The sequence below is a fragment of the Bufo gargarizans genome, chromosome 6 (genome assembly GCF_014858855.1).
Source record: "Bufo gargarizans isolate SCDJY-AF-19 chromosome 6, ASM1485885v1, whole genome shotgun sequence".
Lineage (NCBI taxonomy): Eukaryota > Metazoa > Chordata > Amphibia > Anura > Bufonidae > Bufo > Bufo gargarizans.
Window position 1 is genome coordinate 123,719,074 of NC_058085.1, and position 72,089 is coordinate 123,791,162.

At 43.1% G+C, this 72,089-nt stretch overlaps 3 protein-coding genes across 3 annotated transcripts; all 3 read right to left on the reverse strand.

Moving 5' to 3' along the window:
- Nucleotides 1-13,446: 13,446 nt before the first annotated feature.
- LOC122942606 (keratin, type I cytoskeletal 47 kDa-like) lies at nucleotides 13,447-18,706 on the reverse strand. The gene is made up of 8 exons (XM_044300284.1): nucleotides 18,062-18,706; nucleotides 17,236-17,318; nucleotides 16,236-16,392; nucleotides 15,988-16,149; nucleotides 15,406-15,531; nucleotides 15,006-15,217; nucleotides 14,774-14,917; nucleotides 13,447-13,797 (listed from the first exon to the last, which is right to left on the reverse strand). The coding sequence occupies exons 1-8, from the start codon at nucleotides 18,635-18,637 to the stop codon at nucleotides 13,794-13,796; spliced, it is 1,464 nt and encodes a 487-aa protein (XP_044156219.1). The 5' UTR covers nucleotides 18,638-18,706; the 3' UTR covers nucleotides 13,447-13,793.
- A 7,942-nt stretch (nucleotides 18,707-26,648) lies between these two features.
- On the reverse strand, nucleotides 26,649-30,559 carry LOC122942425 (keratin, type I cytoskeletal 47 kDa-like). Its single transcript, XM_044300042.1, has 8 exons — nucleotides 29,945-30,559; nucleotides 29,535-29,617; nucleotides 29,212-29,368; nucleotides 28,962-29,123; nucleotides 28,701-28,826; nucleotides 28,132-28,349; nucleotides 27,986-28,044; nucleotides 26,649-27,060 (listed from the first exon to the last, which is right to left on the reverse strand). The coding sequence occupies exons 1-8, from the start codon at nucleotides 30,488-30,490 to the stop codon at nucleotides 26,963-26,965; spliced, it is 1,449 nt and encodes a 482-aa protein (XP_044155977.1). The 5' UTR covers nucleotides 30,491-30,559; the 3' UTR covers nucleotides 26,649-26,962.
- Nucleotides 30,560-37,627: 7,068 nt separating this feature from the next.
- Nucleotides 37,628-41,554, reverse strand: LOC122942363 (keratin, type I cytoskeletal 47 kDa-like). Its single transcript, XM_044299936.1, has 8 exons — nucleotides 40,939-41,554; nucleotides 40,529-40,611; nucleotides 40,206-40,362; nucleotides 39,956-40,117; nucleotides 39,695-39,820; nucleotides 39,126-39,343; nucleotides 38,980-39,038; nucleotides 37,628-38,039 (listed from the first exon to the last, which is right to left on the reverse strand). Exons 1-8 carry the CDS (start codon nucleotides 41,482-41,484, stop codon nucleotides 37,942-37,944), a joined length of 1,449 nt encoding a protein of 482 aa, XP_044155871.1. The 5' UTR covers nucleotides 41,485-41,554; the 3' UTR covers nucleotides 37,628-37,941.
- Between the last annotated feature and the right edge of the window lie 30,535 nt (nucleotides 41,555-72,089).

The window sequence follows — 72,089 nt, forward strand, 5'->3', positions numbered from 1 at the left end:
TATACCAAGCAGGCAAGCAGCAATACACATGCCTCCTGTCTTTTCTCTTCCCAGCAGATTCGGCAACTGGCCATTGCTAAAGTCCTCCTGGGGCTTGATGAAAAATTGCCACACCGCCAAGTATGGCATTCTCTCCCCCACCACTCTGTGCTGACTGCCTGCTACCGCTGCCTCTGTGAACCCCTGCTCTGCTACTTCTTTCTGTAAAGGTAGTCTCCTGTATCTACCCTGGGCACATTTGACTCCCAACCTCTCACTGCTGCCACCCTACTGAATCATGGCTACGCTACCACCCTGCTCTCTCAGCCGCTGCCTCACGCGCAAGCTGCCACCCCCTTCTCCTGATTATGAAGAAGCCCCCTCTTCATCCGGCTCTCATGTGCGATCGGCATCATCATCGTTCACTACTGTCTGCACGTCACTGATGTCACCCTCACCAGTCTCAGGGCCACATGCCTAACTTGCCTAAACACATGCCTAAACACCCCAAAACTGGTTGTATCAGGCCGCAAATTCACCCCAAAAGCAATGATGAATGGACATACTTTTATATATTTAAAATTAACACAACCCAAAACAGGTTGTATCAGACTGCAAATTGAACACAAAAGCAAGGATGAATGGACGTACTTTTATATATTTAAAACTAGCAGGACCCGGCTTCGCACGGGTATATTTTGCAATGGGCCAACTGGCCGTGCCTGGGGTATCCCTTACCCCTTAGGAGGTTCCTATGAAATATGTCCCTCTTATAGGGCAAGTAAACGTGACGCCAGCTGCCGTTAAGCAGCGAGGACTTGGAGTCCTCTTTGTAGATGGTAATGTTGGTACCCAGGGGTAGGATTGCTAGAGTGTTGTAGGTTGGTCTACAGTCTCTGTAGATGTTATGTACACGTGTCACGGTGTTCCTACATGGATATCTGTGGATCCCAGACGTGATGTTGTCTGAAGCAAGTGCAAAAGGGCTGATAAGGGTCATGTGACCAGGCTTCTATTGGCTAATGCATTTTTTGGGAATATCTCACGCAGGGATGTCCTTATGAATGTCTCACTCTCAGACAGCAGCACTGTGCTGTCTGAGTGTGAGCCGCAGGGAGAAAGTCACCATCCCTCCCACCCTTGCAGCTGACAGAACTTTTTTTCAATCCCTACTACAAGAAGATTTAGACTAGCACATGCATGGTCACAGGTGCATATCCATACAGAGAACTAATAAAAGCATGACTGCACAACATTTCACATGCAAACAATAGAACTGTATATATAACAAAGTGGTATTATACTTGCTATAAATGAAAAAAATAGAAGCTCTTTGCGCACATTTTTGATCAAACGTGTGTCGGGCCCATTTACCAGGCGTCAAGGTGGCTTCCGCAGAAAAGGTTCCTAACACTAACAGAACTGACTCTATAGGACTTACCTAAGCCTACAATATTCAGGGCGGTGTAGGAACCAGCTACATTTATTCTCTGCTTAGAAGCCACAGGCAGATGGTCGTTGCTTAGTCTAAAAGAGGCCGCTACCCTCAATATATACTACAAGAAAATTTAGACTAACATATTGATGGTCACAGGTTCATATCCATAAAGCGAGCATACAGAGAACTAATACAAGCATGGCTGCACAACATTTCACATGCAAACAATAGAACTGAGAAATGGGGATCATTCTAAATTAAAGTGGTATTAGACCTACTACATAGTAACATAGTACATAAGGCCGAAAAAAGACATTTGTCCATCCAGTTTCGGCCTGTCATCCTGCAAGTTGATCCAGAGGAAGGCAAAAAACCCCTGTGAGGTAGAAGCCAATTTTCCTCACTTTAGGGGAATAAAAATTCCTTCCCGACTCCAATCAGGCAATCAGAATAAATCCCTGGATCAACGATCTCTCTCTAGTAGCTATAGCCTGTAATATTATTACGCTCCAGAAATACATCCAGGCCCCTCTTGAATTCCTTTATTGTACTCACCATCACCACCTCCTCAGGCAGAGAGTTCCATAGTCTCACTGCTCTTACCGTAAAGAATCCTCTTCTATGTTTGTGTACAAACCTTCTTTCCTCCAGACGCAGAGCATGTCCCCTCGTCACAGTCACCGTCCTGGGGATAAATAGATGATGGGAGAGATCTCTGTACTGACCCCTGATATATTTATACACAGTAATTAGATCTCCTCTCAGTCGTCTTTTTTCTAAAGTGAATAACCCTAATTTTGATAATCTTTCAGGGTACTGTAGTTGCCCCATTCCAGTTATTACTTTAGTTGCCCTCCTCCGGACCCTCTCCAGCTCTGCTATGTCTGCCTTGTTTACAGGAGCCCAGAACTGTACACAGTACTCCATGTGTGGTCTGACTAGCGATTTGTAAAGTGGTAGGCCTATGTTCTCATCACGGGCATCTATGCCCCTTCTGATGCAACCCATTATCTTATTGGCCTTGGCAGCAGCTGCCTGACACTGGTTTTTGCAGCTTAGTTTGCTGTTTATTAAAATTCCTAGATCTTTTTCCATGTCAGTGTTACCGAGTGTTTTACCATTTAATAAGTACGGTTGACTTGCATTATTCCTTCCCATGTGCATAACTTTACATTTGTCAGTGTTAAACCTCATCTGCCACTTATCTTCCCAAGCCTCCAATCTATCCAGATCCCTCTGTAGTAGTATACTGTCCTCTTCAGTGTTAATTACTTTACACAGTTTAGTGTCATCTGCGAAAATTGATACTTTACTATGCAAGCCTTCTACAAGATCATTAATAAATATATTGAAGAGAATAGGGCCCAATACTGACCCCTGAGGTACCCCACTAATGACAGTGACCCAATCTGAGTGTGTACCATTAATAACCACCCTCTGTTTTCTATCATTGAGCCAGTTACTTATCCACTTACAGACGTTTTCTCCCAGTCCGAGCATTCTCATTTTATATACTAACTTTTCATGTGGTACAGAGTCAAATGCTTTGGAGAAGTCCAGATATACGACATCCATTGATTCGCCGCTGTCAAGTCTAGAACTTACCTCCTCATAGAAACTGATTAAATTTGTTTGACATGATCGATCCCTCGTTTGACATGATCGATGCCTACTATAAATGAAAAAGTAAAAGCTCTTTGCGCACATTTTTTTCAATCCCTATCGGCTGCAGAGTGGGAGGAGTATGGCCTAACTGGATCGGGACGTGGCTTAGCAGGACCTGGGGGTGGGGTTTTTAAGTCCGTCTTTTGAGGGTGGCCTGATTGGCCACCCTACCTGCTCCTTGAACTGTCACCTCCACAGCACTCCGCTCCCTTAACAGTGTCATCCACAGCGCCCTGCTCCTTTAAAGCTGACCTACAGCAGTGAAGAAAAATGGCTGGGTTGTTATGGAAACCTGGTGTAAAACTGTGTGTATGTGGAGACTAAGGACCTGCGAGCTTCTATTGGCTGATAGTGGACATGTGACCGTGTGTATGGCAGTTGGGATATGAAGAGAAAGACCTGCAGGCTTCTATTGTCTAATGTAGGTCATGTGATGTGCCATATTAGCATTTTTTGGGAATAGTATGTTTTTTAGGAACAATATTTTTTAGGAACAGTACATGATAGAGAGCTGTGACCCCCCACAAGATTTATTTCCATGGTTGCATTTTTGATTGATTGCAAAACATACATACATATATACATCCTTCTTTATATATAGATATATACACCCCAAAACCGGTTGTATCAGACCGCACTTTCAACCCAATAACAGATGCTTGGATTACTGCAATTACTGTTTAAAACAACCTAAAATCTGTAGCAATAGATCACTTTTAGTAACCGCAATTAGTGCAGCAAGGTGCAGTGGCGTACCTCTAATAGAGGTAGACCACACAGCTGCTATGGGGCCCGTGGGGAAAGGGGCCCAGTCATGTATGGGAGGCTCCACCCAATAATTATGCTAAATAAATATAGCTGCTTCTAACCTGAGTTCATGCATGAGGTTTGGGCAGAATGGTGAAGCAGGAAGACCTCTCCCCGATCCACCATTCAGCCTGCAGGCACAGATCGCGCTGCTGGTCTGTGTGGGTGGAGCCTGCAGCCCGGAAATCTGCATAAGGTCCGCCCACACAGGGCAGCAGAGCGATCTGCAGAAAAGAGAGGTATGTGAGCTTCAGGAATGGGACAAGGTGAGTAGTTACCTAGTAGTTTTTTTTTTTTTATAGAGAGGGGGCGCAGAGGGCTTTGTTACTATGGAGGGGGCACAGACAGAGGACTTTGTTATTATGGAGGGGGCACTGAGGATTTTATTACTATGGAGGGGGCACAGAGGGCTTTATTACTAAGGAGGGAGCACAGAGGAATTTATTACTATGGAGGGGACACAGAGGAATGTATTACTATGGAGGGGGCACAGAGGGCATTACTACTATGGAGGGGGCACAGAGGGCATTACTAATGTGAAGGGGACACAATGGGCATTTCTACTATGGAGGGGGCACAGAGCAAGAGGGCATTACTACAATGAAGGGGGCACAGTGGCCATTATTACTGTAAAGGGGGCACAGTGGGCATTATTACTGTGAAGGGTGGACAATGGGGATTTCTACTATGGAGGGGCACAGGTGGCATTACTAGCACAGTGGGCATTACTACTATTAAGGGGGCACAATGGGCATTATTACTATGAAGGGGCACAATGGGGATTATTACTATGAAGGGGGCACAATGGGGATTATTACTGTGAAGGGGCACAAAGAGGGCATTACAACTGTGAAATGGGCACAGAGAGGACATAACTACTGTGATAGGGCACAATGTGGGCATAACTACTGTGAGAGGGCACAATGTGGGCATAACTACTGTGAGGGGGCACACATCTGTACAAAACTACTGTGAAGGTGCACAATGAGGGCAATACTACTGTGAGGGGGTACAATTCTTTTTAAAGTATTCGGGGGTTGGGTGTCAGAGAAAGGACTCGCCCCGGGTGCCAAACGCCGCTGGGTTTGGGCCCTGCTTACTGGCTTTCTGCAGCCCCTGTGCTTGGCTCCGGAGGGGGGCTAGGTCCAGGCTGGCTCCCCACCCCCTTACACAGTTCATGTCCTCACCCATAACATAGAGTGTGTCCAGCACTGGCTGATTTGCCAATCAGCATTTAGCAATGTAGGCGCTCTGCTGAGTGGCTAGCCTCGCAGTGCACCTAGCAAGGGAATGTGTGTTGGCACAGGACGGCCGCTGGATGGCCCTGCTGTGAACTTACCTGACTGCTGTGATCAGCATCATCCTCCAGGCTTCAGACAAAGGTCAGTCATCTGCAGTGTGTGTGAAGATCAGCCCTGTCTGCCTCTCTGTGACCAGCAAGCCACAGTGCACACAGTTAGGCTACTTTCACACTAGCGTTCGGGCGGATCCGTTCTGAACGGATCCGCCCATAATAATGCAGACGGAGGCTCCGTTCAGAACGGATCCGTCTGCATTATATTAGCTAAAAAAAGCTAAGTGTGAAAATAGCCTGGGACGGATCCGTCCAGACTTTCAATGTAAAGTCAATGGGGGACGGATCCGCTTGAAGATTGAGCCACATTGTGGCATCTTCAAACGGATCCGTCCCCATTGACTTACATTGTAAGTCTGGACGGATCCGCACGCCTCCGCACGGCCAGGCGGACACCCGAACGCTGCAAGCAGCGTTCAGCTGTCCGCCTGTCCGTGCGGAGGCGAGCGGAGCGGAGGCTGAACGCCGCCAGACTGATGCAGTCTGAGCGGATCCGCCTCCATTCAGACTGCATCAGGGCTGGACGGCTGCGTTCGGGTCCGCTCGTGAGCTCCTTCAAACGGAGCTCACGAACGGAAACCCGAACGCTAGTGTGAAAGCAGCCTAAGTCAGCAGCCCTGTGCACTGCTGTTTCTTTTAAATAAAACGTTCATGAGTTGGACCCAGGAGCACTGCTTATCCACACTATAAGCAGCAGCAGGCACACCAGGGCAGACAGTGCAAGGTATACTTCATAAGAGGGCTATGGTGACAGTGGTACTGTTCATAAGGGGGGGGGGGGGGAGGCTATGGTGGCAGTGGTACTGTTCTTATGGGGGTCTATGGTGGCAGTGGTACTGTTCTTAAGCAGGGCTATGGTGGCACTGGTATTGTTCATAAAGGGAGTTCTGGTGGCACTGGTACTGTTCATAAGGAGTGCTATGGTGGCACTGATATTGTTCTTAACGGGGGCTATGGTGGCACTGGTACTGTTCTTAAGGAGGGCTATGGTGGCACTGGCCCAGTTAAAAAGTGGGGCTATGGTGGCACTGGTATGGTTCATAAGGGGGGCAAGGTGTAATAGTAATTGCTCCTATTAGCCAGGCTTTACACTCTCCTATTGGTCCCTGCTCTCTCCCTACAGTGTGGATAGTGCCTCCCTATCCTTTCCCTACACTATGAATAATTGTTTCCCTGAACTGCTCAATCGTTTTAGTTTTTTTTGTCTCTTCAGCGAGACTTAGGGCATTGAATTCAATTACCAGAATCCTCATTGGCCACAGAGGATGCCAGTAAGAATCCCAGAAGCGCGAGACATGTCGGCCATGATGCCCGCTGCACGCACGAGCAAGCGCCATGTTTACACTTCATGTGCTTGTAGCCTTAGACTGAGCTAATTTGTATGCACATGAAAAAAGGGTGCAAAGGATCTATTAAAAGTCGCATGTCTCCCTGAAAGGGCGACTTTTAATGCAAAAAAAAGTTGCACCACTCAAAACTGACAAAAAAGAGTATGCCAGCCCTGGAGTGGGGTAGACTGTTTTTGTGACTAACTCAGGCGTAAAAAAGGCGCACCTACATAAATAGGTCTGAAAAAAGACACAATAGTTATAAAACTGCTGAATTTATTGGTCTAAAAAAATCTATATAGGTAAATGAGGTGCAACAGCCTCCAAAATAGGCGCAATTTCAATAGTAAATGCGACCAAAAAAATTTGACATAATTTTTACTCCAAAAAACAGGCGCAAACTTTATAGTACAGGGATGGCCGTCCCTGCTATAGTAAATGTGCCCACAAAACCCACTCGCTTCTACAAGTTCTGAGCAATCAGGAAAGGGCCTTGTGGAATCATGTGGTCCTGGCGTTCTCAGAGGACTGCACTCTACATGCTAGGACTGTTTTTTACATATATCAAGACAGGGGGCATTTTAATTTACCCCAGTGATCACACCGTTGACAGACGAGTATCTTTTGGTAATACAAGATATTTATGAATTTTTTTACAATGCTAGATTTTATCTTATTTTTATGTATTTATGTTTTCCTGGAGAACCTGTTTAAGTATTGAGTTCATGGTACAGAACAATACATTTATTGCACCGTAGCTAGTATTCTTGGCAAGAAATAGCTGCTCCGTTTCCAAAAAGCAGATATATTGTTGATGGATTAGGAATAAGTCATAAGCCAAATTTTAAGATAACTCCTGGTGCCTCAGGGAGCCAGGTACTGTGGGTGTGTATGAGAGACACTGAAATGTTGTAGGGTTAGATTTACTGCATATTACTACAAGTTACTTATTAGATTTTCTATAAGGTGTACTAGCTGATGACTCGGCGTTGCTCAGGTATTTATTGCAATTTTATATTAAATAATAGTGACTTTCACAATGGCCGCCCCTTTAACGGTGACCGCCCCTTTAACAGTGACTTTTACGGTGGCCACCCCTTTAACGGTGACTGCCCCTTTAACAGTGACTTTCACAATGGCCCCCCTTTTAGTGGTGAACACCCCTTTTACAGTGACTTTCACAGTGACTGCCCCTTTAACAGTGACTTTCAAGGTGGCTGCCCCTTTAACGGTGACCGCCCCTTTAACAGTGACTTTTACGGTGGCTACCCCTTTATCAGTGGCTTCCACGGTGACAGTCCCCTTAACAGTGACTTTCACGGTGGCCGCCCCTTTAACAGTGACCCCCCTTTTAACAGTGACTTTCACAGTGACCACCCCTTTAACAGTGAGTTTCACTATGGCCGCCCCTTTAACAGTGACTTTCACGGTGACCGCGCCTTTAACAGTGGCTTTCACGGTAACCGTCCCTTTAACAGTGACCGCCCCTTTAACAGTGACTTTCACAGTGACCGCTGACCGCCCCTTTAGCAGTGACTTTCATAGTGGCCGCCCCTTTAATGGTGACTGCCCCTTTAACAGTGAGCTCTACGGTGCCCGCCCCTTTAACAGTGAACTCCACAGCGCCCCTGCCTCCCATGCATGTAGAAGTATAGTTGTGCCGTCATATGACTAAATATTTCAGTGTTCACCTGTGAACAGAAAAAACCTGTGATCAGTTGTTATGGCAACCTGGAGTAGGACCTGCGAGCTTCGATTGGCTGATAAGGGACATGTGACCGTGTGTATGGCAGTTAGGATTTAAGTGAAAGGCTGGCAGGCTTGTATTGGATAATACAGGTCATTTTTGGGGAATATCTCAGGAATGGTGCGTCCTAGAGAGCTGAGACCCCCACAAGATTTCTTTCCAGGTAGCAAGGGATGTGTATATCAAGTTTTGTTGAAATGGATGGTTGCGTTTTTGAGTTTTCACAGAACATACATACATACACACATACACACATATGTAGCGCTCACTTGTGCACATGCGAGGAGACAAGGAATGGCTTGACCTGGACAATCTTAGTAAATGACCCCCACTGTCTCTAAAGTGTCCATGGCTAGAATAAAAGAGTTTTCTCATTAAGAATACAGACATTTTAGACATAAAGAGTTGCAGATTCCCATTTTGCGACTTTTTAATGCCTATGCGGCAATATTTTGTCTCACAGACGCTTTTGTTCTGTGTTTGACACTTGTCAGTGTCAAGGGAGTGGCGGGGGTTTGGTGGGGGCCCCGACAAATTTACCATTCTTTGCGCCTGGAAATAGTCAGGGTCTGGAGTCGTTTTCACTCCAGACGCACGACTGATGGAGGTGCGACTAATTTATGGCAAGGTGCACAAATTAGCCGAGTCCTCCGGCAGCGCAAGGGGTAAATGCCCCCCTATATATTTTTTTTGCCCACTTATATAGCCCTGGCATATTCTGTTCCACCCTCCCTGACTGGCGGAAAAGTAAGTAAATGTGTCGGGCCGATGCTCTGGCCTAGGCATTAGTGTCACAAATATTTAGACAGCACTCCTTTGTTGGTGATAATTAAATGATTTTATTTCATGTTATTTCAGCCGGAATAGGTGGTATGTCAGTTGCAACGTTTCAGGCTTAATAATCGCCCTTCATCAGGCTGACAAGACATAATGTACAGAAAGAAAAATAAAAATTCATACGGTGGCCATAGAGATCAAAAATACATGATAATATAAATAGGTGCACAAATACATGATTATACAGCTAAAAATATAACATGAAAAAGAGAGAGGGCTATCTGGAAGTTTCATATGGTAATGTTACAATCACATATGCAATACATATTCCAAAGAATACTGTGCGCGGTGTACACTGTGGCCAAAGGGAAAGCGATTGCCCCAGAGTATACCAGCACAACTATTGAGACATCTATTGTGGCATTAAGTAATTTACTTTCTGTTATGGCAGCAAGCCATATAACTACATATAAAGGCTAGATTTGGATGGCGGGGCAGTCGGGGCACACCTGCGGCAGGGGGCTGCCACCTGTTAGTCCCAAGTGCCACACCATTCAATCAGACTGAGACAACATGAGACAGTGCATAGTAGAGACATAAGGAAAAGAACTCCTAGGAGTGCATAATAAACCTTCTGAGGACGGAATATCAAGAGGCAGAAGAGGCTTCTGGGGTATGGGGTGTACGAGGACCTGTACAGGATAACAAGGTACACTGCAGAATATTAAAGCATGGGTAAATAACTCACCACTCTGAGGACCACAGTTAGTATACAGCCGGCGCTTGTTTACATGTGGGGTGCGCCATCTTTAAGTATCGCCTGGTGGTCTGTGGTAGGTGGGTGGGGGTCATGTGGCGCAGGTGGTGGGCGGGCCCAGTCACCGGAGCAAGGCCTGGGGTCCAGAGCGCAGTCCGACATGTGCAACTGTGCCGGTACGTCACTTCCGGTTATCGGACTTGTACCCGGAAGTGGCGTGCGTGTCACGGTGGTTGTAGTGCCATGTGACTTGGTACAGGGGGCAGAAGTAATAATACAGCCGTGCGCTAATTAGGGGGCGGTACTGGGGCACATTAGCTGGGTAATGTCCCTATAGAGTTGCCTGCGCTAGTAAGGGGGCGGTACTGGGGCACAAAGGCAGGGCAGTGTCCCTATAGAAATGCCTGCGTCCGTTAGGGGGTGGTACTGGGGCACAAAGGCAGGGAAGTGTCCCTATAAAATGCATTAATAAGGTATAAGATCATGAGCAGCCAAACAGAGTCAAAAAGTGACATAACGGGCAGTGTCCCAGTAAGATACCTGCGCATCAGATCATTAGCAGCTATCTGAATCGGAGGTATATATGTATCCATTGGAATACAAGGCATCAGAACATCTGAGTCATAAATACATGTGTATCCATTCGAATACAATTCATGACATTAAGAAAGGACCGTCAAAGGTTTAACCCCACTTGGTTGTTTACCCAGGCTACATAGTTCCAATCGACAATCAGAACGAGAGGTATACGGTACATATATGTCTCTATTCAGATAAAAGGCAATGAGCAGCTAATCAGAGGCATTAGTGTGGTAGGAAAGCAGGGTACTTAGATGAAATCCATGCAACCACAGAGAGAATCTAGGACAGAGATCAGCAATCTTTGACACTCCATCTGCTGTGCAACTATAACCCCCAGCATGTACACTTAAATCGAGGAGTGAAAGGTAGATTCTGGGAGTTGTAGTTTCAGCTGAAGTTTCCACAGGTTGTTGATCCCTGATCTAGGACCTCAGCGCTGCAAGGGACCAGTGCTAACCACTTAGCCACCATGCTGCCTTACAAGATGGGGATAAGTATCTGATTGCTGGGCTCCCAGGATGATAATGGGGGTCTTGCATCCCCTGTGGGTCCTCTGTATAACCAACTATGCTCAATTCAAGCTCAGTGGGACAGCTGAAGATCGCTGAGGTCATGTATGACTGTTCCTTTGTTCAAATGGGGGACATGGGTCTCCCATTCTTATAATGGGTATGGGATTCTTTGTTGGAAAATCCCTTAAAGGGCTTGTTTAGTTGAGTGATATGAAACACATTTATGTTCTGGACAATAAACACAGACAAGTCTTTAATCAAATCACAGACGATGGCTTCAGTGTGCGGTCCGTTTTTTTCTTTCACAGATCCATTCACTTGGAAAAATGAATCTTGAGGGGAAATTGGAGCAGGATGATGCATGGTGCTACTTTCTCTGCACAGATCAATGGTCTTTGTGGAAAACTGCACTTGTGAATTGGCTAATTGACTGTTTGTTCTTCATGCAGGTAACACCCAGATGTGCACACCTAAATGAGCCTTTGGCGAAGACCCCATGGAAAAAATTGGTGGAAATCTCCAACTTACCTTTGGAAACTGGACTCCACCTGACCCTTTATGGACTCCGCTTATGAGAGAGATGGCATTTCATGAAATTTCCTCTAAAATCTATGTGTTACGGCAGAGGGCGTGGAACCACTGTGCCAAGCCGAATGGACACGGCCGTCTTTCACGGCCATGAGCGGTCCGTGGTAACCCGGCCTGGATTCCTGCTGAGAGCAGGAGCGCACGGCGTCATTGGTTGCTATGACGCTGTGCGCTTCATGCCGCCGCTGCATTACAGTAATACACTTGTATGATCTATAGCAGTGTATTACTGTAGTGCAGCGGCAGCATGAAGCGCACGGCGTCATAGCAACCAATGACGCCGTGCGCTCCTGCTCTCAGCAGGAATACAGGCTGTGTTACCACGGACCGCTCATGGCAGTGAAACACGGCCGTGTGCATTCGGCTTCATTCAATAAATTTTGCTTTGGGCTAATTCTAAAGGACATTATCCTGGAAGTCCCCTGCTATTCAGCCATTAACCCTATACATCAATCTGCACTTTGTTGCAGAGGAGCCACAAGGCTGCTACCTCTTGGAGTAGTTTCTAGGCGGTCGAAAGCTGACCCACGGAGGTCAAAGACACCAGTGGGGAGAACTGAGTGGTCAGGCAAAATGGTACAGAGGGAGAGATCAAGGTCAGGGCAGATAGAGTATGTGCAATACATTAAAGGGTCCAAGATCATGGCGGGCAGTACAGGGTCAGTCAACACAGAGGTCAGGCACTGGAGAGTCAGAATCCAGTAAATAGGCAGAAGTTGGTACGTGGGCAGACAAATGAATACAGGACACATTCACAGGAACTAACAAGTTTAACAACCTATCGCTCAGACGTCCTTTCATAAGGGAAGATGCCTTAAGTACCTAAAGGTGACCAGCCACTGGCTGGTGTGAATTAGAGTGCACGCACGGTGGCACTTTAAAAGCAGGGAGTACATGCATCCTATGGGCAAATAGAAAAGGCCTTGCAGGCAAGAAGCAAGCTGTGGCCTGCTGGTACGCGGACAACTCCGGTGGCTGAGTGGTGCGGTGGGCACAAGCCGCCAATGTAACTCTATGGGAGTTGCATGTTCTTTGCACTATGCAATTTGCACTATGATATCCAGGTATGAGGTACCTGGGTTGTGGAGTGAAGAGGTGAGATTCTCCTGTGCTATTTGATCTATGGAAGTCATGTAAAAGCTAAACATCTCCTTTAGTGTATGAAAGGAAGAGCCACACATTTATGCCCACTTCTTCACTTCATGATTGATAGAATTACCAAACAGCTATTAGGGAGTGTAGGTGGTCAAGGCCCAAAGCATTTTATCCATGCGTGCTCTCTATAATTCAGATCCTAAAGTGCCTATCCTGTAAGTTAATATAATTCATATGTATGATGATGAGGTCCAAAAGCTTAAAATCAGCCTGTCCATAGATTGAAATCTCAGGTTACCTATGCTTAAACACTCTAGAGTGAGGCATTGGTGTACCAGGTATCCATGTATTCCTCCTTTTGAAGAAAGTTATTTTTGAAAATAAAATCTAATGAAGCATTTCTGTGTAGAATTGCACTTGCTTATACATTCTACACTTACATAGAATCAGTCCATGGCTTATATACTGGCTCTGTTCTATAGTAGATGAGGTTTTGTACAAAGGATTGTGCACAGATATGAGTAACCCACGGTAAAGGATGTATCAGCACCCAACGTTGGAGTTTGGCATGACCTTCAGAGGTGTAACATGAAGCTCCTGGGCCTCTCACCTTTCACATATCAATACTTGTATCTTGTTATGAGGTGGAGGTGTTTTTGGCCCAGTTCAGGTACTCTGCCTTGGACACAGCTGCTACCTCTGTACCCCCTATAGCTATGCCACTGATGGCCTTAAGCTTAGACACTGAATATCAAGCCTCATTATACCTAAGCACATTCATACCATACAACTACCATCAAAGAAAGCTGATCCTATATGAATTGCATCAGTAAAATATTTATTTTATAGGTTATGCAAAGCAAAAGCAAAAATGTCCAATGTGCAACGATAATGATGGACAGACCACAAACCACAAGAAGGCTACTGCAGCATTATGGGAACAAACATGGCTTGAGATGCTTAGATAAACATCATTTAGCCTCAAGAATGTATAAAAGAGAAAGGAAGGAGTAGAGAAGAATAAAAATGTAAGTGAACCCCGCAGGTTTCCATTTTGCTTGAGCAGACATCATCACTTCAGTAGTCGTCATTTTCTCCCACAACCTCTGATCTCACAACTTTTCCATTCTCCATGATGTCATAAACCTTCTTCTCGTCCTTTAATTACCTAAAAGAAGACAACGGTCGAGTACAGAATTAATCTATTGCTCATTTACCGTCTTTATTAAACATAGATGCAGTCTGCAACTATCACCCCACAGGAGGAATACATGCAGTTTTTTTCTGACAGTTGCAGAGCCAAAGCAATTTACAAATTAGCATTACCAATTTGCAGTTGTAAGCAATTAGCAAGATTAAGACAAGAACTACTGTCAGATATTATAAGTATATGAATAAATACCCTGTGGTAGTGATGCCACCTTATGGTGCCTATACACCTTCAATAGCGGTTGGTAAAATTCCAAATCTGTTCAACAGCTATCTCTCCTGGCTCCCCTATACATGGTTTAGTCAAGCATGTATGTTTATTCAATGGGGAGAGAGGGGAAGGCTCTGGCCAGACACTTCTGGTGGCATGTTATCTCCCTGGATCAGATGGGTTAGACGTTGAAACTCAGAGTGCCCAATTTCTTCTCTCCCCTAGTATCAACTTTTGGGGGAGAGTTGGGAGTTCCACATACACATTAAAGGGGTTCTCCAGGCTTTTAATATTGATGACCTATCCTCAGGATAGGTCATCAATTTCAGGTTGTCTCCATTCTCTCTTCCTGCTTGCCATAGACATAAGCAGCGGCGAGCAGGAATAGAGAAGGAAGACTGCACTCATGCACTTTGCGCGTCTTCCCTTCATACAGCTGATCGGTGGGGGTGCCGGGTGTCGGACCCCCACCGATCTGATATTGATCACCTATCCCGAGGATAGGTCATCAAGATTAAAAGCCCAGAGAACCCCTTTAAACTGTTGGCCAGCCAAAAACTGTGGTTCTGGCAAGCAATGGTCTAACATTTATAAGGGCCTTTACATATGTGTATCAAGTATTTAGGCTTGGCTCTTGTAACATTACATAACTAGTAAAACTTTTTCATCAGTTTTTATTTGTATAATAAATTTTTCCATGTATATAGCAAACAGTTTTTATTACCTTCGGTAAGTACTTGTAGCAGACTGAGAAGTGCTGCTTGGTCCAGTAGCCCTGGTTGTGCTAGACTGAGAAATCCTTGAAGATGATGTTGATGTTGATGTTGTGCTGCCTTGTCCTTGTCCTTGTCCTTGTCCTATTCCACTTCTTTTATTATAGGACAATTATTATTATTAGTGCATTAGTAACACCAAACCACTCATATAAATAGCTTTACACTTATGGTCGCTCTTACCCTCCTTCTAAAAGGTCTTGATATTTCTTAATCTCTGCTTCCAACCTGGTCTTAATATCCAGAAGATCTTCATATTCTGCATTCTGGCACTCTATGTCTCCTCTAATTAGTGCCAACTGCTCCTCAATTGCAGAAATCTGTGCCTGAAGTTGTGCAATCTGCATGCAGTAACGGCCTTCTGTCTCTGCCACTGTGTCTTCCAGCGATTTTCTCTGCAAATGAGAAAGCTCAACAATTCAGGAGCTGATCCAGAGCTGTTTACTTAAGCTTTCCTTCTTCTCTACCATGGTGTCATATACAATGAATTATCCAACAGTTCAGAAAGAACATATAACGGCTGTAGTCTGCTCAGTAGGTGTTATAGTTGGATATGTGTTAAAAAAACAAACATGAAACTTACCATGGAAAGCAGGGATTGAAGCTCGATCTCCAAAGCTTGAAGTGTTTTCCTTAGCTCAGATATCTCAGTTGACTTGGTCTGAACTTGTACTCCCTCAGTGGTTAACTTTTCCTTCAATTCTTTACTCTTGAGAGAAAAATAGTTTTATTGATATTTGAAGGGCACCACTTTCAGAATATCTCCTAGCTGACCTGTCTGTAATGACACTCTCTGGCTTCTAACTGGATTACTGTGCAACATCAATCATATGAGTGTAGGAAACTTTGAATGCCATATTGTAATACTGGCGAGCTTTAGGTACAAGAGGTATTATAGATAGTTTGAACTCCTACTGGAGGTAGGAAGACAGGGGCAAGATCCTTAAATGGGAATATTCTTCAAAAATAAGACAAGGCAACTTAAGTGACTGCAAGATTTACACAAAAGGATAAAGGCTTTCGATTTGCAAAGAGAATGACAATCTTGCGATTCGTAATCTTGAGCACATTCCCTAGATAGCGTATATCCAGTCTAACAATACAGAGAGTCCTACAATAGACCATAGAATAGTTTGACAATACATACCAGTACATAGAACCTTACCATTCTATTGAATTGCTCTTCAGCATCCCTGCGATTCTTCTCAGCCAAAGCTTCATATTGTGCCCGCATGTCATTCAGTGTCTTTGTCAGATCGTTACCTGGTGCAGCGTTCATTTCAACTTTGACATCACCGACAGTTGTTACTTGTTGTCCCTTAATGTCCTATGAAGAAAAACAGAGCTGTTTCATGTAATCTTCTAAATGGTTCACATACAATAAAACAACTATGTGATTCCTTTCCAACTTACATCTTCATGGTTCTTCTTGAGAACAGCAATCTCTTCAGTGAGATCTTCAACCTGAGATGTGAGGTCAGAATTGGACATGGTCAATTCATCCAGGACTCTGTGGAGGCCATTGGTATCGGCCTCCACGCTCACGCGGAGAGCATGCTCACTCTCAAACCTGATGAGAGAAACATATAGTTATAGGAATGACATTGTTATTTGTGGGACATTAGGTGGTCACATAGGTTTTTGTTTTTTGTCATTGTTTATATTAGTGGAATTTGTTAGATTATTATTTTTTTATTGGTAAGAGCCAGTTAGATACGTTTTATCCATTTTGTCCTTAAGAGTCCAACCCTTTAAAAAGTGACACTGTGTCTATGTACAGTCCCCAGAGCTAGACTCTCTTATAATTATTTAAAATAGAACATAAATGTGTTATTGATTTCTCTTTGACAGAATTGAATATATTTCTGTCAGTCAAGTTGGTCAAGGGTCTCATCATCAGGATAATGCATTTGGTACTAAATCACTTCATTCTAATTATTCCACTTTGGACTTTTGATGTGATAATATGATTTTAGGGAACACCTATCAATAATCTGTGTCACACTGCAATTAGCCCTGTTAATATATTGACAGCAAAAGTCTACGGTCTAAAACCCTTAATCAACTCTGTGTCAGCATACTGACAGACTGAAAGCCTAAATGTAAACGAAAATTCAGGTGTGGCTGCAGCTAACGCCTCTATTCTCTTCTGCCATACTTATAGGGTCTAGGAAGCTGAGATATTATGACATTATAAGGTAGGGTCCTCACAATCGTCCCAGTTCTTGGAACACTAACTGTCTAGTATCATATCTCAGCTTCTGAGTGTCACATCCACTAGAGGACTCTATGGATAAAAAATGAATTTATACATTTTGAGAAGTCTTCAGCTTTCAAAAAAATTACTTTTTCATTCTTTGACTACTATGCATGACTGTTAGTTATAGTGGAAGGGTTTTATTATAAAACTTACTTCATGTTGAAGTCCTCATGAGCGAGCCTGGCATTGTCGATATTCAAGACTACGCCTGCGTTTTGATTGATAACAGTAATAATCTGCAAGAACAAAAGTAATTTTAGCTACTGGACACTGCATTAATACATCAAGTGCACATTGGAAAGCACAACGTGGAATGATTTCTAGTGTTGCCATTCTTCTTATTTCAAAATGATAGTCCCATCTTAGACAATTAAGATTTTTTATCATTGTGTTGTATGGTGTATTTATCCATCTTTTACAAATACATATACTCATGGATCTCAGCTTCACACATGTGCCCACATTTAATGAATACTGATACATTTTAATCCTTTTTTTTTGGTACAGAGTCATCATATTCCACACTGCTGTAGACATAATAATATGATCCACTCACATCATTGTGTTTCCTCAGATCGGCTGATAATCTGTCTTTATGAGTTCAAGCACATAGAAATATATACACTAGAACCAATATCATATCATATCATGTAAAGTTTGTATGTGGAGTGAGGTAAGGAACCAGAAGAGATGGGAAAAACATACAAGATGAAGTTGACCTAGTCATATTCTAACCCATGACCCCAGTGCTGCAAGGTAACATTGCTAACCTGGGCAAATTACTGAGTCATCATAATTAATTACTTACATCTGAGGTGCCCGCTACATTACCCAGCCTCAGGCTTAATGGCTGTATATAATAGCTTTATACCTATTTTATTCACTTTTATAAAATCTACTTTGTACTCATTGGCTTGCTGTATTTAAGGTAAAGTGTGCAAACTGTGATTTTATTTATTTATTTTTTAATTAAACTTACCTGGTTTTGCAGATCTTGAATTGTTTTAAAATATTGGGAGTAGTCTTTTGCTCCTTCACCAACAGTACTGCCTGGTTTATTCTTGTCATACCATTCCTTAATCTTACGTTCAAGCTCAGCATTTGCCTCTTCCAAGGCACGTACTTTATCCAGATAATTAGCCAAACGGTCATTAAGATTCTGCATTGCTTGTTTATCATTATCAGAGAAGAAGTTGTCACCTCCTCCAAAGCTATGACCAAAGCCTCTTCCAAAACTGTCTGCTCCACCAGCATAGTTTCCTCCAAAGCCAGCCATTCCACCTCCATAATTTGCCACTCCACCTCCATAGTTTACTCCAAAACCAGCACCACTAGCGCCACTAAAGCCAATGCCAGCACCACCACTATGCCCTACATCACTACCACCATAATTGCCAACACCACTATGAAATCCAGCACCTCCTCCATAGCCTATTGCACAACCATGAGAACCAACTCCTGCTCCACTTTGACTGATTCCACCTGCTGCTCCACCGTGAACACGGGAGCTAGAGGATGAAAAACGTTGAGACGATGATTTTACAGAATAGGACATGTTGTTCAAGCAGAAGGACACCCTCTCCAGATGAAAAAAAGCAGCTGTTGTGAGAAGGTGATATCTGCACGGCTTCTATCATTTTATATATATCAGAATGAAAGGGTGTGTCTAACTTGAATATTAATGTTTTATTCTGGAAACAGAAGTGGTTCTTGCCAAGTTATTGCTACTGCCCATAACTTGGATCAATTATGATTATTAATCAGCTTGCATCACTTTAACTACTGGTCTTCTGACACTTAAATTGTTTGTCATGCAACACTATGGTTTGTTGAGGGTGGAGTGCTGGGAATTAAGCATCAGAACACCTATAGAGAATAAAATTTCCATATATGAGGATTTCATAACAATCATTCAAAAAAGGATGAAGATCAAGCAGAGAAAGGATTGTTTTCACTAATACATATACAATACCTTAAACAATTGAAAACTGATATATTGAAGGGGTATTCCCATCTCAGATACTCATGGCTTATTGGTAGGATAGACCTTCGCTGTCAGATAAATGGGGGTCCTACCTCTGGGAACTGCTCCTATCTGCCAAACGGGCCCCATGAAGTGAAGGAGAGTGCTTTGTGCAAGCACGGCCACCTCTCCATTCACTGCTAAGGGAGTCTTGAAAATAGCTGAGCTCTGGCTCTGCTATTTCCGACAGTGAATGAAAAGAAGTCCATGCCAGCCCGTTGTGCTCTCCATTCACCACTATGGAACTTCTGAATATAGCCGAGCCGCTAATTTCAGAACTGCCACAGCAGTGAATGGACAATGTGTGACGCATGCATGGTGTGCTTCCCTTCACTTTGGGAGACCTCATTCAGGAGACAGGAGTGGGTCTCAGAGATGGGAACTGTACCTATTTGACAATGATGGCATATACTAGTGATATAGTGCATGAGATGGGATTCACAATTTAAGTGGCTTAATTAGCTTAGTTTCTGGAGCTTTTTATGATTGTGAGTGATTTTGGGGTCATAGATGAAAACAGCATCTGTAGTAAAATGAAATTCCTTATAGCAACTCTTGACGCAGTATCACCAAACTACAGCCTCTGGGCTCACAGAATATAGTGGCATAAAGCACACCTGCATAATAGCACTGATGAAGGAGGGTCGGGCCCTGGGAATTTCCTGCAGCTTCTCTCTTTTATGGCTCAGGTGGCTTCTGCTCATAAACACAGTTTCAAGTAATAGGTGATTTTAGACCATTTAGTTCACTAGTATTGTAGTGTCCCACTCCATATCAGTAGTGGGGCTCTGGGTGTTTATGAGTATTTGCAGAATGTCATTTTATGCTGTGTATGTATATTGCTATAATTCCTATAACAGGCTGGTGAACCACCACTTCACATCGGTCACTACTAGGTTGTGCTGTTACTAAAGATATATATATATAACTGGATATAGGAAGTGTGAGGCAGAAGATGAAAGCCAGTGGAAACCAGATGAAGTTGGGAAGTAAAGTGCAGCAGTGAGAGCAGTGCAGCAAGGGCGGCATAAGTTTGGTTCTTAGCCAAGGAAAGCTGCCTCCAGCATCAGACCCAAGAAGTCAGATGCCTCAGCCAGACTGAAGGGTCCGACTAAAGAAGTGGATGACCAAAGCTAGGGTTGGACCTGCTGTACCTGAAGTGAGCTGACATTTAGCTTCCCTTCTGAGTTGTGCACAGACCAAGGGTAAGACTCAAGTGAGAAATACAAGAACCCCAGTGTGTTGAAGAGTATAGGGAGAGACTAGTGGAGGTGAGAGTGTTAACTCAGCCTATAGACTCCATTAGCAACCAAGGTGAGACAGGAGTTAACCTACGGTGCCTGTTCACAGTCTACCGTAAAGTACAAGCTGTATTTAGAGCCACATTCCTCTATGAACAGTGTGGGCAATACTTATGGAAATTGTGAGTAAGCCAGGAAGGCAAGACATATGTATAATGGCCATGTGAAGCAGTTTATCAATGTATAAGCCACACGTGGATGATAGTCGGCCTGAATGTGACCAGAGTCAATACCTCACCAAGAGTCTGTTACTAGGATTGCAGCTACAGCTTACTGTGATGTGCTACAATACAACCACCTCTTCCATGTCAATGAACCTGTACAGCTACCTCAAGACAATTGATTATCAGTAAATGTTCCAGTTATTTATTTAAACTGACTCCTCTTTATTTCCACGCCTCATTTGGACCCAAGAATGTTAGTATCACAAACCGCAGGGACCCTGCATTCCCTGCACCTGAAACCCGTACCACCAAGATCACCTCAACCAACATCTGGTAGGAGATCCCTCAACACCAGAGTGTGCCCCAAAGGAATCCGGTGCCTTCCTTCTCGTCATTGCATGCCGGCCGAGGGAGCTTCAAAAACACAAGTACCAACCACTACCCCCAACAGGACACTACACTCACACATAGCCCCTGCGGTCCTGGTTGCTCTAGTACTCTATTTAAAAGGGGTTGTCTCAGCAGCCATAGCAAGGTAAAGCAAATAAATGAATAGCTCAGGTTTACCATAAGGAAAGATTCCTCTATGACATCCATTTATCCTTATTTAAGAAGTTGGTGGGAACTAGAACTTACAATTTCTATTTGTGTACCTGATTATCTATTAGAACAACTGATGTCATTAGAGATCTCCTAAATAGAAGGTCATAGTCTAAGGTCGTTAAGGAAATTCTACAGTATCTCAGGATGAGGCCTAGAATAGTGGACTTGGGAGCTTCCTGTTCTCAGAAAAAGGTAGGGCATAGCTGAAATTTATAGTTCCTCTGTAACAACACCTGAAATTTGAAACAAGTATTGGTAGATGGGCTTTGCTTCACCCAGAGCAAATAATTATTTTGTTGCCCTATCCCTGTATCTGAATCTCCTGCCTAAAGCCTCATGTAAACTATCACATGTACACTATCACATGTATTTTGCTGTCTGCAAACTTCGGATCCACAAAATACAGATACGTGTGCATCCCGCAATTTCTGTGGACCCCATTGTCAAAATGCCTGTTCTTGTCCGACAAAGAGCAGGAAATATTCTATATTTTTTGTGTGGGATAGACATGCGGACATATGGATGTGGAGAGCTCACACTGTGCTGTCTGACTTATTTGTTACCCTATTAAAATTAATAGGTCTGCATCCAATCCCAGGGCCGGACTGGCCTGCCGGGATACCAGGAAACTTCCCGGTAGGCCGGAAGGCCTGAGTGCCGCAAGGCCACGGCCCTGGTGACAAGTGGGGGCGGCCGGCGGCAGGGCAGAGCAGGATATGAGCGCTTCCATTGTGGAAGCGCTCATCTCCATAGTCATTTGTATTGCCGTCCTCAGGACGGCGATACAGATGCCTGTGCGCTGCGGCAGGGGAGGGAGAGGTGTGTCCCCTCCTGTACCTCTGATAGGCTGCCGGCCTAGTGCTGGCAGCCTACTATCAGAGGCCGGTGCAGGCAGCGTGATGACGTCATTGCGCCACCTGAGCCGTATAGCGAGGGACACAGGCCGGAAGAGGCCTGCATCGCATCGCTGGAGGTAAGTATTAGTGTTTTCTTTTTTTATATATAGGTACAATACTGGGCTGGCACATTATGCTGGGCTACTGGCACATAAGGGGAGCGGCTACTGGCACATGATGCTGGGCTACTGGCACATAAGGGGGGACGGCTGGGCTACTGGCACATAAGGGGGGACGGCTGGGCTACTGGCACATAAGGGGGGCGGCTGGGCTACGGGCACATAAGGGGGGACGGCTGGGCTACTGGCACATACGGGGGACGGCTGGGCTACCAGCACATAAGGGGGGACGCCTGGGCTACTGGCACATATGGGGGGACGGCTGGGCTACTGGCACATAAGGGGAGATGGCTGGGCTACTGGCACATAAGGGGGGGCGGCTGGGCTACTGGCACATAAGGGGGGACGGCTGGGCTACTGGCACATAAGGGGGGACGGCTGGGCTACTGGCACATAAGGGGGGACGGCTGGGCTACTGGCACATAAGGGGGGACGGCTGGGCTACTGGTACATAAGGGGGGACGGCTAGGCTACTGGCACATAAGGGGGGACGGCTGGGCTGCTGGCACATAAGGGGGGGACGGCAGGGCTACTGGCACATAAGGGGGGGACGGCTGGGCTACTGGCACATAAGGGGGGACGGCGGGGCTACTGGCACATAAGGGGGGACGGCTGGGCTACTGGCACATAAGGGGAGATGGCTGGGCTACTGGCACATAAGAGGGGGGTGGCTGGGCTACTGGCACATAAAAGGGGGGTGGCTGGGCTACTGGCACATAAGGGGGGGGTGGCTGGGCTACTGGCACAAAAGGGGGCGGCTACTGGCACATAAGGGGGGGCGGCTACTGGCAAATAAGGGGGGGCAGCTACTGGCACATAAGGGGGGCTCTGGCTACTGGCACATAAGGGAGAGCTCTGGCTACTGGCACATAAGGGGGGCTCTGGCTACTGGCACATAAGGGGGCTCTGGCTACTGGCACATAAGGGGGGGCTCTGGCTACTTGCACATGATTGGGGGCATATCTTACTGGCAGATTATTGGGGGCACTATAGGGGCATCTACTGAGGCTAAAAAGAAGGGGTATTTTATATGGGGGCTCTATATAGGGGCATTTTATACTGGGACACATTATGGTGGGTACTATGGGGAAGGGGGGGAGCACTATGGGGGTCATCTACGGGGGCACTAAGAAGGGGTATTTTATATTGGCACATTATGGGAACATTAGCTCAACTGGGGGCATTACAAAGGGGTATGTTTTGCACATTATAAGGAGAATTATTACTACTGGGGGGGAATTATGGTGGGCTTTATTACTCCCCCATGGTCTGACCCCCTAGTAGCAGCACCAGCCTCTCCCTGCTCTGCTATCCCTCTGCACTTTCTCCAAATTCTTATTATGAAATCTTTGTCATTAGGATAAAGCACAACATCAGCTCCGCCGAGCCCCCGGCCAAAGTGTTGAAGTGGCGTCCGAGATCCCCAAGGGCCAAGCCAAGTAACTGTAAGTTTTTATGGGGGTTCTACAAAAGAGCTATCGTGGGGCAAAGTTCATATTCGTGTTTACACACGCGTTTTAAAATGAATGCTTTCTCATATTATAAACAAATAAATAATGACGCAATGCTGTGGGGCTGGTATGCAACTTTTTCCAGGGCTGGTTTTTATCCCCAGTCCGGCCCTGTCCAATCCTGAAACAATGCACGAGGCCTAATGCAAAGTGTCTTTTTGGAGCACCTCCTGGCACAACGTTTCTGGGACACTTGGTATCACCCCACTTCCTCTCCAGCTACCCTCCTGGCCTCATTTGTGGTGGTTAAAATGAATGTTGCAAGTTATGATATATGCATTTAGGGTCTTTGCATTTGGGGCCCATATAACCCATGGAAAAATGGTCAATAGTATTGATAACTCTACACGTCTGATGATGGTTATAATACTTAATACAGGTTAAAATGGTGGTCTTGCAGTGCCATAGTGTGTTCAGAGATTGCTGGTTAACATGGCAAGGTATAATCCTGGTTCCATCAATGACCTAAAGGATACTTGTCCAGTCTTGTAATACACTCACCTAGGCTGGATAGATAGCTGCACCTAAACTGTTGCCCTGACCAAGTCTTGAGGATCATCCTTTGAATAGATGTAAAATAATTCCTTTAATTTTCTTAAGTCTTAGCTCGTTAGAAAGCTCAATTTGTTTAACTTTAGATTTGGTTCAACATGTGAATTTTAATAATTGCAATGACATAACTGATGAATATTTATCTAGTGCACTTGGCAAGCAGTGAGCTGATAGTTTCCAAGAAATAGTGCAGAAAAGTTCCTGGAGCTCCAGGGAGACATGTATGGTGGGCGTGTGTGAGAATGCGTGAAACATAAAAAAATGGAATATTAGAGGAGTGAGTGATGAGTAGATTTAGTGCTGCATTACTGTATATTGCCTATAACCAGAATGTTAATAAAAAAAAACACTAACCTTTTTATATTGCATTTATATTCTAATTGAAAGCCCACTATAAGCTGTATTCTCCCATATGACTCCTCAATGGTTAATGTACACGGCTAGCTTGGCAATACTTGCATCGTATTTAACCCAGCAGGAGGGTGGGGAGCTGCAATACATCCCTGTAGCCAATACTGCTATAGGAAACAATGGGAAAGGTCATGTGAAAGTCCAGTTCTTGATTTCCCCACAGCAAACGTCTCCCTGGATCTGTTGGGTGGCAGGTTAAAGGGGTTACAAAGTTAGCTTTGTTGAAAAAGGACAGGTCCATCAAGTTCCACTTTTCTCAGATCAATTATGCAACATTAATCCTTAGATTAATTATAACCTTCAATTTGATTAGATAATTATCAGGCCTTTTTAAATGCTGACACAGTACCTGCCATTACTTGGGGTAGGGCACTCTATAGTGTCACTACTCTTACTGTAAAGAATCTAAGTTGTCTAAAATCGCCTTTCCTCCAAATGTAGTGAAGTCCCTGTGTCGTCTGTAAAGTCCAAGGTATTTGTTACTTCACAAAACTGCTGGCCTGTCAAAATAATAACCAATCTTAGGGTACTTTCACACTAGCGTTTTTCTTTTCCGGCATAGAGTTCCGTCCTAGGGGCTCTATACCGGAAAAGAACTGATCAGTTTTATCCTAATGCATTCTGAATGGAGAGCATTCTGTTCAGGATGCATCAGGATGTCTTCAGTTCATTCTTTTTGACTGTTCAGGATGGAGATAATACCGCAGAATACAGTTTTATCTCCGGCCAAAAATCCGGAACACTTGCTGGATCCGGCATTTTTTTCCATAGGGATGTATTAGTGCCGAATCTGGCAATCAAAATACCGCATGACACCGGAAAGACGGATCCGGTATTTCAATGCATTTGTAAGACGGATCAGTATCCTGATCAGTCTTACAAATGCCATCAGTTGGCATATGGTTTGATGGATCCGGCAGGCAGTTCCGGCAACTGAACTGCCTGCCGAATTCCTCTGCCGCAAGTGTGAAAGTACCCTTACACTTACCTTTCTGGCCTACTCCGATACAGCGCTGCCTCTCCCCGGCCTTTTCTCTGGTCTGCAGCCAGTGGTATGTTACTGCGGCTGCAGCAGCAACATCCCATACACTGCTGCAGTCAATCATTGGCCATGTGCATTGACTGTTATCAGATTTTTATCTTACAATCCTATTCCCACCACTAGTTTAGCAGATGTTTGCTTGACATGAGTTCCAACCTGGAGGACCATTTGCCTTGATTCTGGGCATTGCTTGCTTGTATTGTTACTTGTCTGATACTAGAAGTGGCCAAGTGGTCATACACATTAGTCTAAAGTTGATCAAATTGGACGATTTCAATCAAACCAACCTTCGTTGGTTGAAATATAACAAGCTGACCAATGGTAGACCATTATCATTAATAGTCAGTTGCAATTAAAATTTTCCTCTTATAGTTGGAATTTTTTTTTTCATTTAACGAAAGATCGTTTGTGAACGAAAGACCCTTTAAAAAAAAAAAAAAAAAAAAAGTTCCTAGAAAGATCTTTTGTCCATCGCTCAGTTTCATTGAAAATGTATGGGCAGTTTGAACAACTGTGATGGCCAATATAGACTAAAATGTGTATGGTCGTTTCTGTGAAACCATTATTCCTCACATGATTCTTTACGGTAAGAGCAGTGAGACTATGGAACTCTCTGCCTGAGGAGGTGGTGATGGTGAATTCACTAAAAGAGTTCAAGAGGGGCCTGAATGTATTTGTGGAGTGTAATAATATTACAGGCTATAGCTACTAGAGAGGGGTCGTTGATCCAGGGGGTTATTCTGACTGACTGATTGGAGTCGGGAAGGAATTTTTTTGCCCTAAAGTGGGGAAAATTTGCTTCTACCTCACAGTTTGTTTGTTTTTTGCCTTCCTCTGGATCAACTTGCAGGATAACAGGCCGAACTGTTCAGCCACCAACCAACTTAGTCCATTGTGAATGGTCAGGTTGAGGAGGGAATGAATGATGACAACCAGATCTTGTATAACTTGCATCAGAAAAGTTTACTTTCTTAATTGTGCAAAGCAAAAGTACATGTGCAGAACACATAGAAAATATTGGGCAGAAAACCAACTACTGTAGCATTATGGGATCGAGAGAATGATATAAGCATACGTACATGTTTCTATCCAACATTTGAGACAGTCTAACATTATTGATTGACCTCTCTTATGTTCTTCCCAACATAATACTGTCCCATAAAATAATAAGCAAAGTATACTGAATACAAAAGATTTGTAAATGAATTTAGCAGGTTTCCATTTTGCTTGAGCAGAAGCCATCTCTTGCGAGGTGATTTTAGTATGGCATATCTTTATTCACAACCTCAGACTTCACAACTTTGCCATTATCCACATATTCAATAACCTGCTTTACTCTCCTTGTCATCTGTGATCCTAAAATAATTCAAAAGTGGAGTTATTTATTATTGCTATATATTAATGCAAGTATTAATAGGCCATCATGGATAATTAGTAGCTTCTACAAGGGCTTTCTGGGACCTACCCAATTAAACTGCCTAATGACTACCCTTTGAGGGGTTCAAGCCTGCCCTATTGCATATAGTAGTCCTGTTACAGATTTTGCACTAGGGTTAAGAAGCTACAGCTTACATCTCTACCCAGTGACATTGCTAACATTGGAATCTGGGTCACAAACCCCAGTTTTTTTTTATTGTTTTGCCCAGCAACCCAGATTTCTAGGTGAGAACTACTTTTAACTGCATCTATAATGGTGGAGCAGGAAGCTCTCCACTCCCAGCTCCACCATTCACTCAGTGACTCTGACCACAAGCCTGTAGACCACAAGATGCTAGGACATCTGCTTGCACTGATATTCCAATTGCACAGGCCAGAAGAGGTTTGCATATTGAATTCCTTTGAGGGAGCACTAAGGGGGGAATCATTTAGGGCACTAAGGGGCATAATTTCTGTGTAAGCGACACTAAATAATAATTATTATTATACAGGGAGCACTACGGTGCTTATACATTTACTAATAGAGGTTTCTAGCCCCACATTGCTGATGTTCATAGCTGGGATGGTGTAGCTAAGCATATTGCGGTATGTGTTCTTAATGTTATCTTATAGCTATAATGTCTTCAATACAATTTTGTTGGGGTGCGGTTATATGACTGCCTGTGCCTCCGATCTTTTAACACTAGTCTTTTGTCTGCCAAGAAAGCAGCTAGACATCTATTTGTTATGGGTTGGAAAGACAGGGCCTACATGAAAGACGCTGTTTAGCTACATTGTGGCCATCTTAGGTATATATCACACAATATATAAGGTAAGGTTTTGATTAAGTAAGAACAATGATTACCTGTGCTGGATCCTGAAGTACTGCCGGTTCCAGTATATTGCTTTGCTTGCCCTTTACCACTGCAATTGTTAAAAAAATATTATTAGTGCATCATAACGACCAAACTAAGTATATAAAATAAGCTTTCTAGTAATGGATTAGCTTACCTTTCTCCTCCTTCCAGAAGTCTGCGGTATTGTTCAATCTCTGCCTCCAATCTGGTCTTAATGTCCAGAAGATCTTCGTATTCTGCATTCTGGCACTCTATGTCTCCTCTAATCAGTGCCAGTTGTTCTTCAACTATAGTAATCTGTGCCTGAAGTTGTGAAATCTGCTGGCAGTACCGGCCTTCTGTCTCTGCCAGTGTGCTGTCCAGTGATTTTCTCTGCAAATGAGAAGGCATCGCCATAAGTCACCAGATATACTTGTCTAGAACTTTGCTTTTGCTGTTGTATTTAAGATTATGTGCATATTTTGCTACTAGTGAGCACTCTATTTTATATTGCTAGGAGTGTGGCAATAGGGGGTGCAGAGATTACAGTAAGTCCCTTGTGTTTTAGGGGACCCAAGGACTTTCTGTCACATAACAAGGCACCAGTGTTGTAAATTATACTCGGTAGGTGGGGTGGGTGTTAAAGATAATAATATTGAGACCCAGGAACTTTAATTTACATCTCTGGGCATGTGGAGCTCAGGGTAACCTGGAAGTAATAATAAACTTAAAAAAAATGCTTACCATGGCAATAAGTGACTGAAGCTCAATCTCCAAGGCTTGCAGTGTCCTCTTCAGCTCTGACACTTCACTCTTGCTGGTCTGTACCTGTTGTGCTCCAGTGTGTATTTCTTTCTTCAGATCTTCACTCTTGAGACAAAATATACAATTTTAGTCAGAGCAATTGGTTCTTAATATAACTATAGGGCCAGTTAAATGGTGTCACAAGAAAGAAAGATTCAGTAAAATACTGATATGTGAATAGAACCTAAAAAGCAGTCTTACCATTTTATTGTATCGGTCTTCAGCATCCCTGCGATTCTTCTCAGCCATTGCTTCATATTGTGCTCGCATACCATTCAATACCTGCGTTAGATCGTTACCTGGTGCAGCATTCATTTCTACGGTGACTTGACCCATAGTTTGTTCTTTGCCTCCCTTCATTTCCTATGGAGAAAAGAGTTGTCTTTTGTAATACTCTATATCACACAGTTCACACCCATTAAAATGTCTATTTGATTTCTTCTCAACTGACAGCTTCAAGGTTCTTCTTGAGGACATCAACTTCTTCAGCGAGACTCGGAAGTTGGGATTCCAAGTCAGACCTGATCATGGCCAGTTCATCCAGGACTCTGCGCAGGCCATTAATATCGGCCTCTACACCCTGGCGGAGAGTCTGCTCATTCTCAAACCTGACAAGACATACATATGGGTACTTATTGATTACATACATTGGTGGCTCCAAAAACCTATGCTAAAAATTGGTTGGGCTGTAGATACTGTAGTTAAGATGTATTGACTGGTCTGTAATTGGGAAGCCATGAACTAGATTAGTATTTGTATCAAAGGCAAACTTACTTCAGCCTGAAGTCATCGGCAGCAAGCCTGGAATTGTCAATTTGCAAGACTACGCTTGTATTTTGATTGATGGCTGTAACAATCTGCAAAGAACAAGTGATTATTCCGCCATTTCATTGGATGTAACATTTTTTATTTAATTTTGTACAGATTAAATTTCTAGTGTTATCTGATGCTAAACAGTGTAGAATGCACCATAGGCAAATGTAGAATTGAAATATGTGCACCTGCACCATGGACTGTATCTACCCAAATTTCTGAGTAACTGAAATAACATTCCTCTGTACAAATGAGATGGTACCAGCAAAGCAGGATGAAAACATATTATTATACAGCACTAACATGTCTCATTCACAATATTTGCTCCATATACACCGACAAAGACATTTCTAGTTGTTTGTAAAGCTTACCTGACCGTTGAGCTGGTCAATTGTGGCAAAATACTTTGAGTAGTCTTTTCCTTTATCCCCTGAACCACTACCAGCCCTTTGCTTTTCATACCATTCCTTAATCTTACGCTCAAGCTCAGCATTTGCTTCTTCCAAGGCACGGACTTTATCCAGATAATTGGCCAACCGGTCATTAAGATTCTGCATTGTATGTTTTTCACTTCCAGAGAAGAAGCCTTCACCTCCTCCAAAACCACCATAGTGTCCTCCACCACCATAGTGTCCTCCAAAACCAGCTGCTCCACCACCATGGCTTCCTCCAAAGCCACCTGATCCACCACCATGGATTCCTCCAAAGCCACCTGATCCACCACCATAGCTTCCTCCAAATCCAACACCACTACCACTACTAAAGCAATAGTTAGCTGCTCCGCTAGTGAGATGACCAGCACCACCACCATATCCAATACCTGCTTCATAGCCTAATCCACCACCATAAGCACCACTTCCTGCTCCACTGTGAGATGAGGCTTTGTGAGATGACTGTTTATGAGAATAAGAAGACATGTTGTTTTAGCAAGAGGACACCCTTTCCAAATGAAAAAGCAGCTTCAATGGAGAGTGTAATATATGCACGGCTTCTATTCTTTATATACCAGATTCTAAGGGTGTGTCATACCCAAATGTTAATGGTTTTTTTCCAGACATAGTGTTCCTTGCCAAGTTATTGCTTCTGCTTATAGCATTTATCAATTATCATTATTAATTTGCATCACTCTAGCACTGTTCTTCTCACCCATGGGTTGTTTGTCGTGTTAGCCTGAATTTAGGGTGGAGCACATATAACCATTACACATTTTAATCACCTTTATAGAGGGTAAGATTTCTGTACTTGAATATATCAAGAGAATAATTGTTATATTTTATAACTACAGATGTTTAGAAGAAGAAAAGAAGAAAATCCCTTTATTTAGGTTATACTTACCTACTTTTAAAAGAAACCTTTCATACAATGTAGAATTTCTTTTTTTTTATATTTTTTATATTAGGGACGGCATTCACCATGGATATGTTTGTTATTAGGTTTTTAAAGGGTACGGCTAGACGGTGATATTGGTCACGCGACAGCCAGCGGCCAGGTTCACTAAGTAACGGTAATCCCATGAAAGTGAATGGGATTGAAGCACCATGGCTGCAGTGCAAAGGCAAATACCACTGTATATGCAGCAGCAAATGGCTCTACACGCAAAGACATATGCAAACACTGGAAACATTACATTTATATGTACTCCCGGACATCCGCGTATACCCTTTAGATTGTTGAACAAATATAGGAAAGCTAGAGGCCTAGGCCTCTCTAATATCTACGATTACTACCTTGCCACCCACTTGAGCTTTCTGAGATAATGGTGGGGCGGGACTTACAGCATCACTGGATACACATAGAGACGGCTGTCTCACCTGGACCCAACTTAAAGGCCTTACTCATGGCCATCCTCGACCCAACACTCTCTCTTGGAACCCTTCCAAGCCTCCCTTCCACCTTAATTTCACTATGGAGGACTTTCCACTCCAAGGCTTCCAAAGCTCAGTTTTCCCTTCGATCATAGGCCCCATTTGAGGCACTGAAATTCTTCATCCCTGATATAGATTTAACAACATGGGTACCTAATGGCCTTTTTTCAGTAGCATTCCTTTTTTATACCTCCCAGTTTAAACAGTTCTCCTTACATGAACAATACCTTATTCCCCACAAAGATTTTTACATGTATGTCAGAATTCACCATCTCATCCAAACTAAGGACCCTTTTACGGTATCAGTGTGTAAGGAGGTTTTTGACCTCTGGAATACTAAGGGACCTTCATCGAGAGGCTAGAGGCCTCTATATTCTATTCTTGATTCTAAACAAATGTTTTTTAAATCAATACCATTTATTACATGGGAAAAGGAACTGGGTAAGGATTTTTTTAGGCTTCTAGCTGGTCATCCTCACTTTCTTTTATATCTACAACATTCACTTGTGTTTCTCATTATGAGGCTGCTATAAAAACAATGCTCAAATGGTACCTCACACCTGACAGGTTAAGCCACATTTGCCTGGGCACTTCTCATTTATGTTGGAGGGGGGGTGTCAGCAGAGGATCCCTATTTCATATACTCTGGTCGTGCCCTATAATTCAAACTATGTGGAGGGGGAGTTATGACCTCCTCTCCTCTATCATGGCGGGACACATAACTCCCTCCCCAGAACTGGCCATGCTTTTTCAAAACATTGTGGACTACCCAGCCCATTTATGCTATGTGATAGCCATGTCTTGTCAAAAAATTGGTTATAACGAGATATTGGAAAACCCCAACTATCCCACCATTGCAAGAGGTTGTAGACTTGGTGAACACCTCCTGCACATATGAAAAAATGCTGAACCACACCTACCTTCAATTTGAAGCCTTTTGGCAGATCTGGCTGTCCTCTACTTTTGTGGTTATAACTAGCAATTAGAATCTCCTGTTACCATTTTCTACTGCTGAGAGTGTGCAGTTTAGCTTTTTCCTTTATTTTCTATTATATTCTGTTATATTTTGTACTTACCTACATGGATCCACATGGTTGGAGCACTACTCCTGTGTGCGAAAACTCTGGGCATATTTACAGCCTGGCCCATTGACATCCTTTGCACAGACATTTGCTTTCTTATTCATTCGCCATACCATAAGGCTGGGTTCACACTTGAGCGTTGCGCAAACGCGCGTTTTACGCGCGTTTTTGACGCGCATTTTTATGCGCGTTTTTGTAATAGTAAACGCGCGTTTGACGCGCGTTTGTGTGATTCACTACAGTGTCCTATGGCCACAAACGCCCCAAAAGTCGCTCATGTACTTTTTGGAGCGTCGGGCGTTTTACAGCGCGATCGTACGCGCTGTAAAACGCCCAAGTGTGAACCATTCCCATAGGGAATCATTGGTTTCTCCTTGTTGAGCGTTTTACAGCGCGTAGGAACGCGCTGTAAAACGCTCAGGTGTGAACCCAGCCTTAGATCTCTTGTGCTTGTATGCATAATTGCTAACTGAATATGGAGTGTCTGTCACCATATGATGTTCTGATGTAATGATCAAAAATGGTTATATTGTTTTTCTATTTGAATATTTTTAAAACCCAATTTTCACCTTAAGGACCAGACTGATTTTTGCAAATCTGACATGTGTCACTTTATGTGGTGATAACTTGAAAACTCTTTTACTTTTCCAAGCCATTCTGAGATTGTTTACTCATCACATATTGTACTTCATGACAGTGGTAAATTTGAATCAAAATATTTCATTTTTATTTATAAAAAAATACCCAACTTACCAGAAATGTTAAAAAATTAGCAACTTTCAAAATTTCTATTTATCTGCTTTTAAAACAGATAGTGATACCTCATATAATAGTTATTACTTTACATTTCCCATATGTCTACTTCATGTTTGGATCATTTTGTGAATGCTGGCTTAGAAGTTTAGAAGCAAATCTTGAAATTTTTCAGAAAATTTCCAAAACCCACCTTTTAAGGGCCAGTTCAGGTCTGACGTCACTTTGTGAGGCTTACGTAATAGAAACCACCCAAAAATGACCCCGATTTAGAAACTACACCCCTTAAGGTATTAAAAATAGATTTTTACAAACATTGTTAACCCTTTAGGTGTTTCACAAGAATTAACGGAAAATGGAGAATTTGAATTTTTTGGGCAGATTTTCCATTTTAATTATTTTTTTTCCGATAACAAAGCAAAGGTTAACAGCCAAACACAACTCAATATTTATTGCCCTGATTCTGTAGTTCACAGAAACACCCCATATATGGTCTTAAACTGCTGTATGGCTACACAGCAGGGCGCAGAAGAAAAGAAACGCCATATGGTTTTTGGAAGGCAGATTTTGATGGACTGGTTTTTTGACACCATGTTCCATTTGAAGCCCCCCCGATGCACCCCTAGAGTAGAAACTCCAAAAAAGTGACCCCATTTTAGAAACTACAACCCTCAAGGTATTCAAAACTGATTTTAAAAACTTTGTTAACCCTTTAGGTGTTTTACAAGAATTAATTGAAAATGGATATGAAATTTCAGAATTTTTTGGGCAGATTTTCCATTTTAATAATTTTTTCCACTAACAAAGCAAGGGTTAACAGCCAAACTAAACTCAATATATATTGCCCTGATTCTGTAGTTTACAGAAACACCCCATAGGTGATTGTAAACTGCTGTGCGGGTACACAGCAGGGTGCAGAAGGAAAGGAATGTCATATGGTTTTTGGAAGGCAGATTTCACTGGGATAATTTTAACTTGCCATGTCACAATTGAAGACCCCCTGATGCACCCCTAGAGTAGAAACTCCCAAAAAGTGACCCCATTTTGGAAACTACGGGATAAGGTGGCAGTTCTGTTAGTACTATTTTAGGGTACAGATGATTTTTGGTTGCTCTATATTACAGTTTTTGTGAGGCAAGGTAACAAACAGTTTTGGCACTGTTTTTATTTTTTGCTATTTACAACATTCATCTGAAAAGTTAGATCATGAGCTATTTTTATAGAGCAGGTTGTTACGGATGTGACAATACCAAATATCACAACTTTTTTTGTTATTTGTTTCAGTTTTATATAATAAAGCTTTTTTGTAAAAAAATATTTTTTTGTGTCTCCATATAATGTTTTTTTATGGCGACTGTGTTATGTAGGGGCTCATTAGAGGCTGGATCTCCTGGGCACCCGTAGAAGGCAGGTCCCGATGTCATGCAAGGCATTGGGCAGCCTCTGCACGGCATCAGGCTCCCTCACCTGCCACAAACCACTTCTATGTCTCGGTCAGTGCTGATTGCAGCATAGAAGGGGTTAATCCGCCAGCATTGCTGTAGACAGCGATGTCGGCGGATACAGCAGGGGCCTGGCTATCAGGGACTGCCGGACCCTGCAGTGATCGGGTGGGTGCAGCTCCTGCACCCACCCGATCAGCCTGCCGTACTTGCACGGAATTTTGCATTAGGGGGTTAAAAATATTGTCATTAACACTGCAAACATGAAAAAACCTGAATTACATTACTATTATACTTACTATATGAAAATCTAAAGTTCTTTGTGCATTTTTAATCAAAATTGTGTTGTCCCATTAATAGTGTGTTTAGAGATTGCTGGTTAACATGGCAAGGTATAATCCTGGTTCCATCAATGACCTAAAGGATACTTGTCCAGTCTTGTAATACACTCCCCTAGGCTGGATAGATAGCTGCACCTAAACTGTTGCCCTGACCAAGTCTTGAGGATCATCCTTTGAATAGATGTAAAATAATTCCTTTAATTTTCTTAAGTCTTAGCTCGTTAGAAAGTTTAATTTGTTTAACTTTAGATTTGGTTCAACATGTGAATTTTAATAATTGCAATGACATAACTGATGAATATTTATCTAGTGCACTTGGCAAGCAGTGAGCTGATAGTTTCCAAGAAATAGTGCAGAAAAGTTCCTGGAGCTCCAGGGAGACATGTATGGTGGGCGTGTGTGAGAGTGCGTGAAACATAAAAAAATTGAATATTAGAGGAGTGAGTGATGAGTAGATTTAGTGCTGCATTACTGTATATTGCCTATAACCAGAATGTTAATAAAAAAACACTAAACTTTTTATATTGCATTTATATTCTAATTGTAAGCCCGCTAGAAGCCTTATTCTCCCATATGACTCCTCAATAGTTAATGTACACGGCTAGCTTGGCAATACTTGCATCATATTTAACCCAGCAGGAGGGTGGGGAGCTGCAGTACATCCCTGTAGCCAATACTGCTATAGGAAACAATGGGAAAGGTCCAATTCCTGATTTCCCCACAGAAAAAGTGTCCCAGGATCTGTTGGGTGGCAGGTTAAAGGGGTTACAAAGTTAGCTTTGTTGAAAAAGGACAGGTCCATCAAGTTCAACTTTTCTCAGATCAATTATGCAACATTAATCCTTAGATTAATTATAACCTTCAATTTGATTAGATAATTATCAAGCCTTTTTAAATGCTGACACAGTACCTGCCATTACTACCTCTTGGGGTAGGGCACTCTATAGTGTCACTGCTCTTACTGTAAAGAATCCTTTCCCGTATTGTTGTCTAAAATCGCCTTTCCTCCAAATGTAGTGAATGTCCCCGTGTCGTCTGTAAAGTCCAAGGTATTTGTTACTTCACAAAACTGCTGGCCTGTCAGAATGATAACCAATCTAAGGGTACTTTCACACTAGCGGTTTTCTTTTCCGGTACAGAGTTCCGTCCTAGGGGCTCTATACCTGAAAAGAACTGATCAGTTTTATCCTAATGCATTCTGAATGGAGAGCGTTCTGTTCAGGATGCATCAGGATGTCTTCAGTTCATTCTTTTTGACTGTTCAGGACGGAGATAATACCGCAGAATACGGTTTTATCTCCGGCCAAAAATCCGGAACACACATTTTTTTCTATAGGGATGTATTAGTGCCGGATCTGGCATTCAAAATACTGCAATGTCAGATCCGTCTTTTCCGGATGACACTGGAAAGATGGATCCAGTATTTCAATGCATTTGTAAGACAGATCAGGATCCTGATCAGTCTTACAAATGCCATCAGTTGGCATACATCTTGATGGATTCGGCAGGCAGTTCCGCCGACTGAACTGCCTGCCGGATTGCTCTGCCGTAAGTGTGAAAGTACCCTTACACTTACCTTTCTGGCCTACTCCGATACAGCGCTGCCTCTCCCCGGCCTTTTCTCCGGTCAGAAGCCAGTGGTATGTTACTGCGGCTGCAACAGCAACATCCCATACACTGCTGCAGTCAATCATTGGCCATGTGCATTGACTGTTATCAGATTTTTATCTTACAATCCTATTCCCACCACTAGTTTAGCAGATGTTTGCTTGACATGAGTTCCAACCTGGAGGACCATTTGCCTTGATTCTGGGCATTGCTTGCGTGTATTGTTACTTGTCTGATACTAGAAGTGGCCAAGTGGTCATACACATTAGTCTAAAGTTGATCAAATTGGACGATTTCAATCAAACCAACCTTCGTTGGTTGAAATATAACAAGCTGACCAATGGTAGACCATTATCATTAATAGTCAGTTGCAATTAAAATTTTCCTCTTATAGTTGGAATTTTTTTTTTTCATTTAACGAAAGATCGTTTGTGAACGAAGGACCCTTTAAAAAAAAAAAAAAAAAGTTCCTAGAAAGATCTTTTGTCCATCGCTCAGTTTCATTGAAAATGTATGGGCAGTTTGAACAACTGTGATGGCCAATATAGACTAAAATGTGTATGGTCGTTTCTGTGAAACCATTATTCCTCACATGATTCTTTACGGTAAGAGCAGTGAGACTATGGAACTCTCTGCCTGAGGAGGTGGTAATGGTGAGTTCACTAAAAGAGTTCAAGAGGGGCCTGAATGTATTTGTGGAGTGTAATAATATTACAGGCTATAGCTACTAGAGAGGGGTCGTTGATCCAGGGGGTTATTCTGACTGACTGATTGGAGTCGGGAAGGAATTTTTTTGCCCTAAAGTGGGGAAAATTTGCTTCTACCTCACAGTTTGTTTGTTTTTTGCCTTCCTCTGGATCAACTTGCAGGATAACAGGCCGAACTGTTCAGCCACCAACCAACTTAGTCCATTGTGAATGGTCAGGTTGAGGAGGGAATGAATGATGACAACCAGATCTTGTATAACTTGCATCAGAAAAGTTTACTTTCTTAATTGTGCAAAGCAAAAGTACATGTGCAGAACACATAGAAAATATTGGGCAGAAAACCGACTACTATAGCATTATGGGATCGAGAGAATGATGTAAGCATACGTACATGTTTCTATCCAACATTTGAGACAGTCTAACATTATTGATTGACCTCTCTTATGTTCTTCCCAACATAATACTGTCCCATAAAATAATAAGCAAAGTATACTGAATACAAAAGATTTGTAAATGAATTTAGCAGGTTTCCATTTTGCTTGAGCAGAAGCCATCTCTTGGGAGGTGATTTTAGTATGGCATATCTTTATTCACAACCTCAGACTTCACAACTTTGCCATTATCCACATATTCAATAACCTGCTTTACTCTCCTTGTCATCTGTGATCCTAAAATAATTCAAAAGTGGAGTTATTTATTATTGCTATATATTAATGTAAGTATTAATAGGTCATCATGGATAATTAGTAGCTTGTACAAGGGCTTTCTGGGACCTACCCAATTTAACTGCCTAATGACTACCCTTTGAGGGGTTCAAGCCTGCCCTATTGCATATAGTAGTCCTGTTACAGATTTTGCACTAGGGTTAAGAAGCTACAGCTTACATCTCTACCCAGTGACATTGCTAACATTGGAATCTGGGTCACAAACCCCAGTTTTTTTTTTTATTGTTTTGCCCAGCAACCCAGATTTCTAGGTGAGAACTACTTTTAACGGCATCTATAATAGTGGAGCAGGAAGCTCTCCACTCCCAGCTCCACCATTCACTCAGTGACTCTGACCACAAGCCTGTAGACCACAAGATGCTAGGACAGGGCATCAACACATCTGCTTGCACTGATATTCCAATTGCACAGGTCAGAAGAGGTTTGCATATTGAATTCCTTTGAGGGAGCACTAAGGGGGGAATCATTTAGGGCACTAAGGGGCATAATTACTGTGTAAGGGACACTAAATAAGAATTATTATTATACAGGGAGCACTACGGTGCTTATACATTTACTAATAGAGGTTTCTAGCCCCACATTGCTGATGTTCATAGCTGGGATGGTGTAGCTAAGCATATTGCGGTATGTGTTCTTAATGTTATCTTATAGCTATAATGTCTTCAATACAATTTTGTTGGGGTGCGGTTATATGACTGCCTGTGCCTCCGATCTTTTAACACTAGTCTTTTGTCTGCCAAGAAAGCAGCTAGACATCTATTTGTTATGGGTTGGAAAGACAGGGCCTACATGAAAGACGCTGTTTAGCTACATTGTGGCCATCTTAGGTATATATCACACAATATATAAGGTAAGGTTTTGATTAAGTAAGAACAATGATTACCTGTGCTGGATCCTGAAGTACTGCCGGTTCCAGTATATTGCTTTGCTTGCCCTTTACCACTGCAATTGTTAAAAAAAAATTATTAGTGCATCATAACGACCAAACTAAGTATATAAAATAAGCTTTCTAGTAATGGATTAGCTTACCTTTCTCCTCCTTCCAGAAGTCTGCGGTATTGTTCAATCTCTGCCTCCAATCTGGTCTTAATGTCCAGAAGATCTTCGTATTCTGCATTCTGGCACTCTATGTCTCCTCTAATCAGTGCCAGTTGTTCTTCAACTATAGTAATCTGTGCCTGAAGTTGTGAAATCTGCTGGCAGTATCGGCCTTCTGTCTCTGCCAGTGTGCTGTCCAGTGATTTTCTCTGCAAATGAGAAGGCATCGCCATAAGTCACCAGATATACTTGTCTAGAACTTTGCTTTTGCTGTTGTATTTAAGATTATGTGCATATTTTGCTACTAGTGAGCGCTCTATTTTATATTGCTAGGAGTGTAGCAATAGGGGGTGCAGAGATTACAGTAAGTCCCTTGTGTTTTAGGGGACCCAAGGACTTTCTGTCACATAACAAGGCACCAGTGTTGTAAATGATACTCGGTAGGTCGGGTGGGTGTAAAAGATATAATATTGAGACCCAGGAACTTTAATTTACATCTCTGGGCATGTGGAGCTCAGGGTAACCTGGAAGTAATAATAAACTTACAAAAAAATGCTTACCATGGCAATAAGTGACTGAAGCTCAATCTCCAAGGCTTGCAGTGTCCTCTTCAGCTCTGACACTTCACTCTTGCTGGTCTGTACCTGTTGTGCTCCAGTGTGTATTTCTTTCTTCAGATCTTCACTCTTGAGACAAAATATACAATTTTAGTCAGAGCAATTGGTTCTTAATATAACTATAGGGCCAGTTAAATGGTGTCACAAGAAAGAAAGATTCAGTGAAATACTGATATGTGAATAGAACCTAAAACACAGTCTTACCATTTTATTGTACCGGTCTTCAGCATCCCTGCGATTCTTCTCAGCCATTGCTTCATATTGTGCTCGCATACCATTCAATACCTGCGTTAGATCGTTACCTGGTGCAGCATTCATTTCTACGGTGACTTGACCCATAGTTTGTTCTTTGCCTCCCTTAATTTCCTATGGAGAAAAGAGTTGTCTTTTGTAATACTCTATATCACACAGTTCACACCCATTAAAATGTCTATTTGATTTCTTCTCAACTGACAGTTTCAAGGTTCTTCTTGAGGACAGCAACTTCTTCAGCGAGACTCGGAAGTTGGGATTCCAAGTCAGACCTGGTCATGGCCAGTTCTTCCAGGACTCTGCGCAGGCCATTAATATCGGCCTCTACACACTGGCGGAGAGTCTGCTCATTCTCAAACCTGACAAGACATACATATGGGTACTTATTGATTACATACATTGGTGGCTCCAAAAACCTATGCTAAAAATTGGTTGGGCTGTAGATACTGTAGTTAAGATGTATTGACTGGTCTGTAATTGGGAAGCCATGAACTAGATTAGTATTTGTATCAAAGGCAAACTTACTTCAGCCTGAAGTCATCGGCAGCAAGCCTGGAATTGTCAATTTGCAAGACCACGCTTGTATTTTGATTGATGGCTGTAACAATCTGCAAAGAACAAGTGATTATTCCGCCATTTCATTGGATGTAACATTTTTTATTTAATTTTGTACAGATTAAATTTCTAGTGTTATCTGATGCTAAACAGTGTAGAATGCACCATAGGCAAATGTAGAATTGAAATATGTGCACCTGCACCATGGACTGTATCTACCCAAATTTCTGAGTAACTGAAATAACATTCCTCTGTACAAATGAGATGGTACCAGCAAAGCAGGATGAAAACATATTATTATACAGCACTAACATGTCTCATTCACAATATTTGCTCCATATACACCGACAAAGACATTTCTAGTTGTTTGTAAAGCTTACCTGACCGTTGAGCTGGTCAATTGTGGCAAAATACTTTGAGTAGTCTTTTCCTTTATCCCCTGAACCACTACCAGCCCTTTGCTTTTCATACCATTCCTTAATCTTACGCTCAAGCTCAGCATTTGCTTCTTCCAAGGCACGGACTTTATCCAGATAATTGGCCAACCGGTCATTAAGATTCTGCATTGTATGTTTTTCACTTCCAGAGAAGAAGCCTTCACCTCCTCCAAAACCACCATAGTGTCCTCCACCACCATAGTGTCCTCCAAAACCAGCTGCTCCACCACCATGGCTTCCTCCAAAGCCACCTGATCCACCACCATGGATTCCTCCAAAGCCACCTGATCCACCACCATAGCTTCCTCCAAATCCAACACCACTACCACTACTAAAGCAATAGTTAGCTGCTCCGCTAGTGAGATGACCAGCACCACCACCATATCCAATACCTGCTTCATAGCCTAATCCACCACCATAAGCACCACTTCCTGCTCCACTGTGAGATGAGGCTTTGTGAGATGACTGTTTATAAGAATAAGAAGACATGTTGTTTTAGCAAGAGGACACCCTTTCCAAATGAAAAAGCAGCTTCAATGGAGAGTGTAATATATGCACGGCTTCTATTCTTTATATACCAGATTCTAAGGGTGTGTCATACCCAAATGTTAATGGTTTTTTTCAAGACATAGTGTTCCTTGCCAAGTTATTGCTTCTGCTTATAGCATTTATCAATTATTATTATTAATTTGCATCACTCTAGCACTGTTCTTCTCACCCATGGGTTGTTTGTCGTGTTAGCCTGAATTTAGGGTGGAGCACATATAACCATTACACATTTTAATCACCTTTATAGAGGGTAAGATTTCTGTACTTGAATATATCAAGAGAATAATTGTTATATTTTATAACTACAGATGTTTAGAAGAAGAAAAGAAGAAAATCCCTTTATTTAGGTTATACTTACCTACTTTTAAAAGAAACCTTTCATACAATGTAGAATTTTTTTTTTTTTTTATTAGGGACGGCATTCACCATGGATATGTTTGTTATTAGGTTTTTAAAGGGTACGGCTAGACAGTGATATTGGTCACGCGACAGCCAGCGGCCAGGTTCACTAAGTAACGGTAATCCCATGAAAGTGAATGGGATCGAAGCACCATGGCTGCAGTGCAAAGGCAAATACCACTGTATATGCAGCAGCAAATGGCTCTACACGCAAAGACATATGCAAACACTGGAAACATTACATTTATATGTACTCCCAGACATCCGCGTATACCCTTTAGATTGTTGAACAAATATAGGAAAGCTAGAGTCCTAGGCCTCTCTAATATCTACGATTACTACCTTGCCACCCACTTGAGCTTTCTGAGATAATGGTGGGGCGGGGACTTACAGCATCACTGGATACACATAGAGAAGGCTGTCTCACTTGGACCCAACTTAAAGGCCTTACTCATAGCCATCCTCGACCCAACACTCTCTCTTGGAACCCTTCCAAGCCTCCCTTCCACCTTAATTTCCCCATGGAGGACTTTCCACTCCAAGGCTTCCAAAGCTCAGTTTTCCCTTCGATCATATGCCCCATTTGAGGCACTGAAATTCTTCATCCCTGATATAGAGTTAACAACATGGGTACCTAATGGCCTTTGTTCAGTAGCATTCCTTTTTTATACCTCCCAGTTTAAACAGTTCTCCTTACATGAACAATACCTTATTCCCCACAAAGATTTTTACATGTATGTCAGAATTCACCATCTCATCCAAACTAAGGACCCTTTTACGGTATCAGCGTGTAAGGAGGTTTTTGACCTCTGGAATACTAAGGGACCTTCATCGAGAGGCTAGAGGCCTCTATATTCTATTCTTGATTCTAAACAAATGTTTGTTAAATCAATACCATTTATTACATGGGAAAAGGAACTGGGTAAGGATTTTTTTAGGCTTCTAGCTGGTCATCCTCACTTTCTTTTATATCTACAACATTCACTTGTGTTTCTCATTATGAGGCTGCTATAAAAACAATGCTCAGATGGTACCTCACACCTGACAGGTTAAGCCACATTTGCCTGGGCACTTCTCATTTATGTTGGAGGGGGGGTGTCAGCAGAGGATCCCTATTTCATATACTCTGGTCGTGCCCTATAATTCTAACTATGTGAAGGGGGAGTTATGACCTCCTCTCCTCTATCATGGCGGGACACATAACTCCCTCCCCAAAACTGGCTATGCTTTTTCAAAACATTGTGGACTACCCAGCCCATTTATGCTATGTGATAGCCCATATCTTGTCCAAAAAATTGGTTATAACGAGATATTGGAAAACCCCAACTATCCCACCATTGCAAGAGGTTGTAGACTTGGTGAACACCTCCTGCGCATATGAAAAAATGCTGAACCACACCTACTTTCAATTTGAAGCCTTTTGGCAGATCTGGCTGTCCTCTACTTTTGTGGTTATAACTAGCAATTAGAATCTCCTGTTACCATGTTCTACTGCTGAGAGTGTGCAGTTTAGCTTTTTCCTTTATTTTCTATTATATTCTGTTATATTTTGTACTTACCTACATGGATCCACATGGTTGGAGCACTACTCCTGTGTGCGAAAACTCTGGGCATATTTACAGCCTGGCCCATTGACATCCTTTGCACAGACATTTGCTTTCTTATTCATTCGCCATACCATAAGATCTCTTGTGCTTGTATGCATAATTACTAACTGAATATGGAGTGTCTGTCACCATATGATGTTCTGATGTAATGATCAAAAATGGTTATATTGTTTTTCTATTTGAATATTTTTAAAACCCAATTTTCACCTTAAGGACCAGACTGATTTTTGCAAATCTGACATGTGTCACTTTATGTGGTGATAACTTGAAAACTCTTTTACTTTTCCAAGCCATTCTGAGATTGTTTACTCATCACATATTGTACTTCATGACAGTGGTAAATTTGAATCAAAATATTTCATTTTTATTTATAAAAAAATACCCAACTTACCAGAAATGTTAAAAAATTAGCAACTTTCAAAATTTCTATTTATCTGCTTTTAAAACAGATAGTGATACCTCATATAATAGTTATTACTTTACATTTCCCATATGTCTACTTCATGTTTGGATCATTTTGTGAATGCTGGCTTAGAAGTTTAGAAGCAAATCTTGAAATTTTTCAGAAAATTTCCAAAACCCACCTTTTAAGGGCCAGTTCAGGTCTGACGTCACTTTGTGAGGCTTACGTAATAGAAACCACCCAAAAATGACCCCGATTTAGAAACTACACCCCTTAAGGTATTAAAAATAGATTTTTACAAACATTGTTAACCCTTTAGGTGTTTCACAAGAATTAACGGAAAATGGAGAATTTGAATTTTTTGGTCATAAACTGCTGTACGTCCACACAGCAGGGCGCAGAAGGAAAGAAATGCCATATGGTTTTTGGAAGGCAGATTTTGATGGACTGGTTTTTTGACACCATGTTCCATTTGAAGCCCCCCTGATACACCCCTAGAGTAGAAACTCCAAAAAAGTGACCCCATTTTAGAAACTACAACCCTCAAGGTATTCAAAACGGATTACTTTGTTAACCCTTTAGGTGTTTTACAAGAATTAATTGAAAATGGATATGAAATTTCAGAATTTCACTTTTTTTGGCAGATTTTCTATTTTAATCATTTTTTCCACTAACAAAGCAAGGGTTAACAGCCAAACTAAACTCAATATATATTGCCCTGATTCTGTAGTTTACAGAAACACCCCATAGGTGATTGTAAACTGCTGTGCGGGCACACTGCAGGGTGCAGGAGGAAAGGAATGTCATATGGTTTTTGGAAGGCAGATTTCACTGGGATAATTTTAACTTGCCATGTCACAATTGAAGACCCCCTGATGCACCCCTAGAGTAGAAACTCCCAAAAAGTGACCCCATTTTGGAAACTACGGGATAAGGTGTCAGTTCTGTTAGTACTATTTTAGGGTACAGATGATTTTTGGTTGCTAATATATTACAGTTTTTGTGAGGCAAGGTAACAAACAAAAAAATTGCTGTTTTGGCACTGTTTTTATTTTTTGCTATTTACAACATTCATCTGAAAAGTTAGATCATGAGCTATTTTTATAGAGCAGGCTGTTACGGATGTGACAATACCAAATATCACAACTTTTTTTGTTATTTGTTTCAGTTTTATATAATAAAGCATTTTTGTAAAAAAAAATTTTTGGGTGTCTCCATATAATGAAAGCCATATTTTTTTAATTTTTTTATGGCGACTGTGTTATGTAGGGGCTCATTAGAGGCTGGATCTCCTGGGCACCCGTAGAAGGCAGGTCCCGATGTCATGCAAGGCATTGGGCAGCCTCTGCACGGCATCAGGCTCCCTCACCCGCCACAAACCACTTCAGTGCTGATAGCAGCATAGAAGGGGTTAATCCACCAGCATCGCTGTAGACAGCGATGTCGGCGGATACAGCAGGGGCCTGGCTATCAGGGACTGCCGGACCCTGCAGTGATCGGGTGGGTGCAGCTCCTGCACCCACCCGATCAGCCTGCCGTACTTGCACGGAATTTTGCGTTAAGGGGTTAAAAATATTGTCATTAACACTGGAAACATGGAAAAACCTGAATTACATTACTATTATACTTACTATATGAAAATCTAAAGTTCTTTGTGCATTTTTAATCAAAATTGTGTTGTCCCATTAACTGGTGACAAGGTGACTTCCAATAGATGGGACCCACGCTATCATAATTGCCTCTCCTGAGCCTAAGCTTACAAAAATTAAGGTAATGTAGAATCCAGCTATTTTATACTCTGATTAAAAGCCCTGGGAAGATGGGCGAAAGGGCATGGTCCAAAAGGGTGCAGCCACTCCACCAAATGTAAAAATCCAAAAAACAAAGTTAGACTGGCACTTCCAAACAATATGAAATAAAGTACAATGCAAAAGCAAACATCCACTATATGCAGCAGCACATTGCTCTGTATGTAAAGCCATAACATGCATGTCTGGAGGGGGTAGATAAGCTGTGATATCACACCTATTGTGAATGGTGGATCCTGTGTTATCTATATAGAGGTGTTACTTGCCATTGTAATTATCCCTGTGATGATGAAGAGATATCTACTGAAAAGCTACAGTGGCATACAAAAGTTTGGGCACCCCTGGTCAAAATTACTGTTAATGTGAACAGTTAGGTGAACAGTTAAGCAAGCTGAAGATGAAATGATCCCAAAAAAACATAAAGTTAAGCAATATCAGTGTATTATTTTGTTTTTGTAAAATTTTTGAGTGAAAAAAGGAAAGGAATATCTTGCAAAAGTATGGGAACCCAAGCAGAGTCAAATGCTCAGATACCTTTGACTGAGGTCTCAGACCTTAAATAGCCTGTTAGGGTTGAGAGTTGTTTATAAACATAGTTAGGAAAGGCCAGATGATGCAAATTTCAAAGCTTTAGAAATACTCAGACTCCTCTAACATTGTCCCAAAAACCAGCAGCCATGGATTCTTCTGAGCAGCTGCCTAACATGAAAATAGTTCATGCCCACAAAGCATTAGAAGGCTATAAGAAGATTGCTGTGGCGGTCAAGAGTAGGTCTGGAAGACCAAGAACATTTTCAGAGACAGCTGCTCATAGGATTGCTAGAAAGGCAAATGAGAACCCCTGTTTGTCTGCTAAAGACCTTCAGGAAGATTTAGCAGACTCTGGATTTGTGGTACATTGTTCTACTGTTCAGTGACACCTACACAAATATGGCCTTCTTGGAAGAGTGATCAGAAGAAAACCTCTCCTGCAGCCTCACCAAAAAGATTCAACGTCAGAAATTTCGCTAAAGAACATCTAAACAAGCCTGATGCATTTTGGAAACAAGTCCTGTAGATAGATGAGTTTAAAATAGAACTCTTTTGACACAATGAGCAAAGGTATGTCTGGAGAAAAAAGGGTACATTTCACAGGCAGAGAGAAGAATGGACTCAATTAAATTTCAGCAAATTCTTGAAACATAACACCAACTGTAAAAGAACTGAAATTGAACAGATTGGATTATAATTCTAAACACTTATAATCAAAGTCCCTTTTAAGGACCCTCGGGATATTTATATATATGCAACAATGGTCTACAATAGACCTTGAATCCCTATAGGGGTCCCTAACAAATTTTTAAAAAAATTATACTTTATTATTATTTGACAATACACACTACAAAAAAAGAGAGAAATGAATGTTTAAAATTTTCAGTGTCACAGTGTTATATGGGATTTTGTCGGAGTGGTTTACTTGGCAGTTCTCAGGATGTGATTGCATGCACAATAGTTTAATAGGAACCCTTAATAGGGTACACCTCATCCCACCAATTGATGTGGGATGATATTGACGCTGGCAGTTTGTAGGCAGATTCCTTGGCAGTGGGTACTGCGGAACGCTGATGTGAATATAACTCCTGCCTCACTTTCTTTACTAAGTGGTCCCTATATACAAGGTTACCAACCAGCTAACAATGTTGCTAATCTCGTATTTGTAGCTGTTTGTATGCACCGCGGAGCTCTCAGTAAATCAACAGTTTTCCTTACCACTATCTGCCCTCCTCACTAAACTCTGCTGACACTGCACTGCGTCCTCTATTACTGACTCATTGGATGGCCGCTGCAATCTACATCCCTATAGCCTCACACTCTCTCCTTATCTATTCAGCTGCTAACTGCAGCATATTAGTGGCAGTTTCCCTGACACTGTTCACTGTATTAAAACGTCGCCCTATACCACCCCTCCCGACATGTTTCGCCACCAGCTGTGGCTTCGTCAGGGGATGCGGGGTATATGAGCGCGCGCGCTTCAAAAGACCTTCTTATAAACTTAAACAGATCCCGCCCATCTATCAGAGCCATCCCCGGCGACCAATCCCAGACGCCTCCTCCGTCGGCTCCTCCGCTTTCCGGTCAAGTCAATCCACTGACGCAATATCCTATGCGTCTCCCCCTAACTCCTCGTCATCTCCACTTCCTGGTAACTACGGCATCAGGTATGAATGGGGAAACGCCTACGATCTCACTGAGATGGATGTATTCGTCACTTGCCTCCACCCCCCTTTTTGTTTGTAAATACTCCCCCTGCCTCCTCGATCTATTTTAACCCATTCATAGCCTCCATTAAAAGTCTCCCAGCTGTTATAGTCCATCCTCACTATGTATGATCATATACTACTTACATGAACATAAAATAGCGTTTGTAATCCAGGATGACTAACATGAGGCTATAAAATTGATTATATGATCAACAGTATTTAGTACATCCACCATACTTTACACTATTCATGGTAAAAGTTATATCCTTGTATCAAGATTGCCGATAGATGACATATCCACCATACTTTATACCATAAAACGGTATGTGCCGCAGGGAAGTTGCGACTCAATCAGGTGGCTTATTGTTTGACTAAAATGTCCTAATATAGTCCATCCACTGCACTTAATATTTTTCCTAAAGGTAACACTTATAGTCGGTTTCTTCTCCATGATGTATATATATATAGGTGGAGATAAAAACTGGATATATACTGGAGGAGGGGGAGAGGGGGATTTAATTTGACTATCCTATGATTATATGGCGGTAATTTCTGTAATTGAACTAAGGTCTATATGGAACATTTCTTCTGATTTGGTATTATTAGTATATAATTTCTTTCACTTTTATATTTCTTTTACTTGTCACTTTTGCGCTGTGTTGGATTTAAATGAAGGCCGTATAAGAGAAACCCTCATTTAGGCCACCTGGACTCAGGGTCTGCAATCTGTGTATCCATCTAGCCTCTTCCTGTAGGAGTTTTGTATCTAGATTGCCTCTCCTCGGTCCCAAAGTTTTCTTCTCAAGTCCCCAAAATTTGAGGACCTCCAGGTTTCCACCATGGGCATAAGTTATATGCCTATATAATGACGTGTCTTTTCCCGTGTTTATGGCACTGATGTGACCAGATATTCTACGCCTCAATTCCTGTGTGGTCTTACCCACATATAATTTGGGACAATTACATGAGGCGATATAAATAATACCACTGCTCCGGCAGTTGAAGAACTCTCTGATCACATAGTCACGTCCATCTATAGGATTTTTGAATTTTTTCACTTTGGGTAGGTATTTACAAAAGGTGCATCCTCCACAGGGAAATGAACCAATAATGCTGGATTTTAACCAACTCGCATTTGTTATTTGTCTTTCAGGAAGGAAACTATGGACAAGCTTGTCCCTGATGTTTGGGCCTCTCCTATATGTGACACTGGGATAAGGTGGCAGAACAGCTCTTAGTTGGTCATCGCTGGTAAGTACCTTCCAATGTTTCTTTAAGATCTTCATCACCTTTTGATTGCCACAATCATAGGTCCCTATGCATCTAATCCTTTTATCTCTTCCCTCTTTATCCTGATTGGCCTTGTAGTTTCCCGATATTAATTCATCCCTATCCATGCCCTTTGCACGATTGAATGCCTTTTTGAGGCATTTGCTTGGGTAACCCCTGCTCCTAAAACGTTTGAAGAGCTCATCAGCCTCTTTCTTGAAAGCCTCTTCCGTGGTGCAGTTCCGTCTGGCTCTCAAGTACTGCCCCACTGGTATTCCTTTTTTCAAGGCCACTGGATGCCAGCTGGTCCAGTGGAGAAGGCTATTAGTTGAAGTAGGTTTTCGATATATCTGTGTTAGGATTTGCCCATCCACATTTTTCTGGATCAAAAGGTCAAGAAAGCATATCTGGTTGGGATGAATTTCGAAGGTAAAATGCATACCTATTTGGTTCTTGTTTAACCTATCAACAAAAGTGACAAACTCCTCTTCTGTCCCCTCCCAAAACAACAAAACATCGTCAATGAATCGACCCCAAAATAAAATGTGATTGGTGAATGGTGACATGCTGTCCGTGAAGACAAGAGTGTCTTCCCACCACCCTAAAAACAAATTCGCAAAAGTCGGTGCACACGGGGTCCCCATCGCGGTACCTTTCATCTGTTGGTAGAAGGTACCGTTACAGAGGAAATAGTTATGAGTTAAGATGAATCTTAACAGTGATAAAATAAATAAACTGTGCTCGTGAAAATTAGTGCTCTTTGTGTCCAAAAAGTGTTTGATGGCCTGGATGCCTAGCTCATGATCTATATTACTATAGAGAGCTTCCACATCCAAGCTTGCCAGGAATGTGGATGAAGATAAAGAAATTCCCCTAATTCTTGTTAATACATCTGTCGTATCTTTGATGTATGAGGGGAGAGAAGACACAAAAGGCCTCAATAGCTCATCCACATATTCACTGGCAGGTTGGCTAAGAGAGTCATTACCCGAAACTATCGGGCGCCCAGGTATCGGGTGCTTCCTCTTATGCACTTTTGGCAGTGCATAGAAGGTTGGAATTGTGGGGCTCTTATTGTATAAAAAATCCAATTCGTCTTTGGATATGAGATTATTTCTTCTCGCGGTTCCCAAGATATCTTTAAGATCTTCCAGATATCTCTTAGTGGGATTTTCTTGTAGGATCTGATACACTTCTTTATCCCCCAACAGTCTGTTCACCATACCCTCATAGTCATCCCTATTCAGGATAACTATGTTACCCCCCTTATCACTTGGTTTTACTATTATATCTTTATTGGCTCCTAGTTCGTCCAGAGACACAAGTTCTTCCTTAGTTAAATTCCCAGGGATAACTTCCCTGTTTATTCTCACTTTATTGATGTCCTGAGACACCAGCTGTACAAAAGTGTCAATCTTTTGGAACTGTGAGAAGGGGGGGGTCCACTTGGATCTTGGCTTGAGACCTGTTAATGGGGGTGTAATTTCTATACTATAGCCCTCACTTTCCAAATATAGACTCTCCAGTATATCCAACGCTTCTTGCTCTTTTTGGATAAGTTTTCCAGTCTCTGTGTTTGTACTGGAAAACTGCTTGTGCAGTGCCAATTTGCGTGCAAAAAGGTTAATATCCTTTATCCAACTAAATTTATCAAAATTAGGTACCGGCGTGAATGTTAGTCCCTTTAATAATAAGGTGACTTGTGTTTCTGTGAGAGACTGTGACGAAAGATTTATAATTTGGGTCGATTCTTTATTTCCACTCGGGACTATTTTATGTTGTACCCCCACTTGTCCCTGTCCTTGGATTGGACATTGCTCTGCCCTAAAAAAAGGGGGGCTATGGGTGGTGTACCAAACAAATTTGGTTGCCCAGATGCAATTAGGCCTTGAGTTTGTGGTATAACCACACTTGTACCACTCATGCTTGCATGTTGGGGCACTGATGATGTAGTTTCCAGAGGGGTCATTGTGGTAGAGGGTGTCTTGGACCTCACTGAGGCCACTTGATCTGCCTTGTTCTGAACTCCTGTGTTTGCATTGGAAAATGCAAAGCCACCCAAAAAAGAAGGCACCCCACTTGCTTGAGGTAGGGTACATTCTGGTATGTTGGCCCTGGGATTACCAGTTTTTTTCTGATTTCTGAATCTGCTATATCGCACCTTTCTTTTTGTTCCCCCCCTATTTCTGGGGTCTTGATTATTAATACTTTCGGTGCCTGATGTATCAGATTCAGAATAATCGGTATATCGAGTACTTCTAGTTGGATAGTTCTGCCTATTTTTCCAATTGTAAATACGATTAGTATCGAAATCCAATCTATCCCGGATATATTTACGGTGTTTTCGTTCTTTTATTTCCTCTTTTAGGATTTCCAGATTTTTCTGCAATTTTAATTCCTGATTTTTAAAGTCCGGATGTTGTCCAAAGGTAAGTATCTCTTTGACCTCCTGATTTAACTGTGCTACAGTACGTTCGAAGCTTTGTTTTTCATATTCCACCATGTACCTCATGAGCTTCAAAGAGCTCTCTGTCTGAATTTCCTCCCACCCCTTGATATACTCAGGGTCCTCAATATGGATGTTCGGTCTTAGAGTGCTTCTCAAGCCTCTGTACACTATCTTCTGGTTCAGATAGGTCTCAAGACTAGCTATTTCCCACCAAGAACGGTAGTATTGCTTATATGTCTTGCTGAGATTTTTGAAACCTCCGACAAAATCCCATATAACACTGTGACACTGAAAATTTTAAACATTCATTTCTCTCTTTTTTTGTAGTGTGTATTGTCAAATAATAATAAAGTATAATTTTTTAAAAAATTTGTTAGGGACCCCTATAGGGATTCAAGGTCTATTGTAGACCATTGTTGCATATATAATTCTAAACACACCTCAAAATCCACAATAGACCTCAGAAAGCGCAAGCTGAAGGTTTTGCCATGGTCCTCACATTCCCCTGATCTGAACATATCTGTGGATAGACCTCAAAAGAGCAGTGCATGCAAGATAGCCCAGGAATCTTACAGAAGACTTTTGCAAGGAAGAATGTATGAAAATCGCTCAAACAAGAATTGAGTCTTACTCTTGGCTGGCTACAAAAAGTGTTTACACGCTGTGATTTTTGCCAAAGGGGTCTGCTACTAGGTACTAACCATGCAGGGTGCCCAAAGTTTCGCTTCAGGCCCTTTTTCTTTTTGTTATTTTGAAAATATAAAACATGAAAAAAAAAAAAATGCTTTTACTTAAAATACAATGGGAATGCCATCTTTAACTTTATTCCTTTTGCAGATCATTTTTATGTTTAACTTGCTAAATTGTTCACAGTGACAGTAATTTTGACCAGGAGTGCCCAAACTTTTGCATGCCACTGTGCCTGTACAAGCAATCATGACCTATTATTCGACTTAGTGGCCAGTGCGGAAATTGCAGGTATATATACGAGAAACCTTTGGACCAAGGGTGTCCCGGACTTGGTCTGTATACTTCTCTCTTCTTCTCATTACTATTTATATACACTGTAGTTAACTATTCCTGTTTGTATACATCACAGTTATTTGGATTGTACTTAGGCTTGTCTCCTCTAGTAGATGTGTTCCAGTTATTAGTGGCTCTTTCATATATATACTGACCAATGATGGCGCCCTCTGTGTGGGTGGGTGTCCCATATTACATGTAATGTGACTTTATCTAGTATTTATACCAATAAAAAAAGCATTTTTATACTTTCACAAAGTGTATTTATTTGTGTTATTCTAGGAGTTCTCAGTTTAATGTATGCACCTTACTTGATTGGTTTCCACAGTGAACCCAGCATTTGCGTGGTTTCTGATAATTACCGGTGTAAAGGTGCTACTGATCACATCTTTTATGAGGCACATAAAATCATTTGTCAGCAGATCATCGTCCTGCGTAAACAATATGTAATAGTCAATTACATATTTATGTGATCATTTTAATTGGCACAGGATTTAACAAACTGTCTCTCATGATTAATTTATTTGGTTTCAAAGGGAGCTGTGCTTTATAAACCAGCTCTGTCCACTACACAATAGATGGAGCTGTGTATTTCTGATGCCTATTTTCAGACTCTGGACTGCAGAACAGCTGATTGCCAGGGGCCACAGGAGTTGGACTACTGCTAAGCTGATATTCATGACCTATCCTAAGGAGAGGCCATCTACATATAAAACCTGGAGAACCCCTTTTAGAATATTTAACTGTCTTTTTGAAAACCGTGCAGACTTGCAAGACTGTCTGATCACCCTAAAGCTTTAAAATTCAACCCATTCAAAATAGTTTCCCTCGGCATACATTTGGAACCTGGGAGACACTCAGTTGATTTCACCATGTATACCTATTAATTATCTCAGATACATCACTCGACTCATGAATTTACAAAGACTAGCTCTATGCCAAGACCCTATAGCTCTAAACTGAACCTGGCTATCTATTGACACAAACTAGTTACCATAATAGTTTGGAAAGCACTGTATCTGCCTTTTACTTAACTAGTACATAAATAGTACATGATATATTCACATCCTCCACAATTTAGTCCATTGGATTCATAGATCATCAACTCTGCATGGAGCCCATCCATCTCCGTACAGCATTAAAATGTACAGCCTCTGATGAGGAGAAGTTAGTTATTCGCTAAATTGCATGAGATTGTTAAAAAACTTCGGTATTTGATTTTTAAAGTGTAAAATCACTTTAAAACTTTGAACCAAACTCGTATCAAAGTTTTAAAGTGGTTTTCCCTGTATGCCAGCTCCCAGGGGGGTGCCAGATGCAATGAACGCTTCCATCTTTACTGATTGCTTGAGCGCTGGGGAGTTAGCGGCCTTTTCACTTACTGACCGCTCAGCTACACGTGCTTTCCCTGTCATCCAGGCTGTTGCTTCACACTCAGCCCCGCAAGCACAGATCGCGCTGCCGGACTGTTTCGGAGAGCACGGAAATCTGCCTGTGCACTCCTTCTACACAGTGCTGGCGATCTGTGTGACCTCCATAGCAGCCTGCCCCTAGGGTGGCCAGAGCTCTGGTTTTAGGCCGGACAGTCCGTCTTTCAGACTGCAGGGCCTGGCCGGACACAGGGATGTCCTTTTGAATAGCTCACTCTCAGACATCAGCACTGTGCTGTCAGAGCATGAGCTACAGGGAGAAAGTCATCCTCCCTTCCATCCCTGCAGCGAAGTGGGAGGGGCATGGACTAACTGGGTCAGGGGAGGGGCAGGACTAAGGGGTGGGGTTTTTAAGTTTATCTTTTGAGGGTGGCCTGAATGGTCACCCTACCTGCCCCCTTAACTGTGACCTACACAGCACTCTGCTCCCTTAACAGTTTCATCCACAGCTCCCTTCGCCTTTAAAGCTGACCTACAGCAGTGAAGAAAAATGGCTGGGTTGTTATGGAAACCTGGTGTAAAGTTGTGTGTATGTGGAAACTTAGGACCTGTGAGCTTCTATTGGCTGATAAGAGTCATGTGACCATGTGTGTGGCAGTTGGGATATGAGAAGAAAGACCTGCAGGCTTCTATTGGCTAATGTAGGTAATGTGATGTGCAGTATTTGCATTTTTGGGAGAATATCTCAGGAACGGTACGTCCTAGAGAGCTGAGCCATGGTCATAAAACCCTCCCGGACTCCTTATGTACCTGTGTGCCAAATTTTGTGATTGTAGATACAATGGTATGGATTACTTTAGTGGACATACAGTACAGACCAAAAGTTTGGACACACCTTCTCATTCAAAGAGTTTTCTTTATTTTCATGACTATGAAAATTGTAGATTCACACTGAAGGCATCAAAACTATGAATTAACACATGTGGAATTATATACATAACAAAAAAGTGTGAAACAACTGAAAATATGTCATATTCTAGGTTCTTCAAAGTAGCCACCTTTTGCTTTGATTACTGCTTTGCAAACTCTTGGCATTCTCTTGATGAGCTTCAAGAGGTAGTCACCTGAAATGGTCTTCCAACAGTCTTGAAGGAGTTCCCAGAGATGCTTGGCACTTGTTGGCCCTTTTGCCTTCACTCTGCGGTCCAGCTCACCCCAAACCATTTCGATTGGGTTCAGGTCCGGTGACTGTGGAGGCCAGGTCATCTGGCGCAGCACCCCATCACTCTCCTTCATGGTCAAATAGCCCTTACACAGCCTGGAGGTGTGTTTGGGGTCATTGTCCTGTTGAAAAATAAATGATGGTCCAACTAAACGCAAACCGGATGGAATAGCATGCCGCTGCAAGATGCTGTGGTAGCCATGCTGGTTCAGTATGCCTTCAATTTTGAATAAATCCCCAACAGTGTCACCAGCAAAGCACCCCCACACCATCACACCTCCTCCTCCATGCTTCACGGTGGGAACCAGGCATGTAGAGTCCATCCGTTCACCTTTTCTGCGTCGCACAAAGACACGGTGGTTGGAACCAAAGATCTCAAATTTGGACTTATCAGACCAAAGCACAGATTTCCACTGGTCTAATGTCCATTCCTTGTGTTCTTTAGCCCAAACAAGTGTCTTCTGCTTGTTGCCTGTCCTTAGCAGTGGTTTCCTAGCAGATATTCCACCATGAAGGCCTGATTCACACAGTCTCCTCTTAACAGTTGTTCTAGAGATGTGTCTGCTGCTAGAACTCTGTGTTGCATTGATCTGGTCTCTAATCTGAGCTGCTGTTAACCTGTGATTTCTGAGGCTGGTGACTTGGATGAACTTATTCTCTGCAGCAGAGGTGACTCTTGGTCTTCCTTTCCTGGGGCGGCCGCAAGTGAGCCAGTTTCTTTGTAGCGCTTGATGGTTTTTGTGACTGCACTTGGGGACACTTTCAAAGTTTTCCCAATTTTTCGGACTGACTGACTTTCATTTCTTAAAGTAATGATGGCCACCCGTTTTTCTTTACTTAGCTGCTTTTTTCTTGCCATAATACAAATTCTAGCAGTCTATTCAGTAGGACTATCAGCTGTGTATCCACCTGACTTCTCCACAACACAACTGATGGTCCCAACCCCATTTATCAGGCAAGAAATCCCACTTATTAAACCTGACAGGGCACACCTGTGAAGTGAAAACCATTTCAGGTGACTACCTCTTGTAGCTCATCAAGAGAATGCCAAGAGTGTGCAAAGCAGTAATCAAAGCAAAAGGTGGCTACTTTGAAGAACCTAGAATATGACATATTTTCAGTTGTTTCACACTTTTTTGTTATGTATATAATTCCACATGTGTTAATTCATAGTTTTGATGCCTTCAGTGTGAATCTACAATTTTCATAGTCATGAAAATAAAGAAAACTCTTTGAATGAGAAGGTGTGTCCAAACTTTTGGTCTGTACTGTACATACACACATACACTCAGCTTTATATATTAGATGAGGGAGCACAGAGAGGACATTACTGGGAAGAGGGAATAGAGAGGGAATTACTACTGTGAAGGGGGGCACAGAAAGAGCATTACTACTATGAAGGGGCATAACAACTGTTATGGGGGCACCAGAGAGGTCATATCTACTGTGAGGGGCACGGAAAGGGCATAAGGACTGTGAGGGGACACAATGAGGGCATAACTACTCTGAGGGGGCATAACAACTGTTATGGGTGCACAGAGAGGACATATCTACTATGAGGGAGGCACAATGAGGGCATGACTACTCTGAAGGGGGTACAGAGAGGGCATAACTACTGTGAAGAGGCACATTGTGGAAATAATGAATGTGAAGGGACACAGAGAGGCCAACATTACTGTGAGGGGGTACAATAAGGACATAACTACTGTGAGGGGGGCACAATGAGGCTATAACTACTGTGAAGGGGGCACAATGTGGGCATAACCACTGTGAGATGGCACAATGTGGGCATAACTACTGTGAGGGGGATACAATGTGGGCATAACTGCTGTGAGAGGGCACATTGTGGGAATAATGAATGTGGAGGGGCACAGAGAGGCCAAAACTACTGTGAGGGGGTACAATGAGGACATAACTATTGTGAGGGGGGGGGGCACAATGAGGGCATAACTACTGTGAAGGGGGCACAATGAAGGATAAGTATTTTGAGGGGGGCACACTGTGGGTATAACTACTGTGAAGGGGTGCAATGAAGACATAAATGCTGTGAGGGGACACAGTGTGGGCATAAGTACTGCGAAGGGATGCATTGAGGGCATAAATACTGTGAAGGGGTGCTATGTGAGCATTACTACTATGAGGGGGCACAATGTGTGCATAACTACTGTAAGGGGGCACAATGTTTTAAAGTATAGGGGGGGGGGTATGCCATAGAAAGGACCTGCCCAGGGTCAAAGGATCTGATATGGGGGTCTTCCCGATCTTAGGATTTGATATGGGGGTCTGAGGATCCGATATGGAGATCTAATCTGAGTTCTGATATGGAGGACTGATCTGAGGTTTGATATGGGGGTCTGAGGATCTGATAAGAGGGCTGAGGATCTTATATGGGGATATACACAGTGACACAAATCTACTTCAGGACCACTACCACTTCCATCCTCTACCCTGACTCCTCAGGGGCTTGCTGCACATATGGTCACATGCACCCCTTCCTATTAGAAAATATTGAATTGGTTCTAAGATGGCAGCTTTTAAAATGTCTCCTTTCCCTTAGCAACATGCCACACACAGGGTGGTGTTCCCATACACTGTTCTCCATTTATTCAGGTTTCTCCATACTTTTGGACCATCATGTACAACAGTATGGGTGAAAAAAAAAAAAAATCAAGGTGCTGCAATAGCCCAGTCAAAGTCCATACTTCAGTCCAATTGAAATGCTGTGGCAGGAGCTTAGGAGAGCAATGCATCAACGAATGTGAACAAACCTTAATGAACTGAAGCAGGGTGGCTTTGCCAGACAGCGGGGGCGCTGTTTGACTGCTGGGTCCCGCTGCCTGCTAGTGCGATGCTAAGGCGCCAGTGGTTGCAGCGCAGAGATGCGCCAAATTTAGAGTAGGTTCCCATTCAAAGAGGCAACTTTGTCATGGTGAGTGGGCCTATGCTTTTTGATCAAATTGTATACTAATGCCTTATGTACAGCATGCAGCATAGGGGTAGGTATACGGCAAATTGCACTGAGAAGTTATATTAATTATGCTGAGAAGCAGTTATTAGATAAAAGCATAGTATTGAGGATGTGTGATCCAGTTTCACTCTTATATTTTACAAGTTTTCTAAAGAAGAGTGGGCCAAAATTCCTCCAGAATGAGAGTTGAGAGACTGATAAAGTCATAAAGAAAACAATTAATTCAAGTTACAGCTGCAAAGTTTGTTCTATGAGCTAATCGTTCATAAGATCATAGGGACACAATTATTAATAGCAGTGTTTTAGATGCCGGTCTTAATAAAGCCCCACTGCTGGCTGCGGATCCGCCGCAGTTATGAAGAGGCGCTGGACTCCCCATAACTTCAGCGCATCCAGCACCAGTTCTAAATGTAAGACTGCTTCCTTGCTGTCTACATTTGGACCATTTTCCATGCCTAAAACCGGCGTAGAAAATTATGAATGAGACGGGCCTACTGGCCCGTCACCTTTCCCGCCCGCGCCCACGATTTTAGACCTGGCGTGAGTGGCGAAAAGTTGCAGGTAGTGGGGCAACTAACCTTTGCCATGCCAACTGCACCTGAAATCCACTTAATTTAGGTGTATTTCAGATTAATAAATGACCCCCTTAGTTTTTGGTCTCAGTTATGATGACCTGATGTTCCAGGTGGTGCCGCACACAGCTGCTAAGACTATACTGGTGGGCTGGGCTTCATTTGTTTGTACTTCATTTGGCTTAATTTTCGTGGAATAAATAATAACATAGTGCAATTTGCCATCTGTTGTTCTTATAAGGTTGTATTTACCGAATTTTAAGACCTTTTTAGGAACATGCATTTTTTATTAGGTCCTGTTACATAACACCACAGAATTCAAAGATAATTCTTAATAAAAAAAATACTTTTGGGGTCATTTATCAAACTGGTGTACAGTAGAAATGGCTTAGTTGCCAATAGCAACCAATCAGATCCCCCCTTTCCAAAAGAGCTGTCAAAAATAAGAGGTGGAATCTGATTGGTTGCTGTGGGCACCTAAGCCAGTTCTACTTTACACCAGTTTGATAAATGACTCCATTTGTTTTTCTCATCACTGTATATTGCATGGACAACTGTAGAGTGCGTAGTGTATACTACGAGGCCAGTTTTAGAAAAATTGTGCGTATTGTATGGACCTGCTGTACAGTATATATTATGGATAGCTTTATGCTGCATGGAAAGATGTATGTTGCATGAAGAGCTGTACTGTATATTACACAAAAAGCTGCAAAGCTAAAATATTGCAATGTCAGGCATAATACACATACATGGGACAACTACATGTAAGGTCTCAAGACCACACCAGATGTTTTTTATGTGTGCACACCCATTAATTTCTATGTGACCATGCTCACATCCATATTTTTTGAAGATCTGTGTGGCGGTCCCTTAAATTATAGAACACTACCTATTTTGGTCCACATAGCTCCCGAATCCCAACTTTTAAAGAAATGTTCGGAGGGACAACACCAATGGTGTGCGTAGCAAGGTGGAATTTTTATTTTTTTAAATTAGGCAAGGCCTCAAATCCCAGCCAATCCCCATCCAGTCCCATTTTGTTGCTCCACACATTAATAGTAGCCTTCACACAAAGTAAGGGCTCATGCCAATGGTCGTATTGCGGATCACGGATCGCGGACCCATTCACTTCAATGAGTCCACAATCCGGGAGATATGGAACGGAGGCACGGAACGGAAGCCCACGGAACCACTACGGGGTGCTTCCATGGGTTTTCTGTCCATGCCTCCGCACCGCAAAAAAGTAGTGCATGCACTACTTTTTTGCGGTGCGGGCAGATCACGGCCGCCGCACGGATATTGCCGTGCATTGGGGACCGCAAATTGCTGTCCCCAATGCATGGAATGGCCAGCACATGGTCGTGTGCATGAGCCCTAAGGATGTTCCCTTAATGCATCTTCACACAGTAGTGATGTCCCCCTATGTTCCCCAACACAGTAAGAATGTCCCCTTAGTGTCCCCCACAATAGTGGTGCCCCTTATTACCCCTCCCACAGTAATGCTGCCCCCAAACAGAAATAATGCCTGTACCCCCAACAAATATGGTAACTCTTTAAATGGCCTCCACACTGTGTGATACCCTCTTAGGTGGCACCTTGTACAGTAAGTGGCTGCCCCATATGTGCCCCCACACAGAGTGATGCCTCCTTAGGACAAATTGAATACTCACCTACCCCATGTTTGGACTGAGAGTGGCTGGGTGTAGCAAGCGAAGTGATGTCACTGCATCGCACCCGACTGCCCCAAATTACCACCAGCAGGGGAATGATGGAGCAGGGAGCTGACATCTCCCTGCTTCACCATTGTATTCAACTGTACTAGCATCATGATGACACAGATACAGTTGAAATCATGACATGCATAAGCCCCCCTGGGACTGTGGAACAGAGGCCAACATTTGAAGCTGTCTTACTGGATTGGGAACAGTTGGGATGCATGGTGAGTAGTATTCTCCTGCCAAAATAAAGGATGAAACTTGGGTTCAAAACAATGGGCAGGAGTGGCACATCAATACTTGTGATTTACATTGCCAGAGTCTGATTCATCGTCAATGAACCACACCCATAATTTGCGAACCATGTTACAACAGACATCTTGTGTATACTTGCATGTACTGTATATACAAAACTAAATCCCACAATAGACAGTATTGAAACTGATCCTCCCTGTATTAATACATAGAGCAATGTTCTTGTGTAAACCCGAGCAGAGGGCAGGAGACTCCAGAAATACAAGTTACCTATTCCATCATTTTAATAGCTGCTATGTAATACTACATTTCACCTGCAGAGGCCGCTTCTTCATCTGGCAATATAACAGCTTTGGGTCTCAGATGGCAGACGCATTTCATAAAAATGTTGTCATAAAACAAACCGGGGGGCGGGCTGTAAAATAAAAAAATTAAATATACCTCCCACACCGCAGAAAATTTTGTGCACTAAGCCATGACTTTAACTTACAGCAATCCCAATCTATGTATGCCAAATGCTGGCCCAGTCCCCTTTGTCACACCATATAATAGTTAGGCCCCCTTACTACAGTCACACAGTACTTATTTCCCATCAGTGCCCCCTCAACTATAGAATGCCCCCTTAGTGCTCCCACATAGGGATGAGCGAACTCGAACTGTATAGTTCGGGTTCGTACCGAATTTTGGGGTGTCCGTGACACGGACCCGAACCCGGACATTTTCGTAAAAGTCCGGGTTCGGGTTCGGTGTTCGTCGCTTTCTTCGCGCTTTTGTGACGCTTTCTTGGCGCTTTTTGAAAGGCTGCAAAGCAGCCAATCAACAAGCGTCATACTACTTGCCCCAAGAGGCCATCACAGCCATGCCTACTATTGGCATGGCTGTGATTGGCCAGAGCACCATGTGACCCAGCCTCTATTTAAGCTGGAGTCACATAGCGCCGCCCGTCACTCTGCTCTGATTAGCGTAGGGAGAGGTTGCGGCTGCGACAGTAGGGCGAGATTAGGCAGATTAACTCCTCCAAAGGACTTGATTAACTGATCGATCTGCAGCTGTGGATCATTGAGCTGCTGATCCTCAATTGCTCACTGTTTTTAGGCTGCACAGACCGTTTGTCAGTCTCATTTTTCTGGGGTGATCGGCGGCCATTTTGTGTCTTGTGGTGCGCCAGCACAAGCTGCGACCAAGTGCATTTAACCCTCAATGGTGTGGTTGTTTTTTGGCTAAAGCCTACATCAGGGTGAAGCTGTCACACCAAGTGCATTTAACCAGCAATAGTCTGTTCATTTTTTGGCCATATACAAAATCAGGGGCAAGCTGCGCCTGTCACCAAGTGCATTTAACCCTCAATGGTGTGGTTGTTTTTTGGCTAAAGCCTACATCAGGGTGAAGCTGTCACACCAAGTGCATTTAACCAGCAATAGTCTGTTCATTTTTTGGCCATATACAAAATCAGGGGCAAGCTGCGCCTGTCACCAAGTGCATTTAACCCTCAATGGTGTGGTTGTTTTTTGGCTAAAGCCTACATCAGGGTGAAGCTGTCACACCAAGTGCATTTAACCAGCAATAGTCTGTTCATTTTTTGGCCATATACAAAATCAGGGGCAAGCTGCGCCTGTCACCAAGTGCATTTAACCCTCAATGGTGTGGTTGTTTTTTGGCTAAAGCCTACATCAGGGTGAAGCTGTCACACCAAGTGCATTTAACCAGCAATAGTCTGTTCATTTTTTGGCCATATCCCAGTCTAATTCTGTCACTAAATCCATACCGGTCACCCAGCGCCTAAATACTAGGCCTCAAATTTATATCCAGCTAAATCTGTCCCTAGTGCTGTAGCTGGGCGAGTTATTTAGTGTCCGTTCAAGCACATTTCTTGTTCTGGGTTGAAATACAATTCCCAATTTAGCAATTTCATAATTTAGTGGTTCCTGCTATATCAGAGCTATTTGAAATCTATCCCAAAAAGGGTATATAATATTGAAGGTGCACATTGGGTCATTCAGAATAACTTCACACACACCCGCTACTGTGTATTTCCAAGTCTAATTCTGTCACTAAACCCATACCTGTCACCCAGCGCCTAAATACTAGGCCTCAAATTTAAATCCCTCTAAATCTCTCGTTACCCACCGCTGTACTGTTGTTGCTGGGCAAGATATTTAGTGTCCGTCAAAGCACATTTTTTGTTCTGGGTTGAAGTACAATTCCCAATTTAGCAATTTCATAATTTAGTGGTTTCTGCTATATCAGAGCTATTTGAAATCTATCCCTAAAAGGGTATATAATATTGAAGGTGCACATAGGGTCATTCAGAATAACTTCACACACACGCTTCTGTGCATTTCCAAGTCTAATTCTGTCACTAAATCCATACCGGTGACCCAGCGCCTAAATACTAGGCCTCAAATTTAAATCCCTCTAAATCTCTCGTTACCCACCACTGTACTGTTGTTGCTGGGCAAGATATTTAGTGTCCGTCAAAGCACATTTTTTGTTCTGGGTTGAAGTACAATTCCCAATTTAGCAATTTCATAATTTAGTGGTTTCTGCTATATCAGAGCTATTTGAAATCTATCCCTAAAAGGGTATATAATATTGAAGGTGCACATAGGGTCATTCAGAATAACTTCACACACACGCTTCTGTGCATTTCCAAGTCTAATTCTGTCACTAAATCCATACCGGTGACCCAGCGCCTAAATACTAGGCCTCAAATTTAAATCCCTCTAAATCTCTCGTTACCCACCGCTGTACTGTTGTTGCTGGGCAAGATATTTAGTGTCCGTCAAAGCACATTTTTTGTTCTGGGTTGAAGTACAATTCCCAATTTAGCAATTTCATAATTTAGTGGTTTCTGCTATATCAGAGCTATTTGAAATCTATCCCTAAAAGGGTATATAATATTGAAGGTGCACATAGGGTCATTCAGAATAACTTCACACACACGCTTCTGTGCATTTCCAAGTCTAATTCTGTCACTAAATCCATACCGGTGACCCAGCGCCTAAATACTAGGCCTCAAATTTAAATCCCTCTAAATCTCTCGTTACCCACCGCTGTACTGTTGTTGCTGGGCAAGATATTTAGTGTCCGTCAAAGCACATTTTTTGTTCTGGGTTGAAGTACAATTCCCAATTTAGCAATTTCATAATTTAGTGGTTCCTGCTATATCAGAGCTATTTGAAATCTATCCCAAAAAGGGTATATAATATTGAAGGTGCACATTGGGTCATTCAGAATAACTTCACACACACCCGCTACTGTGTATTTCCAAGTCTAATTCTGTCACTAAACCCATACCTGTCACCCAGCGCCTAAATACTAGGCCTCAAATTTAAATCCCTCTAAATCTCTCGTTACCCACCGCTGTACTGTTGTTGCTGGGCAAGATATTTAGTGTCCGTCAAAGCACATTTTTTGTTCTGGGTTGAAGTACAATTCCCAATTTAGCAATTTCATAATTTAGTGGTTTCTGCTATATCAGAGCTATTTGAAATCTATCCCTAAAAGGGTATATAATATTGAAGGTGCACATAGGGTCATTCAGAATAACTTCACACACACGCTTCTGTGCATTTCCAAGTCTAATTCTGTCACTAAATCCATACCGGTGACCCAGCGCCTAAATACTAGGCCTCAAATTTAAATCCCTCTAAATCTCTCGTTACCCACCGCTGTACTGTTGTTGCTGGGCAAGATATTTAGTGTCCGTCAAAGCACATTTTTTGTTCTGGGTTGAAGTACAATTCCCAATTTAGCAATTTCATAATTTAGTGGTTTCTGCTATATCAGAGCTATTTGAAATCTATCCCTAAAAGGGTATATAATATTGAAGGTGCACATAGGGTCATTCAGAATAACTTCACACACACGCTTCTGTGCATTTCCAAGTCTAATTCTGTCACTAAATCCATACCGGTGACCCAGCGCCTAAATACTAGGCCTCAAATTTAAATCCCTCTAAATCTCTCGTTACCCACCACTGTACTGTTGTTGCTGGGCAAGATATTTAGTGTCCGTCAAAGCACATTTTTTGTTCTGGGTTGAAGTACAATTCCCAATTTAGCAATTTCATAATTTAGTGGTTCCTGCTATATCAGAGCTATTTGAAATCTATCCCTAAAAGGGTATATAATATTGAAGGTGCACATTGGGTCATTCAGAATAACTTCACACACACCCGCTACTGTGTATTTCCAAGTCTAATTCTGTCACTAAACCCATACCTGTCACCCAGCGCCTAAATACTAGGCCTCAAATTTAAATCCCTCTAAATCTCTCGTTACCCACCGCTGTACTGTTGTTGCTGGGCAAGATATTTAGTGTCCGTCAAAGCACATTTTTTGTTCTGGGTTGAAGTACAATTCCCAATTTAGCAATTTCATAATTTAGTGGTTTCTGCTATATCAGAGCTATTTGAAATCTATCCCTAAAAGGGTATATAATATTGAAGGTGCACATAGGGTCATTCAGAATAACTTCACACACACGCTTCTGTGCATTTCCAAGTCTAATTCTGTCACTAAATCCATACCGGTGACCCAGCGCCTAAATACTAGGCCTCAAATTTAAATCCCTCTAAATCTCTCGTTACCCACCGCTGTACTGTTGTTGCTGGGCAAGATATTTAGTGTCCGTCAAAGCACATTTTTTGTTCTGGGTTGAAGTACAATTCCCAATTTAGCAATTTCATAATTTAGTGGTTCCTGCTATATCAGAGCTATTTGAAATCTATCCCAAAAAGGGTATATAATATTGAAGGTGCACATTGGGTCATTCAGAATAACTTCACACACACGCTTCTGTGCATTTCCAAGTCTAATTCTGTCACTAAATCCATACCGGTGACCCAGCGCCTAAATACTAGGCCTCAAATTTAAATCCCTCTAAATCTCTCGTTACCCACCGCTGTACTGTTGTTGCTGGGCAAGATATTTAGTGTCCGTCAAAGCACATTTTTTGTTCTGGGTTGAAGTACAATTCCCAATTTAGCAATTTCATAATTTAGTGGTTTCTGCTATATCAGAGCTATTTGAAATCTATCCCTAAAAGGGTATATAATATTGAAGGTGCACATAGGGTCATTCAGAATAACTTCACACACACGCTTCTGTGCATTTCCAAGTCTAATTCTGTCACTAAATCCATACCGGTGACCCAGCGCCTAAATACTAGGCCTCAAATTTAAATCCCTCTAAATCTCTCGTTACCCACCACTGTACTGTTGTTGCTGGGCAAGATATTTAGTGTCCGTCAAAGCACATTTTTTGTTCTGGGTTGAAGTACAATTCCCAATTTAGCAATTTCATAATTTAGTGGTTCCTGCTATATCAGAGCTATTTGAAATCTATCCCTAAAAGGGTATATAATATTGAAGGTGCACATTGGGTCATTCAGAATAACTTCACACACACCCGCTACTGTGTATTTCCAAGTCTAATTCTGTCACTAAACCCATACCTGTCACCCAGCGCCTAAATACTAGGCCTCAAATTTAAATCCCTCTAAATCTCTCGTTACCCACCGCTGTACTGTTGTTGCTGGGCAAGATATTTAGTGTCCGTCAAAGCACATTTTTTGTTCTGGGTTGAAGTACAATTCCCAATTTAGCAATTTCATAATTTAGTGGTTTCTGCTATATCAGAGCTATTTGAAATCTATCCCTAAAAGGGTATATAATATTGAAGGTGCACATAGGGTCATTCAGAATAACTTCACACACACGCTTCTGTGCATTTCCAAGTCTAATTCTGTCACTAAATCCATACCGGTGACCCAGCGCCTAAATACTAGGCCTCAAATTTAAATCCCTCTAAATCTCTCGTTACCCACCGCTGTACTGTTGTTGCTGGGCAAGATATTTAGTGTCCGTCAAAGCACATTTTTTGTTCTGGGTTGAAGTACAATTCCCAATTTAGCAATTTCATAATTTAGTGGTTCCTGCTATATCAGAGCTATTTGAAATCTATCCCAAAAAGGGTATATAATATTGAAGGTGCACATTGGGTCATTCAGAATAACTTCACACACACCCGCTACTGTGTATTTCCAAGTCTAATTCTGTCACTAAACCCATACCTGTCACCCAGCGCCTAAATACTAGGCCTCAAATTTAAATCCCTCTAAATCTCTCGTTACCGCTGTACTGTTGTAGCTGGGAAAGTTATTTAGTGCCCGTCAAAGCACATTTTTTGTTCTGGGTTGAAGTACAATTCCCAATTTAGCAATTTCATAATTTAGTGGTTCCTGCTATATCAGAGCTATTTGAAATCTATCCCAAAAAGGGTATATAATATTCAAGGTGCACATTGGGTCATTCAGAATAACTTCACACACACGCTTCTGTGCATTTCCAAGTCTAATTCTGTCACTAAATCCATACCGGTCACCCAGCGCCTAAATACTAGGCCTCAAATTTATATCCCGCTGAATTTGAATACAATACATTGGGCCAAATAATATATTTGTTGTTGTGGTGAACCATAACAATGAGAAAAACATCTAGTAAGGGACGCGGACGTGGACATGGTCGTGGTGGTGTTAGTGGACCCTCTGGTGCTGGGAGAGGACGTGGCCGTTCTGCCACATCCACACGTCCTAGTGTACCAACTACCTCAGGTCCCAGTAGCCGCCAGAATTTACAGCGATATATGGTGGGGCCCAATGCCGTTCTAAGGATGGTAAGGCCTGAGCAGGTACAGGCATTAGTCAATTGGGTGGCCGACAGTGGATCCAGCACGTTCACATTATCTCCCACCCAGTCTTCTGCAGAAAGCGCACAGATGGCGCCTGAAAACCAACCTCATCAGTCTGTCACATCACCCCCATGCATACCAGGGAAACTGTCTCAGCCTCAAGTTATGCAGCAGTCTCTTATGCTGTTTGAAGACTCCGCTGGCAGGGTTTCCCAAGGGCATCCACCTAGCCCTTCCCCAGCGGTGAAAGACATAGAATGCACTGACGCACAACCACTTATGTTTCCTGATGATGAGGACATGGGAATACCACCTCAGCATGTCTCTGATGATGACGAAACACAGGTGCCAACTGCTGCGTCTTTCTGCAGTGTGCAGACTGAACAGGAGGTCAGGGATCAAGACTGGGTGGAAGACGATGCAGGGGACGATGAGGTCCTAGACCCCACATGGAATGAAGGTCGTGCCACTGACTTTCACAGTTCGGAGGAAGAGGCAGTGGTGAGACCGAGCCAACAGCGTAGCAAAAGAGGGAGCAGTGGGCAAAAGCAGAACACCCGCCGCCAAGAGACTCCGCCTGCTACTGACCGCCGCCATCTGGGACCGAGCACCCCAAAGGCAGCTTCAAGGAGTTCCCTGGCATGGCACTTCTTCAAACAATGTGCTGACGACAAGACCCGAGTGGTTTGCACGCTGTGCCATCAGAGCCTGAAGCGAGGCATTAACGTTCTGAACCTGAGCACAACCTGCATGACCAGGCACCTGCATGCAAAGCATGAACTGCAGTGGAGTAAACACCTTAAAACCAAGGAAGTCACTCAGGCTCCCCCTGCTACCTCTTCTGCTGCTGCCGCCTCGGCCTATTCTGCTGCTGCCGCCTCGGCCTCTTCCTCCGCCTCTGGAGGAACGTTGGCACCTGCCGCCCAGCAAACAGGGGATGTACCACCAACACCACCACCACCACCTCCGTCACCAAGCGTCTCAACCATGTCACACGCCAGCGTTCAGCTCTCCATCTCACAAACATTTGATAGAAAGCGTAAATTCCCACCTAGCCACCCTCGATCCCTGGCCCTGAATGCCAGCATTTCTAAACTACTGGCCTATGAAATGCTGTCATTTAGGCTGGTGGACACAGACAGCTTCAAACAGCTCATGTCGCTTGCTGTCCCACAGTATGTTGTTCCCAGCCGGCACTACTTCTCCAAGAGAGCCGTGCCTTCCCTGCACAACCAAGTATCCGATAAAATCAAGTGTGCACTGCGCAACGCCATCTGTAGCAAGGTCCACCTAACCACAGATACGTGGACCAGTAAGCACGGCCAGGGACGCTATATCTCCCTAACTGCACACTGGGTAAATGTAGTGGCAGCTGGGCCCCAGGCGGAGAGCTGTTTGGCGCACATCCTGCCGCCGCCAAGGATCGCAGGGCAACATTCTTTGCCTCCTGTTGCCACCTCCTCCTTCTCGGCTTCCTCCTCCTCTTCTTCCACCTGCTCATCCAGTCAGCCACACACCTTCACCACCAACTTCAGCACAGCCCGGGGTAAATGTCAGCAGGCCATTCTGAAACTCATATGTTTGGGGGACAGGCCCCACACCGCACAGGAGTTGTGGCGGGGTATTGAACAACAGACCGACGAGTGGTTGCTGCCGGTGAGCCTCAAGCCCGGCCTGGTGGTGTGTGATAATGGGCGAAATCTCGTTGCAGCTCTGGGACTAGCCAATTTGACGCACATCCCTTGCTTGGCGCATGTGCTGAATTTGGTGGTGCAGAAGTTCATTCACAACTACCCCGACATGTCAGAGCTGCTGCATAAAGTGCGGGCCGTCTGTTCGCGCTTCCGGCGTTCACATCCTGCCGCTGCTCGCCTGTCTGCGCTACAGCGTAACTTCGGCCTTCCCGCTCACCGCCTCATATGCGACGTGCCCAGGTGGAACTCCACCTTGCACATGCTGGACAGACTGTGCGAGCAGCAGCAGGCCATAGTGGAGTTTCAGCTGCAGCACGCACGGGTCAGTCGCACTACAGAACAGCACCACTTCACCACCAATGACTGGGCCTCCATGCGAGACCTGTGTGCCCTGTTGCGCTGTTTCGAGTACTCCACCAACATGGCCAGTGGCGATGACACCGTTATCAGCGTTACAATACCACTTCTATGTCTCCTTGAGAAAACACTTAGGGCGATGATGGAACAGGAGGTGGCCCAGGAGGAGGAGGAGGAGGATGAGGAAGAGGGGTCATTTTTAGCACTTTCAGGCCAGTCTCTTCGAAGTGACTCAGAGGGAGGTTTTTTGCAACAGCAGAGGCCAGGTACAAATGTGGCCAGCCAGGGCCCACTACTGGAGGACGAGGAGGACGAGGATGAGGAGGAGGTGGAGGAGGATGAGGATGAAGCATGGTCACAGCGGGGTGGCACCCAACGCAGCTCGGGTCCATCACTGGTGCGTGGCTGGGGGGAAAGGCAGGACGATGACGATACGCCTCCCACAGAGGACAGCTTGTCCTTACCCCTGGGCAGCCTGGCACACATGAGCGACTACATGCTGCAGTGCCTGCGCAACGACAGCAGAGTTGCCCACATTTTAACCTGTGCGGACTACTGGGTTGCCACCCTGCTGGATCCACGCTACAAAGACAATGTGCCCACCTTACTTCCTGCACTGGAGCGTGATAGGAAGATGCGCGAGTACACGCGCACGTTGGTAGACGCGCTACTGAGAGCATTCCCAAATGTCACAGGGGAACAAGTGGAAGCCCAAGGCCAAGGCAGAGGAGGAGCAAGAGGTCGCCAAGGCAGCTGTGTCACGGCCAGCTCCTCTGAGGGCAGGGTTAGCATGGCAGAGATGTGGAAAACTTTTGTCAACACGCCACAGCTAACTGCACCACCACCTGATACGCAACGTGTTAGCAGGAGGCAACATTTCACTAACATGGTGGAACAGTACGTGTGCACACCCCTCCACGTACTGACTGATGGTTCGGCCCCATTCAACTTCTGGGTCTCTAAATTGTCCACGTGGCCAGAGCTAGCCTTTTATGCCTTGGAGGTGCTGGCCTGCCCGGCAGCCAGCGTTTTGTCTGAACGTGTATTCAGCACGGCAGGGGGCGTCATTACAGACAAACGCAGCCGCCTGTCTACAGCCAATGTGGACAAGCTGACGTTCATAAAAATGAACCAGGCATGGATCCCACAGGACCTGTCCGTCCCTTGTCCAGATTAGACATTAACTACCTCCCCATAACCATATATTATTGGACTCCAGGGCACTTCCTCATTCAATCCTATTTTTATTTTCATTTTACCATTATATTGCGATGCTACCCAAAGTTGAATGAACCTCTCCTCTGCCTGTGTGCTAGGCCTAAATATATGCCAATGGACTGTTGCAGTGGTGGCTGACATGAAGCCTGATTCTCTGCTATGACATGCAGACTAATTCTCTGCTGACATGAAGCCAGATTGTCTGTTACGGGACCTCTCTCCTCTGCCTGGGTGCTGGGCCTAAATTTATGACAATGGACTGTTGCAGTGGTGGCTGACGTGAAGCCTGATTCTCTGCTATGACATGCAGACTGATTCTCTGCTGACATGAAGCCAGATCGTCTGTTACGGGACCTCTCTGCTCTGCCTGTGTGCTAGGCCTAAATATATGCCAATGGACTGTTGCAGTGGTGGGTGACGTGAAGCCTCATTCTCTGCTATGACATGCAGACTGATTCTCTGCTGACATGAAGCCAGATTGTCTGTTACGGGACCTCTCTGCTCTGCCTGTGTGCTAGGCCTAAATATATGCCAATGGACTGTTGCAGTGGTGGGTGACGTGAAGCCTCATTCTCTGCTATGACATGCAGACTGATTCTCTGCTGTCATGAAGCCAGATTGTCTGTTACGGGACCTCTCTGCTCTGCCTGTGTGCTAGGCCTAAATATATGCCAATGGACTGTTGCAGTGGTGGGTGACGTGAAGCCTCATTCTCTGCTATGACATGCAGACTGATTCTCTGCTGACATGAAGCCAGATTGTCTGTTACGGGACCTCTCTGCTCTGCCTGTGTGCTAGGCCTAAATATATGCCAATGGACTGTTGCAGTGGTGGGTGACGTGAAGCCTCATTCTCTGCTATGACATGCAGACTGATTCTCTGCTGTCATGAAGCCAGATTGTCTGTTACGGGACCTCTCTGCTCTGCCTGTGTGCTAGGCCTAAATATATGCCAATGGACTGTTGCAGTGGTGGGTGACGTGAAGCCTCATTCTCTGCTATGACATGCAGACTAATTCTCTGCTGACATGAAGACAGATTCTCTGTTACGGGACCTCTCTCCTCTGCCTGTGTGTGTGCTGGGCCTAAATATATGCCAATGGACTGTTGCAGTGGTGGCTGACGTGAAGCCTCATTCTCTGCTATGACATGCAGACTGATTCTCTGCTGACATGAAGCCAGATTCTCTGTTACGGGACCTCTCTCCTCTGCCTGTGTGTGTGCTGGGCCTAAATATATGCCAATGGACTGTTGCAGTGGTGGCTGACGTGAAGCCTCATTCTCT

Coding starts and splice junctions, on each gene's coding strand:
- LOC122942606 (XM_044300284.1), bottom strand. CDS start 18,637: ATGTCCTATTCTGTAAAATCATCGTCTCAACGTTTTTCATCCTCTAGC. Junction 17,319..18,061: donor TTCAAGATCTGCAAAACCAG/GTAAGTTTAATT, acceptor TTGTTCTTGCAG/ATTATTACTGTTATCAATCA. Junction 16,393..17,235: donor CATGAGGACTTCAACATGAA/GTAAGTTTTATA, acceptor TTCTCTCATCAG/GTTTGAGAGTGAGCATGCTC.
- LOC122942425 (XM_044300042.1), bottom strand. CDS start 30,490: ATGTCTTCTTATTCTCATAAACAGTCATCTCACAAAGCCTCATCTCAC. Junction 29,618..29,944: donor TTGACCAGCTCAACGGTCAG/GTAAGCTTTACA, acceptor TGTTCTTTGCAG/ATTGTTACAGCCATCAATCA. Junction 28,827..28,961: donor AAGACCGATACAATAAAATG/GTAAGACTGCTT, acceptor TTTTGTCTCAAG/AGTGAAGATCTGAAGAAAGA.
- LOC122942363 (XM_044299936.1), bottom strand. CDS start 41,484: ATGTCTTCTTATTCTTATAAACAGTCATCTCACAAAGCCTCATCTCAC. Junction 40,612..40,938: donor TTGACCAGCTCAACGGTCAG/GTAAGCTTTACA, acceptor TGTTCTTTGCAG/ATTGTTACAGCCATCAATCA. Junction 39,039..39,125: donor CTTCTGGAAGGAGGAGAAAG/GTAAGCTAATCC, acceptor TAACAATTGCAG/TGGTAAAGGGCAAGCAAAGC.